The sequence below is a fragment of the Betta splendens genome, chromosome 9 (genome assembly GCF_900634795.4).
Source record: "Betta splendens chromosome 9, fBetSpl5.4, whole genome shotgun sequence".
NCBI lineage: Eukaryota > Metazoa > Chordata > Actinopteri > Anabantiformes > Osphronemidae > Betta > Betta splendens.
Genome location: NC_040889.2, coordinates 2387008 through 2459096, shown reverse-complemented (window position 1 = coordinate 2459096; position 72089 = coordinate 2387008). Strand labels below are relative to the sequence as shown.

General features: G+C 41.9%; 3 protein-coding genes across 5 annotated transcripts; 2 read left to right on the top strand and 1 right to left on the bottom strand.

Moving 5' to 3' along the window:
* Window positions 1-13562: 13562 nt before the first annotated feature.
* Window positions 13563-20100, top strand: e2f7 (E2F transcription factor 7). 2 transcript variants are annotated; one of them, XM_029164145.3, is made up of 13 exons: window positions 13563-13878; window positions 14377-14486; window positions 14679-14978; window positions 15103-15262; window positions 15373-15612; window positions 15705-15860; window positions 15976-16119; window positions 16199-16369; window positions 16462-16546; window positions 17219-17519; window positions 17705-17858; window positions 17942-18306; window positions 18838-20100. In XM_029164145.3, exons 2-13 carry the CDS (start codon window positions 14391-14393, stop codon window positions 19000-19002), a joined length of 2337 nt encoding a protein of 778 aa, XP_029019978.1. In that variant the 5' UTR covers window positions 13563-13878; window positions 14377-14390; the 3' UTR covers window positions 19003-20100. The 2 variants fall into 2 exon arrangements, with proteins under 2 accessions (XP_029019978.1, XP_029019979.1); XM_029164146.3 differs by having other exon boundaries at window positions 13565-13878; window positions 15976-16113.
* Window positions 20101-24856: 4756 nt separating this feature from the next.
* Window positions 24857-30476, top strand: csrp2 (cysteine and glycine-rich protein 2). The gene is made up of 6 exons (XM_029163391.3): window positions 24857-25015; window positions 26266-26390; window positions 27555-27723; window positions 28759-28888; window positions 29639-29732; window positions 30275-30476. The coding sequence occupies exons 2-6, from the start codon at window positions 26279-26281 to the stop codon at window positions 30349-30351; spliced, it is 582 nt and encodes a 193-aa protein (XP_029019224.1). The 5' UTR covers window positions 24857-25015; window positions 26266-26278; the 3' UTR covers window positions 30352-30476.
* Window positions 30475-44359, bottom strand: zdhhc17 (zinc finger DHHC-type palmitoyltransferase 17). 2 transcript variants are annotated; one of them, XR_005898100.2, is made up of 18 exons: window positions 44226-44359; window positions 41338-41441; window positions 41091-41213; window positions 40823-40900; window positions 39571-39715; window positions 39239-39303; window positions 38495-38657; window positions 38226-38351; window positions 37673-37815; window positions 37237-37337; window positions 35629-35753; window positions 34971-35033; window positions 34781-34874; window positions 34056-34139; window positions 33787-33944; window positions 33606-33700; window positions 32953-33469; window positions 30475-31888 (listed from the first exon to the last, which is right to left on the bottom strand). XR_005898100.2 is itself a non-coding variant. In XM_029160603.3 (17 exons), the coding sequence occupies exons 1-17, from the start codon at window positions 44286-44288 to the stop codon at window positions 33331-33333; spliced, it is 1869 nt and encodes a 622-aa protein (XP_029016436.1). In that variant the 5' UTR covers window positions 44289-44359; the 3' UTR covers window positions 30475-33330. The 2 variants fall into 2 exon arrangements, 1 of the variants encoding a protein (XP_029016436.1); XM_029160603.3 differs by having other exon boundaries at window positions 30475-33469.
* Between the last annotated feature and the right edge of the window lie 27730 nt (window positions 44360-72089).

Here is a 72089-nt window from a genome sequence, read left to right as displayed (position 1 = left end):
GATTTCTTGGTACTCGCTGCATTGTTTCTTCAAGGTGCAAGCCTTTGGTTAGTGGTTAGATCGACCAAAGTGATGGCAGCGTTTGCTACATTCCAATCATTTTCTGATTTCCTCCACTGAGTGCTGCACAATGACAAGACATTGTGACAAATATTGTTCTGTGCTTTTACAGAAGAGACAAAGCATCTTGGATTTATATGTCTTTGTTCTAATGCAGGCTGCTTCTGTGTTAAGTTCATCTGAGCCATGGTAAACAGATACAGACTGGGCACGGGATTTGGGAATAGGAGCATGTCTCTCTCTCCTACATGTGTTAGACTCTTCCAGGCGATGGCGCTGTGCCATTTTTGTAGTCTCTGAGCTCATAGTCTGATAGTCAGACGGCAGTGATGCAGGTGTGAGAATGTAAACATCTCCACACACATGGCTATCATGATTTTTTCCTGTTGCCGTATGTGACACACCAATGTGGCCGCATGGGAGTCAATGAGCCTGTACCTTTAACAGATTCTTGGGGGCTCGTCCGGGAACCAGCTTCAGACCAGATCGATGCTACTTCCCAAAACCAACTTGGCCAGAATGAGAGAGGTCAGAATCACACCTGAGGTGGAGAAGTGAAGGTTCAACCGTGTGCTTTGGGCTAAGGAACTGCTGAATTCAACTGAGAAATTTTTACGATGGCTGACAGTGAGAGCCTGGTGTGGGACATCAGGAACAGCCTGCCCACCCTGCCGCTTAACGGGCTTTTCCGTTTGGCTGTGAATGCTGGACTGGTTTCAGGTGGATGATAAAACATACATTGCTACTGACACTGCAACACGCACATATTTATCCACAGAGATAGCTGACTCCAGTGTCTCACAAGAGAATGTCCAAAGATTGATGGTAGAACACGAGGAGATGAGAGATGAGAAAAAAATTACTTTAAACCTACCTATTGCAAAAGTCGCACCACCCTCCACAATCATGCAGCTCACGCCAGGTGATCAAGCCCTGATTTCCAGAACCGTACAACCAGATTCAACTAAAGTGGATTCGCCAAATCAATTGGTGTCTTTAAAGGTCCAAGCTTACATACATCGGCGTAAATTCAAAGTACAAGGGGGACAAATAGGACATCATTCATCTCATATTACCTACAACAGCATGAGTAGACAGATAGAAGAGGAAGTAAAGGAGCACTTCACAGGGTCAGAAATTGTCAGAGGGGTTTTGATTATCAAGTCTGGTCATTTCAAAGATATGTTAATCAATAAGATGAACAAGTAGAGTTAAGTAACCTCACAGAGGGACAACAAGAGATTGTGAGGAAAATGTTGTATGAGGAATCATTAGCTTTCGCAAAGGATGCAAGTAACATTGGCTGCATCCCAGGCCTTCAGATGACATTGAGCCTCAAGGATGACACTCCACTGCAGAAAGCCTATTCTCTTTATCCCAAAGCCATTGGTTACAGAAGTGAAAGAGTACATTCAGGATCTTTTGGCAAAAGGGTGGATTATAAAATCAAAGTCTCCTTATGCAGCTCCTGTGGTCTGCATTCGAAAGAAGGATGGTTCATTGCACCTTTGCATTGATTATAGGCTACTAAACCAGAAAACCATCGCTGACAGGCATCCAACGATAGAGCCCATGATACAGGATTTGGCTGACACCTTAGGGGGGCACTCATGGTTTAGTATCCTAGATCAAGACAAGGCATACCACCAAGGGTTTATGGCAAAGGGCTTGCGACATCTGACCGCATTCGTTACTCCTTGGGTCCTGTACTGTGGATAAGAATTCCCTTTGGACTCTCCAACGCACCTGTAGCTTTCCAAAGGAGTATGGAATAAATATTAATCTCACTCAGGGAAGAATGCTGCATTCCCTACCTGGACGACATTCTGTGTTATGCAAAAACATTCGAAGACCATGTAGAGTGGGTACGCAGGGTCCTCAGAGCGCTTCAAAATCATGGTGTCAAATTAAGGCCAGAAAAATGTGAAGTCTTTCTGAAACAATTGAGATACGTGGGCCGTCTGGTGTCAGCTGAAGGAGTGCAGATTGACCCAAAAGATCTGGAGTCAGTGCAAGCGCTGAGAGATCAAACTCCTCAGACAGTTGGACAGGTGAGACTGCTGTTAGGTCTCCTCAGCTACTATCCAAGTTATACAGGATTTTTCTTGTATAGCAAAGCTGCTGTATGATCTTCTCAACCTGAAACCGAACATGTTGTCTATACATGCCTATCATACCAAGTTAAAGGGGCATCAGCTTCCTTCGAAAGCCCTGGGAAAAGGTGTGGTGAGCAGCAGAAAGCCTCATTGGCATGTTCACTAGCCCTCCGATTTTAGCGTACCCTGATTTTAACTTACCATTTGTGCTCCACACAGATGCCTCTGAACAGTGCCTTGCCGCAGTTCATTGGTGTTTGCCCACAGTTGACAGAGGTCATTGGTCAAGTGTTTGATGCTTGTGCACATGGGTATTTTTTTGTTTTCAATAAAAACATGTCCAGAGTATTTTTGACAGTGTTCACGGCTACACTGCTTCTACAACCATGGCCCCTATTTGCGTGTTTACCTTGGGTAGATGTCGCCTTTTGCATTCAATACAAAGACACTTCCATCAGTCCCAACTTCCACCATCATCGCCCACCCCTCTATCTGCACCCAACCACTGTCTCCAGAGGTGTTTGGTGCTATTTTCTAACATAGAAAGCAGACAGTAAATGCTTTGAACAGATGTCATGAGCAGTAAAGTCATTCAACACTGGGACGTCCAACCTGTGTGACGTAGATATTGTTGGCTGAATTGGTTCCTGTAGCTGATGAGCTGTTGATCAGTGCCACACGTCTGTAAGGACTTTTATAGTGTGAGTGTGTGGATCTGAAAAATTAGGTAGTGCTGGAAGATTATGAGGAAATGTGAAATATTTGCTGAACTTCTTTCCATTGTTCCTCCTCAAAACTGAACTTGTTTTCTACCACAGAGACCATCTTCTGCCCTGGGTTGATGAAACATCTGTACCTCATAAATTTGTGTTGTTAGCCAGTTGTTTATTAAAGATGTTGCCAAGTCAGACTCCCGTGTCTACCTTAATACTCCACAAGATCATGCTACACTCACCAATTCCACGAAAGGAAGGAAAGTGTATCTCAAGGTGGTGCCAATCAGATTAGTCATGGCAAGACTTCACTAAAAACTAAGGCCATTCTGGATGATGGGGCAGAATGCACAATTATACTAACAGCTGCTATTGAACGTCTTCGCATCAAAGGTAAAATAGACACTCTCACCCTGCGCACTATCATGTAGCCCACCTTGCTGGTCAATCCATTGACTTTCATTTAGCCCAACTGGCGCAACCCAAAGAGCATCATTTGATTGAAGGTAGGTGCATACATTGCAACTAGCTTTAGCTGAGCAAACCTACCCCTTGCCAATACTACAAACCCATTATTGTCACCTGAGGGGCCTCCCACTGCCATAGTTACTGATTCCACACATCTGATCACAGCTAAAGAGCCAGTGAGATCTAGTCAAAGGGGCCGACCTAAAGCAATCCACACAGCCCTTGGTTGGGCCCTTCAGGGTCCAGATAGCATAGTCTCCACTACCACTCCTTTATGCTACTTCACTTCCTTCACTCCAGCCAAAGATAATATCTTCCAACATGTTCAACGTCTCTGGCAGCTGGATGTACTCCCATTTCAAAATGAGAAGCCAACAACAAGATCCCGACTGGACAAAAAAGCAATAAACCTCCTTGAGACCTGTACTAAAAGGGTTAAAGTTGGTGACACACTTTGATATGCTACACCTCTACTCCTCATTAAAGATGCACTACGGCTTAAAGCCACTCCTGAAGCAGTTATGCCCCTTCCCTTTCTACTCCAAGTCGTTGGAATCGAGGTCCACTGTTTCTTTGCTGTCCACCACAGGAATGGCCTTCAGCTCCAATCTCCACTGAGCCTGGTGACACCACTGAACTGAAGCACAGTGTTTGCAGTTTGGCAGTTGGGAGGATTTGCTTGAAGCAACTCACCAGTCTCTTCAAGGGGCAGCTGCTGACTCATCAGCATCTCCCCCTGATCATCATGAAGCTGAGTTCTTGCTGCAAATCTGTACCACGAGGCAGCAAGCTGAGTACACTTGCTCCAGAGATGGATCAAGCACTAGGTCTTATTCGTGTCAGTGGTCATCTCGGCCGACTGGATCTGAACTGCTCTACAGACATCCATCCAGTCATGCTTGACCCGAGCCACGCGGTGACCAGTCTACTTATTAAACACACAGATCATTGTCTGCACCACCCAGGGTCTGATAGGGTCTTTTCAGAGATCAGACGACATTACTGGATTCTGCGGGGCAGACAAGCCATATAGAAATATCAATGGCCTTGCACCAAGTGGAGGGAAGCCAACAGTTTCCATGATGGCAGACCTACCTCGGGCCTGTCTGTGACTCCTGAAGCCACAATTTTACTCCACTGGTGTGGATTGTTTTGGGCCATACATCATCACAATTGGACGACGTCATGAAAAGAGGTGGGGTGTGATATTCAAGTGCCTGACAACACGATGTGTACATGTTTTTGGTGGCAGGTCTTGATGCAAACACCTTCCTTTTGGCACTGAGAAGATTCATTGCACCCTTGCGAAGATACTCTCATACAAAGGAACCCATTTCTGAGGGGCTGAAAGGGAGCCGAGGGAAGCCTTTGTGGCAATGGCTCTAGAGCTACAAGAAAGACTTGAAAAACAGTGGATTAAGTTCCGGTTTAATTCGACTTAGGAGCGCGAGATACAGTCTGTTAAGAGAGCATTCCTAAGGCTATGTTTCGTCAGACATAGCTGACCCAGACCCTGTGACACCAAATCTACTGCTAATGGGGTGGCAAGATGCCCCCTTACCTCAAGTAATCTACGCCCCTAATGCTTTCACAAGGAGGCGATGTCGTTACACTTCTGGATGCAGTTCTTGAGGAATTACCTGCCGTCTCTTCAAGTCCGTCAGAAGTGGTAGCACTATACTGATGACCTTGCCCACAGTTGTTATGATCGCCGACCGTCAGTTTTCACAAGCTCATTGGCCCATCGAGAGAGTTGTCAAGGTGATCACAAGTGAGGATGGACGATTCTGATCTGCTGAAGTCCAGGTGGATAATAAGACTTACTAGCGACCAGTCTTTCGTCTAGTGCAGATGCCTGCTATTTTAGATGATGATGACTTCAATCCAAAGAATGCAGTACCTCTGAGAATTGAACGAGTTTACATAATAGCTATGGCATTATGGGGGCGGCTGTTGTAAATACCCATTGTTATTATTGGTATTATTGTTATTGTTATTGTTGTTGTTGTTGTTGTGCTGCTGTCCTGCGTTTTGAGTCAGGCATCTCATGGGACAGCTGAGGAGTCCTGGGAAGCGGTTGACATGGAGACGTGATGTCATTGGTTTGACTGGCTGTTGGCTTTTGTGTCTGCGTTTGTGATGACAGTGGGTGGACGATCAGGTGGTCGATTGGTTTAATGTGGACTGATTCGTGGACATTCACCGCAATAGTTTAATTGTTTGTTCTCCCAACTTATAAGTAAACATGCACTGTTTCACTTCCGCACGTTAGACGAACACAATAAAGGTCCTTCATTCTTGAGTGGGGGGAGTGGTTATATGGATGGTATATTCCAGCGTTAATTATCAGCTCATACAGTCCAGCCCAATACATAACACAGTTTGTTCAGCAATTATTACACATTTTCTTATAATCTTTCTCAAAAATGAGCAATACCTCATTTTTCAGATCCACTGTATTGACTCACACTATAAAAGTCTCACAGACATGTGACACAGAGCAGCAGCTCAGCACAGGTCCAGAGGTGCATCCTCAGCTACAGACCAATAGGCCACATGGAAGCTGTTGCATTGTTCTTGCAGATGTTACTTGGTTATTGCTCACGGTGGGTTCAGGTGATGTGTTATTAGTACGACCACTCTTGAAAACGACTGATGGCTTTCTCCTCACAGCCTGGACCTGCACCTTTCCGCTACTGCCCTATGCAGCCAAACAGATGGATGCTGGGCAGGGGATGGTTGTCATGACGGGCCAGCAGAACCGCACACGTCTCTTCCAGTCACTTCCAGTCTAGTTCCTGTGCCGATCTAATCAGTCTCATCACTTACACCTGTCTATCTGTTTTAGTATTTAAGGTCTCTGCCCCCACTCATTGTTCAGTTGATTATGTTACATGATGTTTGGTTTGTACCTGTCTGTGTCTCTTAGAAACATTGTTTGCCATGTTGCTTTCTTAGTTTGACCTCACTTACCTAGGTACTTTACATCTGCTGCATTAGCAGTGCTCTTCTTAAAAGACTTTTGTGTTTTTCTTTGTGTGTTGTAGCTGCTTTATTTATGTTTACACGCTTAACACTGTTTTTTGTCTTCATTTTTAAATAAAATGTAATCCACCATTTAACTCTAGGTTTTATTATATAAAATTAGACATCTTTTCGACTACAGTTACAAATACTGATGTAAATATGCCGTCAAATTAACGAATGAAGCAAAAATGTACAGATTCAAAAAAAGGAAACACCTGCTTGAGTTCTGTCTGACTGGTTCAACTTCTTAAGTCTTTACTACACTCAAAAAAATAATCATGCCTAGAACCTAGACTTTAATGTAATGTAATGTCACACATGTCAAATTTTCATGTAATTTTATCACATAAATACTAGGTAAGCGGTCACATTTATTGTAAAATCTTTTATTCAGGTTACCGTTATGCCATTAAATAAAGGATAACATGAAGTTGATGTAATTTTACACATAAAGCTCACACTTGTTTATGTGAAATAATTACATAAAATAAGTTAGGTCATACCTTATTTACTCCCTTGTGCTCTCTGCTGACCTCTTCCCTCACTGGAGGTGAGCAGCCACATATGGGGAATGCTCCATACTGTCCCCTGCTGGGGGCACACACACACACACACACACACACATGCTTGCGATCGCAAACTTGGCCAGGGCCGGTCCTGGTTGTGTTTTACGCTGTGGTCTGCTGGGGCAGCAGCATGAATGTAGCAGACAGTAACAGACTGGACAAACTGATCTTGATCTGGGGGTGGAGCTGGACACCCTACATGCTGTAACTGAGAGGAGGATGCTGGTCAAACTCCTCTCTATCCTAGACAACACCTCCCACCCCTACACAGTGTGCAGGTTGGACAGAGGAGCACCTTCAGCCAGAGGCTGATCAGTATTAGGTGCTCCACAGAACACCACCTGAGATCCTTTCTACCGGTGCCATCAGCCTGTACAATTCTTCCTCCCTCTGTAAGGGTTAATCTTCATCCGTGCAATAACATGTACTGTATAATAAAACTTTATCAAGTAATTAGATGTGTGTTTGTAGATTTGTTAGCATTCTTATTTTTAATCTCCCTACCTTCTTGTGTGTACCTCCAACTGTGACAGCGATCAAAGTTTTCTGAATCTTGAATCTTTAATAATAACTGGACCGTTTTAACATTTTGATAAGTGCCCAGCTTAGAATCCTTTCTATGTAAGCAGAAGCAATCTTGTACAAAATTGTCAAAATTCTCATCTTGAAGGTCATGGCTCTAGTTTATCCCTGTTCTGCAGGTAAGTTCTGAAAACTGTGCATCAGGTCTCTTGGCTGCCCCCTGGTGTGTTGTTCAAGAATGTACAAGCATGCACTTCTGTTTTCTCCTCCTCAACCCCATTAACGAAGGCTCTGATAATGGACGTGCATTGAAGTAGATCTCCATCAAGCACAGGGATGTTTCTTGGTGAAGGAACATAGCAATGATGTCATTCTGTCTTTGCATAATGTTGCTGATGCATTGCTGATCATTTTCACCCAAACATGACCAGCATCACGGTAGCTGAGTTCATGCCATCTGATACTTATGTATTACATTGTGATAAATTCATTTCCAAAACGTGAAGCTTAGCATTTATTAAACTCAGTTTCAATATCCAGTTGCTTCTTTTTACTCCTCAGATGTTCCTTTTCAGCTTCTAATACATTGTTTTCTTGTTTGTTGTTTTCTTTTTAAAGCTGCCACATGTTCCATGTGAGCTGCTCCATCTGCCTCCATTTTAATCCACTGAGGATGTCTTGCAAGTGACTCCTTCTCTCTCTTCTCTTAGAAGTTACAAATGTGCTTTGGACAAAGAGACATGCACCAAAACGTTTGACCCAAGTAATAATATAAAATAGCTTCAGCATCATCAGACCATCTTGCAGCTGCTGCTTGTTATTCAAGTGTGGAGACTCTCTGTTAGGTAAATGTGTTGAGAAATTGGTTGGGCTTGCTCAGCCAGTGATCCATTTCACTGCCACAGACACTGAAATCACCAACTCCACTCTCCCTCTCTCTCTCTCGCTCTCTTTCTATCTCTGTTACTAAAGCACCACACACACGTGAACCCCAGCAAGCCAGTTTGTGCCCGACGCCCAATGGCACCACAAAACAAATAACAATGCATTGCACACCTCTCAGCTAAGTGGGTTTCATTTCCCATTCGCACTGTTTATCCGAGATCATTCACATTGAGTTATGCATCATTTCCAAGTAATCCAGCCTGTGGCCTCCTGCTGTTTTCACTTTTACCGACAAATATTCTTTTCAAAATGCACCTAGTTGCTAAGATTGTAATAGCCGCATTTTGTGGTATTTGCTGATTTGTAAAGTGGATGTTTTTGTGGCCCCCTTGTGAACCTGGACTGATAAAAAAGAAATAAAGTTGTTGTTGCATTTTTTGTCAGTCTGAGTTTGTGTAGAGATTGATTCTTTGCGTGTGTGGAGGGATTATGAAAATATTTTAATAAACCCAAAAGATCCACTGGTACTTCATAAATTAATAAAGACCTTCGACCTCAAAGATAGTATGTAGTTACTGATTATCCACACTGTGGGGCAGAGTTGTGATGTACTCTAATATATGTGCTCTGGTGGTTCCCTAATTCAACTGTCAGTATAAGTTCCATATTAATTTGTTATTAGAAAGAGATTAAAAAATAATTCATAAGAATTCATGTCTTTATTATCATGAGACGCACTGAGCTTTGATCAAAACCGTGATGGGAAGAGAGAATGGAAGCAAAGAGGTGGTTACTGAGTCCCTGAGTGTGCGTCAGACAAGTCACAACCTGTCTGACGCACACACGCACCTTAGCTTCTGTTCTAATCACCAGATTAATTAAGTCTGTTTGCTCAGTCCCTCGCTTTTATTTTAACACATTTTTCAAATCAAGACTGAGACCTGAATAAAGAAAGCCATATATGACTTGCAGAACATGTATTTTCAAAGGTTCCCATTGTTCTTTGTGTGTTATGATGCAGGTTGTTGGAAGGCACTAAGGTTCAAAAAAATATTCTTTTTGCATTATATACATCCTAAAGGACCAGGTCATAGAACAGGTGTGGCTGATGGCTACTAAGCTCCTTTTTCTCTTCCAATACGAAATGCATCTTTTATATTAGAAGTGACGCGCATGACACGCTATTCAACCGGACCTACCGTGCAAACAGATCCGTCAAACTGTCTGAAGTCAACCGACAGACTAAACGAATGAGCCGCAACACACGCTAGTATACTGGAACATGTTGACTGCGGTCAAGTGAGCCGTCGTTCGTTCATCCGTCGTTCAGCCAGCCGCGCTTCAGAAACGTCTTGCGCCCGTATTACGCGCTTTACAGCAGAGCACAAAACACGCTCGTCGCGACTTCCTCTTTTTATAGCGACACGTCTGGTCTGTTCAAAATATTGAAAAGTACAAAACAAAATATTGCATATATAGAAAAACTGTCGCCTAATAAAGATCTGTACACTTTTACTGTAAAATTAAGCATTTATTAGTATTTAAAACTACCATGTCATACTGTGAAACTATAATTAATAACTTAACTTTGGTGCATAGTTCCAGGCTCAGACCACTTTCCCCTTGTTCTACTAGAGATGTACTATCACCCCACAAAGATCTGTATATTTTTACTGTATAGTTTCGGATTTATTAGTATTCAAAATTACCATGTCATAATGTAATACAGTCAACTTTGATAATCAATAACTTGACTTTGGTGCATAGTTCCAGGCTCAGACCACTTTCCCCTTGTTCTACTAGAGGTGTACTATTACCCCACAAAGATCTGTATATTTTTACTTTATAGTTTTGGATTTATTAGTATTCAAAACTACCATGTCATACTGTAATACAGTCAACTTTGATCATTAATAAGTTGACTTTGGTACATAGTTCCAGGCTCAGACCACTTGCCCCTTGTTCTACTAGAAGTGTACTATCACCACACAAATATTCGTGTATTTTTACTGTATAGTTCAGGAATTATTAGTATTCAAAACTACCATGTCATACTGTAATACAGTCAACTTTGATCATTAATAACTTGACTTTGGTGCATAGTTCCAGGCTCAGACCACTTTCCCCTTGTTCTACTAGAAGTGTACTATCACCACACAAAGATTCTTGTATATTTACTGTATAGTTTAGGATTTATTAGTATTCAAAACTACCATGTCATACTGTAATACTCTATGGGCCTTATATTGAACTATAATGATGAATAACTTGACTTTAGTGCATAATGCCAGGCCCAGATTATGTCACTTTTCATATAAAAAACTGTGAGTGAGGCTAAGCACACACACATTAAATCCTTTTATTACCATCTGTTAGGACTCCAAAGTGTGACTTTTAATATTGAAACTAAATGTTTAATGTTTAATATAAAGTCATGGAACAGTCAAAAGCTCAATATTTATGTCTGAAACATACATTAACGTGGTGGAGGAGTTTGTGTGCCTGAATGACCCCAGGAGCTATGTTGTCGGGGGCTAAATGCCCCTGGTAGGGTCTCCTAAGGCAAACAGGTCCTGGGCTGGGCTGAACTGGAGGAAGTGTCCGGAGAGAGGGAAGTTTGGAGTTTGCTTAGACTGTTGCCCCTGCGACCCGCCCCCAGAAAAAGCGGTTGAAAATGGATGGATACTGAAATCGTTATTTGTTCTCATTAAACCATTTCCCGTGTCTGGAGTTTGTTTTATCAAAGTTATTGTCGTCTCTGTTCTTACACATTGTAATATCTAGTTTTGAACACTAAAATGTAAATACAAAATGTATATAACCAAATATTCAGGATTAGATTTAATGCAATTATTCTCTCTTCACAATACAGACTTAAAACAATAAAAAAGAAAGTTACACACTACACTGTTTGTAGTGCAGTACTTATTGGTTTTATGCTTGACTGTAAGGGCCATATTTCAGCATAACATGGTACTACTAAAATCCTAAACTATACAGTAAAAGTACACAGATCTTTGTGGGGTGATAGTACATCTCTAGTAGATCAGGGGGAATGTGGTCTGGGCCTGGAACTATGCACCAAAGTCAAGTTATTAATCATGAAAGTTGACTGTATTACAGTATGACATGGTAGTTTTGAATACTAATAAATCCTAAACTATACAGTAAAATACACGAATCTTTGTGTGATGATAGTACACCTCTAGTAGAATAAGGAGAAAGTGGTCTGGGCCTGGAACTATGCACCAAAGTCTAGTTATTAACGATTAAAGTTGACTATACGGCCCATACAGTTACAGTATGAACTGGTAGTTTTGAATACTAATAATTCCTGAACTATACAGTAAAAATACACGAATCTTTGTGTGGTGATAGTACACTTCTAGTAGAACAAAGGGAAAGTGGTCTGGGCCTGGAACTATGCACCAAAGTCAAGTTATTGATCATTAAAGTTGACTATACGGCCTATACAGTTACAGTATGACATGGTAGTTTTGAATACTAATAAATCCAAAACTATACAGTAAAAATATACAGATCTTTGTGGGGTAATAGTACACCTCTAGTAGAACAAGGGGAAAGTGGTCTGAGCCTGGAACTATGCATCAAAGTCAAGTTATTGATTATCAAAGTTGACTGTATTACAGTATGACATGGTAGTTTTGAATACTAATAAATCCGAAACTATACAGTAAAAATATACAGATATTTGTGGGGTGATAGTACATCTCTAGTAGAACAAGGGGAAAGTGGTCTGAGCCTGGAACTATGCACCAAAGTTAAGTTATTAATTATAAACGTTTCACAGTATGACATGGTAGTTTTAAATACTAATAAATGCTTAATTTTACAGTAAAAGTATACAGATCTTTATTAGGCGACAGTTTTTCTATATATGCAATATTTTGTTTCGTACTTTTCAATATTTTGAACAGACCAGACGTGTCGCTATGAAAAGAGGAAGTCGCGACGAGCGTGTTTTGTGCTCTGCTGTAAAGCGTGTAATATGGGCGCAAGACGTTTCTGAAGCGCGGCTGGCTGAACGACGGATGAACGAACGACGGCTCACTTGACCGCAGTCAACATGTTGTGAATTTCCCGGCACAACAAAGCCATTAACACTTCATTCGGTCGAAAGTTTGCTTTGGTTTTGTGCAGTTAAATCCCTCCCATTGCGTTATATGAAAGACAGTCATCTTCGTGGTAAATGGGGAGTATAATGACGTTGAAAGTCAGACGCTTACAAACGATATAATATGGAACATACACATTATAACAGACGATTTGTGCAATAATAGCGAGTGCAAACACGCTTGTAACCTGTGTTGACATATGTAATGTGCAAAGATTTGTTTTTAATGAAGCTCAATTACCTGATTAAACTTGCATGAAGATCGGCATCAGCACCAGCGTTTATATTTCATTATACAATTTGTAATCACAAATTAGAAGCACTCTTAGTAATGAGTCTTTAATTTTTGTATTTCCATTTGGCATCTCTGTTAAGTAGAACATCCGCAGCTTTCCTTCATTGATTATTTTCCTGATCGCTTGGTTGGGATCATATATGAATTATGGAGCAAGGGACCTAGATTAATTTACAACATTCCTTCTTACTGCGCCTCAGATGAAGGAGCACTGACCAGACCGGAATGGGTTGGACGGCGGCCTTGTATATTTAAGGACCATTATGCAAACGTTTTTGCTCCCATGCAGGGCGGGCCACGGCTCTCTGCGCTTCGCGCTGTGGCCCTGATAACATTAGCGCCAATGGCCTCGTCTCCCACCTCGCTCCCTGCCCTCCCATCTGTCTGTTTAAACCGCAGGGCTAATTATAGCCCGGGACAATAGGCCCGTTGATTAACTTTGAGGGATTAAAAGCAGATATTAGAACCTTAAAAGTGAGGCTAAAATTGATTAACACATTTTGACTGTTTTATGTTGGCTGAATTACTTTTTCACGCATATTGAACAGGACTCGGTGCGTTTAACCTACATCAAGACCCATCTCTGTCTGATTATTAAATCTCAACTTTGTGTTTATATGTCTTAAAACTGCTAAATAGTTGGACTCCACACCATTTGTGATACCCGTAAATAACTGCTGGGTGATACTCTTTTTTTATTTACTCCCCCCATAGGCTTGAGCAGAGCGCGCCGGTTGCCGCGCCAACAAGACTCTGGAGGCGTGGTCTCGTGCACTCCCATTGGTAGAAGCCGAGGCGCGTACTCGAGCACAATCGCCGCGATTTGCTGCGGCCGAACGACGCTGCACATGTCCGAGTAGTTCATTGGCTGGAGGGAGTCTGACGTCGGAGAGCGCCAGAAAAGAAGCTTGAGCGGGTGATGCTGAGATTCCACCGGGACAGAACTTGGTATCAACTGTTTGCATCGGATATTGGCGATACAGACTTAGACGCACTACTCGCTTATTTCGAAGAGGGAAATTAGTTGCTATGTTAATGTAAAGAACGTACGTGGTGTCAGTTCCGGAGACAGAACAAGACTGGGACGCTTCTTTCAATCGACCAGAGAAAGGTAAGGACCCGTGCTTTCCCTCCAGTGGAGTCTAGGTTGCTGAGTTATGGTATGCTGATGAGCAGAGCTCGTAATGTTAGCTCGGCAGCTAATTACAGCTATGTTAACCTCACTGATTCGAAATACCACAGTAATACACCGTTCATAGAAGGCAAGTCCTAATCCTGGTTTCTTAGCGGGAGCCAAACATGTGTTGTACTGTAATCGTACTTAACGACACTTTACTTAACTTGCTAACTCCGACGCAAATGAGCTGCCGAGCGCACAGATAATGTCGTGTTAGCCGCAAACCAGCGGTGACGGTAATAGCAAAGTTATAGCTATTAGCTTGCGAGTGGCTAGTTAGCAGAAGTTCTTTGCGCCAAATTCAGCTGAACTTCACGTCAGAGCCTCAACTAGCTCAAAACGTCCTGAACCTCCCCATGATGAGTTGCTGATAAGATACCAGCTAGTTTATAATGAGTGTACATATTTAAAGGGGGGTTTGTAATTTTACAGGTCAGTTTTGCCAGATGGAAGTCGAGTGCCTTGCACTGAAAGACCTCTCAAGCCCCAGGACAAGTTTCATGTTGGAGCCGCATGAGGACGGGGTCCAAAGTGAACAAAAGGTATCACAGACTACTGCTTTATCTTAGGTGTTGTCTGAGCATTGAAATTCATTTAATGCGACCAACATGCAGCTGCAGACTTAGGCTGATGTGGAGAAAAATTCAGAATAATGTGATGGCATCTTACAAATGATATCATGTGGCTGTGACGCTACATCAATAACAAAACATCCACTAATGTCTTCGCCACAGGAAAACATTTGCGCAGACAGGCGAAGGTCCACGCCAATGAAATCCGATCCAGCCCCCCCTGCTTTGCTGATAAACAGGAGAGGTGCCACCCCCGACCTGGCCCACATAACCCCCGTCAAGCACACACCCCTGGCTGAGCCCCTGACCCCCACGGCCAATCTGAAGTTGCTGATCAGCGCAGCGAGTCCCGACATCAGGGACAGAGAGATGAAGAAGGTGCTGTTCAGACCCATAGAGAACGAGAGTGACCAGCTACTAAGTCCAGATACAATAGAGGAGGAGTCGGAAGACTCCTGTCAGGTACGGCGAGTCTCTCACTCACATTAGCAGCTAAACTTTCACAATATTGATCCTTTTCCAGCAGACATGCACAATTGACATTCATAATTGAATTTGTAACACTTTTATGTATGTGCCCCTCTAGTTTGAAGCTGCAGGTGAAGAAGACAACACAGAGAAGAAGCCGAGCAGAAAGCAGAAGAGTCTAGGTCTACTGTGCCAAAAGTTTTTGGCCCTGTACCCTGATTATCCAGAGCCGCACACTGCAATCTGGATCTCTCTGGATGAGGTTTCAACCAGTCTGGGTAAGAAAAAGTGATGTGGGAACGGAGGAGACCAGCTGGTCCTAGGGCGTGGATAATGTTCATCCATGGTGCATAACCGTGCCTGTCTCTTCTCATCGTCATATCAACAGGGGTGGAGAGGCGGCGCATCTACGACATTGTCAATGTGCTGGAGTCGCTTACGATTGTGGGCCGTATAGCCAAAAATAGCTACACATGGTACGGTCGCCAGCAGCTGGAGGCCACGCTGGAGGGCCTGCAACAGAAGGGCCGACAGCGGGGCTACCACCTTCAGATGGAGTTGGCTACAGAAAAAACAGAGGCTGCACTGGGACATGAGGATGACCTAGGAGAAGGAGATATAGGCAATGGTAAAAAACCGACAAGTCGTAGAAAGTCCGTTTTGTGTTAGTTATTGTCACAATGTTCACATGATCATTGCATATACTCCTGTTGTCTGCAGCTGGAGTCAACAGGAAAGACAAATCTCTGCGCATCATGAGTCAGAAGTTTGTCATGCTCTTCCTCGTCTCCAAAACCCAGACGGTTACTCTGGACGCAGCTGCGAAGGTCCTCATTGAGGAGAGTCAGGACTCATCAAGCCACAGCAAGTACAAAAGTAAGAAATCCAGCACGGCATATTGATTTTAAGGAGTTCATCATTAAGTGCTTTGTAGTAGAAATACTACTTTTTGCTGTTTAATCCAAACCAAATGTGTTCTGTGCATCCCCAGCTAAGGTGCGGCGACTTTACGACATCGCCAATGTCCTGACCAGCCTGGGCCTCATAAGGAAGGTGCACGTCCGTGAGGAGAGAGGCAGGAAGCCGGCCTTCAAGTGGCTCGGCCCAGTCGAATTCCACAACTCTAGAAGTACTGGTAATTCAAAAAAATCAAAAGTCACTCATTTAACACTGACCTAAATTTAACCAACCCACCTGTCTCCACTGCCTTTTAGGTAATACCGTGACCGCAGCGGTCGTCTCTTGCCCCAAGGCCTTGCACCAGATGGCGGACGCTGGCAAATCTAAGATGGCTCGCCACGCCTCCTTTAGCATCACGCCGACGTCTGCAGCCGTCCAGCGGCAGGTTTGCTCCGCCCCTAGCAGCCCACAGAGGGAACAGACTGGTAAGAAACGCAAACATTTCACATGGAACCTTGTTTCCTATCTGTACACGGGACTCAAACATAATTTCTCCATTCTTTTCCTCGTTCGCCAGGTCTGTTGAATCAGCCTGTTGACTACTCCAGAAGAACGCCAAGCAACAGCGCCGTGTGTCGACTGCAGTTTGGGAGTGTCGCTGAGTAAGTGGACGTGTTCTTTCAGCATCCAGCACAGATTCACTGCCAAACTGTTTACTACAGGCACTGGACATACAGACTCCAGTAACGAAGACACGTTCAACTCTATAAATTGTATAAACGTTAGGAGCTGAGAGCGTTTTGCAGTAGTAATGTCACAGTATTTGCATTGGCTCATGCTGTGCTTAACTTAGCTTTAGCTTAATGCTTAGCTTTAGGCTACGTGTCAGCTACAGCTACTGTTGTGCACATGAATGTTCATCATCCACTGTGAATAGACGTACTGGCTTCCTCAGATGTAGCAATCACCAGCTCATGTCACACCCGTTTTTTCTAGCTCGTGGCTAAACCACAGCTGCCCTGAGGCTGTAGCTGCTAAGTGTTTTTTCAGGGGAAGAGGTGAAGACACGAGACGTGTTTCAAGTGGATGTTTTACATATGCACGTTCTTTTCAAAATTTATTTAAAACTCGCTGGGGGCGGTGGTAGCCCTCAATAAATCTCCACATCAGCGCCTTCCCCATTCAGTCAGGATACATTCAAAAGTTCAAAATCAAAAAAGTGCTCCCTGGACATACTACTTAGCCACACACACAGGAGAATAAAAGCTGAAAATAAAGCTTTAAATTTCTTTCAGCTCCAAACAAATTTCTTACCTTTTTCTGTTTCTATTTAGTAACCAAGCCAGCACAGCACTGCCCACTCACCCCAGCAGCAGGAGCAGCCCATTTTCTTCATCCTCAACCCAGTCCACCCATCTGGCACCTTCCCTTCCCTCGTCCCACTGCTTGGCCTACCTGCCAAGCCTGTCCCAGCCCTCGCTGGTCATGATGTACAGGCCCGACCAGACTTCAGAGGGGCAGAGCTCCCCCAAGCACGAATCTGAGGAGTGGAGGAAGAGGAGGAGAGAAGGAAGCGAAGACAATGATATTTCAGTGAAAAGAAAGGGAACTTGTGGGATAAAGGAAAGTGTTGAGGTGAATGGATCCTGGCTTTGAACATTAGTGTTGACTGCATGTTTTTAGTTGGGTGTTGAGTGGTAATCAGTGCTAAGCTATTAATTATATATTCTGTTATGAAAAAGGAAGTTATGTATAGTCATGGCTACTTATGGCATGGCTTTTTTATATTTGATTCTTAACTCTTGCATTTTTGCTGACAGGCGACAGCAGAACCTCAGATGGAAGGAGAGTCCTGTTCACAGCTGGACAGCACCAGAGCTTCTCCAACTCGCCCTTCTGGATCGGTTGATGGGGTTGTTGCCAGTGACTCCACGCAGCCCTCACATGCCTACCTCTATGTTCCTAACAACGGAGGTCCATGATGCACCACCATTAAATTTCAACTTTCTAAGAGCTTTCACAAGTTCTCATAGCTTTTCCCCCGTTATCTATTTCAGGTCTGAGCAGCCTCAACTTTCTCCTTCCAGCTGGCCAGCCGACACTTTCTCCCAGCAACGTCCCCACCCTGGCTGTGCCCTGCATGCTGGTGCCCTCCGCCGCGCTCTCCCACTACCCCTTGGTGGCCGGTGGTTTGCCACAGCAGGGCTCCGACGCCCAGGCCAAGCTCAGCTTCAGTCTATCTACAATGATGTCACCCGCCCACTTCACAATGGGGATGACACCCTACACACTGACAGGAGCGTCTGAGATGAGCTGGCCATCGGTCCCTTCACCGTCCACCCCAAAGCAGAGTAGGCCGTACAGGTCGACGACAGGCGCGCTGCATTCGCCACCTTTCAACACCAAAACACCAGAGCCACCGGTACCTTAAACCTCCCTCTGAATACTTTTAAGAATAGCATTTCGGGGACTTTCCTATACTCCTTACACAGCGATCATTCATTCTGGAAAACATTATCTTTGGCATAATTTGCTTTCATAATGATTTATGGCCTTTTTAGTACCAGGCATTTCTAAATGCCACTCGCTTGACATGAGAGCTAGTGCAGCATCTGTTCTGCGTAAGGTTTTTTCCTCATTTATTCATCAAGATGTGTTCAAGTTGATTAATCTACACATGGGAATTATCAATGCTGCTCTTTTCAAATGGAGTTGTTTTGAGCTGGTAAATTAATGTTTTGTTACCGGCAAATTAATGTTATGTTGTATCAATACTATCTCTGAGTTAAGGTTTAGACATACACACTGAATAAAATTGCAAAAATGCAACTTCAGCACAATAATCTTAAGCAATTACTCACAGATTATACTACCAAGTCTACTACCAAATTTCATGGCTGAACATTGTGCAGCATAAATGTCTCATAACTCTCTTTCTCTGTTTCTGTTTCAGACTCCACATACCCCCAACGAAACCATGGCGTCTGCTACTAAGGCTTTCTTCCAGACCCCGGGTGCTGTGGGAGGCATAGTCAGCACCGCACCCGCTACTCGGAGAAGGGGCTCAGCTCAGAGGAGGCTAAACATCGGCCACCCGCCAAACAGTTGGACAATATAGAAGCAGAGGCTGACGTGCTGTTCTGACACTCAGGTGCTGGTGTGGTTTTAAACCATTGGTGCTTCTTTTTTTTTTAGTTTGTTGTTACATTAAAAAGTGTGCCTCACGGTTCAAATATGTGGATTCACAGTAAGTGAGTAAAGCAGTATTACCAGTGAAACAGTGTCCTCCAGTGGCGGGAGCCAGCACACCTGTACTTTGTTTTGCCGCCTTAATTTACCCTCCCAGCTACAATCACGCTACCTAGTCCGCCATTGATTGTGTATTATTTTCCCAATTGCTATTTATATTTTAGCTAATATATGTCAGTTAAAAGGACACCAGGAGAACAACTTTATTTTAGCACTAAGCATTTAAAGAATGTATGTCTAATCTTAATGAATGAAATAAGTGAGTCCCTTAGGAATGTGTGTCAGCTGCGGATGGCTGGTTCACATATTTTTCAGACATTACTGTGAGGAGTGTATCACTAAAGCCTTAAATGTTTACAACCTGCCAAGCAGCTCAAGAAACAAATCTTTGACTTCTTGGATGTTTTAATCCACTCGCCAGGAAGACGAGTTCACCATACGACTTTATGGTTAAATATCAAACACTTTAGCTCTGTTACACGCAGCTAAAGGACTGGGTGAAATGGGACAATGCTCTCAGGTACTTGAAGACTTATCGAAGTACTGTAAAGATTTTTAGCCTTAATTTATGGATTCTTTTTAGCAGCACAGGTTGTTTCCTACAGCCCGGCACATTTGGCCGAATCACCGTTACAACAGAAAATCTGTTTACTGGTGCAGCTAATGGGTTCAACACTTTGCTTATTAGAAGACCCTGTTGAGAGAAGAAAGCTGTTTCACAAAGAATCCACTGGCCTGTGGATGTGTAGTCACTGATGTTTGTACATTATCCCTAGTGTCATTTATTGTTTTCACTTGGTTTAATTGTGCTTTATTGGTAAGTAATGATGATGGTTGTATGTGTCTACATGAATTAAAGCTGTTTTCTTCACTTTAGCTCTGCTCTCTTGGTTAGTTATGCGGCCAAATGTCTGTACAGTTTTCACTTTAATAAAGAAACTTACAATTAATACTGTTTTGTTATCTGTGCACTTTATTGTGAAGAGGCTGTGGCCATATTTTAGTATGTATCTTCTTTGTAGTTTTGGATTGTGAAAATTGTTTCATCAGCATGACAACACATCTAATCTGTTTTACAAATCCAAAACAATCCCCCTTCTATGTTGACAGGCTTGGAGATGGCTCAAATCATTAAATATACAGACACCATTAATAATTTGGTTCAACTCAATGTGGCCCAGCAGATAAAGGTAAGATAGGTAAACAAGGTGGAAGTGATCATGTGAGGCCACAATATGTGTTACATATATTATTTTTATTATTATTATATTATGTAATCTGCTGGCTGTCACAATAGTTAGTGTTTACCAAAAGTGGTAAACACACAAATTATGCATGTAAGCTTCTTCAATAAAGTTTTAGCTTTGTAAAATATGTGATATCAGGTGATTTCAGATTGAGGCGATTGCCTTGCTTCTAAATAGACGCAGAGAACCTGTTAGTGAGTTTAAGTTGATGCAGCCAGCTGCCAAGAAATGTGCTTTCAACTCTAAACCTCAGCAGATTGAAACATTAGCTTCATATTACTGCTGGGCACCAGTTAAAATCCTTAACTGCGTTAACTGCATGATGCTTTCTGCAATTAATGTGATGAGAAGCTTTCAAAAGTAGTATATTGCACATTTTTATTTTAGAACTACTGAGAGCCACAGTTGACGCACATTGTAAGGTCGTAAATTTTATAGTCCTCTCCTTTTTACACAACTCGTGTATTCTTCCTGTGATGGCGCGTCACGAGGGAGGCTCACAAGTGCCATCATTCGTTGCGGTTCTAATAACATTCCTCAGACCGACATCTTTCACAAGACTAATCGGCCTGCAGTTTGTAGCTAACCACTTACAGTAGCTATGGCGTTTGTTAGCTTGCCTTGCTTTTATTTATACTTCACCCACACACTACATCCAATGTAGTCTGCTGAAGTGTCCCTTCATTGTTTGTTTAGGTGGGTGCTACTTTGACTCAAAGTACTATGGTGATTCAGCTGATCAGGATCATCTTTGCCATGAATAAATTGTATGGAGTCAAATTAGGGTCAGATTAGATTTGTGCGTGCATAAACCAGATTTGTACCTGTAGATGTAGGTTAGGTCACAGATCAGTTTACGCACACACAAATCGCATCTGACCCTAATTTGACTCCATAAACTTGTTTCCACAAACTCCGCCATTCAAAAGATATTTAAATTGATAATGCCCACATTTTATTCTTTATTATTATTATTTTATTCCTTTATTCTATTCAGTTCCAGTTCAGTGAGCGCGGCAGCTGTTATAGGCTCTGATTGATTGTTTGTTCAGGCCAGTACTGATCAACAGCCCGCTCTATCTGTGATCCTTTGTTTGTCTGTATGAGTATTGAGAGCCAGTGAGCAACAGACTTTTCAAATATTGATAATAAAAATAAACTGTGTTAAAGCTCATTGTTGGCATTAACAAAGTCTTGCGTTAATGCACTATTGACATGTTAACGTGCCCAGCCCTACTTCATATAGATGCAGCACTTCAGTGGGAACAGAAAAAGCTTAATAATTAACTTTTATCCACCATTGTGTCGAGATTATCAATCCTTCATTATTACTATTGTTTCTTTTTGTTCATCTATTGGCAAATACACACCTCTTACTGCCATTTGTACTGCCAAGCACTAGATTAAAAAATACAATTATCATAGAGTTTCTCTGCTTGCAAAGGAAACATCACCATGTAATGTATTCTCTGTCCAGCAGGTATAGAACTCCACTCTCAAGTGTTCACAATTAAATTAATCAATAGGACATTAATGACTAAATAAATACATATGTAAATAAATGAGAGACAATTATGTAAACTTATCATGATATTAGAAAATAATAATCACAAACATTTTTCAAATTAAACTCATTATTATGAAATACATTTTATTATGCTGTGAAATCTGCTTGTTATTGTGAAATTATTATTTAATAATGATTATTTTCATAATAATACCAATTATTACATCTGCCTTTTAATACAGAGAGTTTTTTTTTATTTCATAATGCCATTTTCCCCAGAATGACTTTGTCTGTCAATGAAGTCAAACAGGGAGGAGGCAGTTACTTGATTGGCTACTTCTTAACTCAAACATAAGCAACAACACTTTAGGTATTGATTTAAGTCTGGTTGTGCAATAATCTCTGTTAAATACCAGATGATAGTATACAGCTCGAGATGTAGTTGTAGCTCTGACAACTGAAACAAATCAGTGGGCATGAATATAGTTACAGTACAGGTGAATGTGTAGTTTGTGGTTGATATGGCCACAGGAGGGAAGTTGCTCAGAGAAATTCTTAATCAAATAGATGGTGACATTACGCCTCAGCCTGAAAGAGTGTTGCAGAAGCATATTTTTGATGAAACTGTCTCTAGTCCAAGTTAACGCCACAAGAGTCCATCGTTAATTGAGGAGACCAGATGGTAATGCTACTGCTAATACAGGTGTTCATTAACAACTTACGACCACATTAATTGGTGACCAACTCCAGAATGCTGCACTGGTTGCTCCTGTTTGTAGCAAGAATAACACGCTATATGTCCTTGTTAATGTCTTGACAATGTTTGAAAAAAGCATTTCAGACATATCACCCAAATGACTCAAGACAACATCTAACTTTTAATATATCTAACTTCCACTGTTCCGTTGAATCTATCTACACAGCCCCGCACAGGAGTCCAGGAAAATGAATGGATGTGAAAAGATCAGCCAATGGGATTGCAGGTTCCACCCCCTAGCACTGGCTGACAATAATTGGTATTATAATGGGCAGGGTTTACAGCATAATGATTGGGATTTTACAAGCCGTTGTCAATTAGTAAACAGTCATAGTATTTAGTCTCCAGTATTCACCATGTCTAGTTGCTGAAACCGCAGTCTGTTCCATCCACAGTACCGCTGTTTGTCCCGGTCTTAGAACCGCAACCTGTCCCAGTCACAGAACCGCAGCCGGCCTCAGCGCCTCGAGCTCCAGCCCAGCTTCACTTCCCCGTCCCTGTATTGATGGCAACATCAGAACCAGCTCCGGACATGGTTACCACGTTGTTGCCACAGTGGGCCCCTGCTCCTGCTCCCACTCCCGCTCCAGTTGCTCATCTGGACCCTGGTCATAATTTTGTTGGCGCTCCGGACGACGTCGGTCCAGGCCTAATGCCGCTGCTACAGGTGAGGACTTCACCCCAATATCTACTGATCCCGTGACCAAAGGCACAGCATCCCCGCCAGCATCGTGAGACAGATTCATCTCCAATCCTCGCCTCCTGTTGTGTTCCTACTGGCACACTTCCTGAACATCGCCTCCGTAACGACCGACCCGACTCCCAGAGAGAGCCTCCTCCAGGAAGCAGTAGCTCTTATCCAGCGTTATCCTGGTTCCCGGTGGTCCGGCGAGGACCACATCTGCCTCAGTTTCTGGTGGTTCAGTAAGGACCACGTATGCCTCAGTTCCCGGCGGTCCGGCGAGGACCCCGTCTGCCTCAGTTCCTGGTGGTCCTAGCAACCATTCCGGTGACCTAGTTTTTGGTGCCTCCTGCCACAAGGGTGGCACTGCCTCCTCCGTTGCCGGCCACCTTGTCTCTTCACTCCTATAAGGGGCATTCGCCTGGAAGATGACATCACGCCTTGACGGCGTCCTTCCAGAACTACGTCTGCCCAAGGGCACCGAAGGTGCCATTCCAACCCTGCAGTTGCTGGACAGGGACTTTCTTCACTTCCGCCCTCCTTGAAAGGAATGCTCAGACTTTTTCTCATGACATGGACTTTCTATGCCTTGTTTCACTGTGAACTCATGGACTCTCATTGATTAGATTTGCCTTGTCTTGCATTATGTTTGTTGTGACCCTCCTCCAGTCATCCCTCCACCCTCCCTGCTAGAATTCTGTGCCTGTGTTTTTATTTCTGGCCCACCTGCAGTCCTCCCTCTGCCTGCACTGGTAGTGTTGCCTGTGTTGTTTTTGGGCGCTTGGGAATTCACCCTTGAGTGGGGGAGTTTTGTCATAACCTGGACTTTTATTTTGCCACTTCCTGTTTTATTTTCATGCATTTTTGGTCTTGTCCTGCATGTTTAGTTTAGCGTTACTTTCAGATCGTTGTGTGTGTTCTTCGTGTGTCCAGTACCTCTTTCTAGCATTCTAGTCTTGTTTTGGATATCGAAGTCTTTTGGATCATCCCTGTCTATGCCGTGACACAGTTCATATAATAGTCTTGTATTTATTTACATACATATTTTTTCATAATTTCCTGTTGACTAATTTAAATATGAACACTTTGGAGTTCCATACAGAAGGGGGCAGAATAACTTCATGCCTGGACAGACTGTTCAGATCAATTTGAACATTTATAGGACTTCTAGTAGTAATAATTTTTTCTGCAGATTGTCAGTAGATGATGACGATAAGCCTATATTTCCAGCCAGGAGAGTGTGTCCTTCACTGTCCTTAAGTTTTGAGCATTGTCTGACAAAACTATAACGTATTAAATATGTTGTAAACGTAATCCTATTATAACTTGTGTCAAAGAAATTTAAACCAAAGCCATAATTCCAAATAGATCCATTATATAGAAATTTCAAACAAACGCTTTATGAACTTTTACAGCGCCACAAACTTTATGTGTATCCCTGATTTGGAGCGTACAGTACAACAAAAACAAACAGCGTTCGTGCTGTGGTCTATTAGGTCTAGCGTGTATATATTCTCCGGGGGCCTTGAAGGTATCGCGTTGAGTTCACACCCCCTCCGCACGCAGCGATGCGGAGTAGCGGCGTTGTGTTAGTGTAAGTGAGCTCAGTGTGGATGCGCTGCTCTTGCGACGTCCAGCTGGGGCTGAGCCATTTTGACATCTGGACATTAACTGGTCGACACCACAAAGGTTTGATTCTTTCATTAATTTAATACTTTAATGTTCGAGCGCGTGTGTTGTTGATGCTAGAAAATTCAGGCAACGTTTTAATTCAATGTTACGTTCTGCTCGCTTGACTTTTGCGCAGCACAGGAATATTTTTATTTATTTTTACTATTCACTGAATAATGAAGTGTTGGTTTTGTTTAGCATAACTAAAGTTAATATTAAGCTACAGTCAAAGCATTTGGATGATAAAAAGTAAAACTACATGTATTAATATTTATTTTTAGCTAACATTCGATACGTAAAAAGCAGCTTTTACAGGTTCACTAATGTTGCTATATGACGTCACCGACTTTTAGGAACTAAAAAAATCCATCAATATTTGGCACAGGTCACGCTGTTTACAGTAATATGATACAACTCTTGTTGTGTTTCGATGGCATTAAAAGTTAACTTAGTCGCCAGTCTTAATACGATTTGAAGGTAGTTAACGTATTTCGGTGTTTCCACCTTAACAAAGTTGAGCGAAACCGTTTAACAGTCATATATTTGCGCTCGTCTTGGTCCAGAGGAACGTATTGATGTTTTAGATTACTAACGCGTGTGGCGTTCAAACACTCAAAATTAGCGCATCAACATTATCGTCGAGCCTTGTTAATTGAAATGAGAAACACCCTGAATCAGCAGCCACAGACTCAGATGTGCATCCGTCACTGCAAAAGCCGCTTCACTGACCTCTGTGAAACTCAACGGACTGTGCTTGTGTAGACAAACCTAGTGAAATCTCAGACGCAGTACACATCAGATCACCGATCCGTAAACCTAACCCCACACTATCTCATCACACCCACCCTCTGATGGAACTTTAAGGCCAACCCCCTCTCATGTTTAGTCTCTAATCCAGCTGGGAGGACAAGTCTAGTTAAAATCTAGTTAAGTTTTCTTTTCACCTAGTTATGATTTGCTGCACTTTTCTAATTGTAATCTCCAGAACCTTGACGCCCTCCTAATGAAAGGGGTCAATGTGTAATTACAGACAGTTGCATGTATCACAGGGTGGATCCTGATGCAGAAAGATGCCTGCTAAGTTGTGTTTACTTTACTCTCACGCACCTTGTCTACTGTTTTTGTGTCCACGGTGCCCCCAAAACATTCCTCTGGGCATTAGTCTGCCCTGTTGTTTAATAGTTTAAACTAGTCTAAACCAGAGCAAGTAGCAGATAGTGAGCTCAGATCAGAAGCTTCACCTTCCCACGTGTCATCCCTGCTGTTAGGATCGCACACACGATGCCGAACTGGGGAGGAGGCAACAAATGCGCAGCGTGTCGTGGGACGGTGTACCATGCGGAGGAGGTGCAGTGCGACGGGAAGAGTTTCCACAAATGCTGTTTCCTCTGCAGTAAGTGAACCAAGTAATGTCACATAAGCTGAATTTTACCTACGACCTGCATTTATCACTTGTTTTCCAATCACCTGAATCAGCATTTTGCATACTTTGCTGGGTTGGAAATCTGACTTCAGAGATTGTTCCAATTGCAATTTTGAATGGAATACCTCAAATCAGTGGAAAGCTACCATATTAAGATGCATTACCATCCAGCATCCAGCTCATGTCCACCTTATACTTAGGACTTTGTGTTGAATTTCTCAGCATCTGCTGCATGGATTTGACCATTTTTTTCCTACTGTACTGTAAGTTGTCAGTAAGTGTTAGTCTGTGTCACTGGGATCGTACAGTACAGATGCCCTCATTTGCCTGCTATCAGGAGGACATGTGAGCCACACTAGATGATTATTGTTTCTAGAGATTTTATTACAAAGAAAGCTCTGTCTCACACTCCCACTGAGGACACAATGAGCAAGACAACTTGGCGTTCTTGGCCTCGCTCTTACTCTGTTTTCTGGTTTCTCCGATTCACCATTGTCTATTTCTGACTGTGAAACCCAGCTCCCTGCTGTTGCTTCGTCTCATTGTTTCCATTTGTATGAAAAGTCAAACATACAGAAACGTCCACTGGCCAATGCTTGATTTTCCCCACCCAATTGTGAGGAATCCAATGCTAGGTTTTTAGATGCGCTGACTGGTGGGTGAAGAATTCGGCTGATCCCTACAGCAGGCGCATGGAAGCACATAATGCTAACCCACTAGTTTTACAAATCTGCAGAAAGAAAAACATTAGGATGCTGGTCCCACGTTCCTTCTTGTTTTTTATTTTATAGCCTTAAATTACTTACACATGCACACAGAACAAATGGAATTCAGCAGAGAAATCCCAAATGGTAGATACATACACACACGGAGAAAAAGAAGACAGAACATGTAGCTGGCACACACAATAAAATATTATGAAGATGAAAAAGGAATTTGGCACATTACCAAGTATTGCATCTCTTATGGGAAATGATTCTTGCCTCTAATTAGCACAAAACCAAAACGTTGTGTACTCATTTATATACTTACCAGGGTTAAACTGAGGCAGACGTTTCTAATTTCCTCTCCTGTGGCTCACTGAGAAATACCAGACGTCACCGTTCTGACTGTTTTCGCCTCTTGTGTTGTCAGTGGTCTGCAGGAAGGGCTTAGACAGCACCACGCTGGCGATTCACGACCAGGAGATCTACTGCAAGTCGTGCTATGGGAAGAAGTATGGTCCCAAAGGCTACGGCTACGGACAGGGAGCAGGGACACTCAACATGGACCGAGGGGAACGGCTGGGAATCAAACCTGAGGAGTAAGCCAGGCCGATGTTTCTGTACAAAGCAGTGAGATGCACAAAAATAATTAGGATCAGAACCAGGATAAGGGTGAACACACAGAAATGAAATAAAACCACAAAGTGTAGAGGAGACAAACTGAAAGCTACAGTCGGCATAAATGATAGTTGAGGCAGTCAGTGGAAGATCTGTCGTGATTGTCAAGCTGGACCACACAAATTAGAATCTGTAAAGCAGCTAGAGAATAATAAAAGTCACACATATGTGTGACTGATCCGCTGGGACACTTGTAGGATGTCAATCTCAGTAAAGATCAGAGGTTCTGTTGGACAGATACCAAAGTGGAAGTTAAAAGACTATCTCTGCTCCAGCTGTTTCTCCCTGCGTGCAGCAAAAAAAAGAAGAAAATAAAAAGACCTTGATGGAATTGCTGGCAAACAGACCATCTTTTGATCAAGTCCAGCTTGCCTGCATTCGGTTCCCAGCTGGCTTTTGGAACAGCGTTGGTGTCGGAAGGAGAAAACCAAAGCAATGACCTAAGAGTTGAATAAATCAGTTATTAGCTGAGGGTCACTGCTTCACAAACAGGCAACCAGCTTGGACACTAAATAAAAACAGACCCGCGCCTAAGACCAGACATTTAAGATCTACCGGCTTTAAATTCATGAAGTCTGCAGCTTTGCGACACACAAACAAACAAAACCCTTTCAAGCTTCGACCAGGAATGTTTATTCCTGCCTTACACATCAGCTGATTATTGTTATGAAAGAGTTTATTATGCAACCGTCTCACCCTTCACTGGGTCCACCAAAAAGGCTTCATTGAGGGGCCACTGGGGCTGGCCGTTACACTTGGCTGCTCTGCGGCCTCAGAGCCGAGGTTCATTTCTGCTCTGTTTGACTTTAAAGAATATTCTGACAATAATTTAAAAAAATCTGCGTCAACAGATACTTACAAACATTTTTTAAAAAGCTTGTTGTTGATCAAAGTGGAGCCAGTATTAATTTAACCTGATCATGTTTTTACGGAACGCATTGGTCTTTTCTTTTCAGGACACAGACCCACCGACCCACCACCAACCCCAACCCGTCCAAATTTGCCCAGAAGTTCGGAGGTTCTGAAAAATGTGCCCGGTGTGGCGACTCCGTCTACGCAGCTGAGAAGATCATGGGAGCGGGCAAGGTAAGACGCTGATCTCAAATTTTATTTCATAAATCACCTTTTTTATTCAAATTAACATACTGCAGGTTGCTGAAAAACGTTCACAAATGTTGCGAAGAACACAGCAACAGGCCGTTAAGTTAAGTTTGCATACCAGTGAGGTCATTGTTATGACAAGCGGGATGGAGTCTGGGAGGCTCTGACGTATAGAAGTGAAATCTGGAAGAAAACATAGATTCCTACAGATCTTGGTGTTGTGTTTGGACTTGGAAATTTTTGCCAGAGGAATAAAACGGCACTCTGACAAACGGTGACGTCTGCCTTGGCATTTGCCAACTCCGCCATTTGGCTTTTGCCAATTTAGAGGAATGAAAAATTTGGGTCTGGTGAGAATTTGTTGGTTGCCACGACAAGGCGGATGCAGAGGGTTCTTAAAAAATAGGCTCTGTGCCTGGGTATCTGATGCTATGCCACAAAACTTCCCAAACAGAGAAAGCTCCCAAATAGCTGGCATTCGTTGGCCACATGAATACTGCTTGCGTTGCATGTGATTTAAGTCACAAGCATTTGTTTCTTCTACACATGGGAGTGTGTGTCTTCCTGTCACTGATTTATAGCTGCTGATGTCACCATGCAGACCTCCATTAATCTGTTTGTTCTACAAGTAGCAGCGGTACAACAGAAATGCAAACACAAACTCTGATTTGTTAGAATTCAAGACTGTATAATTGTCTTAATCACACTTCATTCCTTTTTTTCTCTGCTCTTTAGCCGTGGCACAAGAACTGCTTCCGTTGTGCCAAATGTGGCAGGAGCCTAGAGTCGACCACCCAGACGGAGAAGGACGGAGAAATCTACTGTAAATGTGAGATCACGCTCAAGTGTTGATATTCTGCACTGTGACAGACAGTGATGTGATGGGAGCTAAGCAAAAGTTAGGAAGATTAACAGAGTAGGGTGGTTGCAATCAACCACCCTACTCTGTTTCCTGTCTGCCTGTTCTGGAGCAACCATCCTTGCAGGTGTCTTGTAATGTCAATACATTACAAGACACCTGCAAAGCTGCTACCGGTATTTGGTGTTACTAGGAAATATCAGCATGCCAACACAGTTACCACGCAGTCATAATGCCTTGCTGCTGCTCTATCAGCACCCTGTTCTTTCACAATGACGCCTTTTTCCTCACAGGCACAATGATCAACGCAGACGTCAGCAGTTGTTTGTAAAACCCTGCACTGATGAGCAGGAATGTAGAATCTTAGCTAAAAACAGGCCATACTGCTGCTGCTGCAGCTAAGATAGCATGTTGACGTGATAGATCCTTCCAAACCAACCATCTTATAGATGTAGGTTTGTGAAGACTATGCATGTCATCACTTGAATGTCATCACATGTCTCCCTCTGCAGCATGTTATGCCAAGAACTTTGGGCCCAAGGGGTTCGGCTATGGCCAAGGAGCTGGCGCTTTGGTGCATGCTCAGTGAGGAACGCTCAGGCTAGCTCATCTACAACCCTGGACTACTCTTGTTCAGACTCCTTCCCCTGCATTGTGTTCATGCTGTACTAGGTGCTGTTGATACAAATAAAAACGGTAACAGGCCCAACTGTTCACATTTGACTGCATTTTATTATTAAAGCCATTAAAACTGAACCATGCCCATATGTTTACATCTGAAGCGGAGTTACAGTGATGTCTGAATGTGGGCAGAGGCACTGGAGATGATTATGTGCTTTGTCTTTTTTTTTTGTTTTGTTGAATTATCCCACACGGTGAGGGAGGTGACAGACAGAACAGAGACGACTTAGGCTGCTGGAAGAACTAGAAGAGTGAAACAGCTTTGAATTCATGTCTTTAATGAACCGGGACTGGTGACCTTTAACCAAGATAATCAAATCCCACCATTTACCTACTGTCATTTAAAAGGAATACGAGTTACTGGTAGCTTGTTTTGCTGATATGAAACCTAAAAGTGACTCCCGTTGAAACTTTAAAGCTCGCAAAAAAGTAAACGCTTCGAGTGTCTTCGAAGGGCAGTGGTGAGCAAAGGTGGGAAGAGACGCAAACTCTGAATGATGACATAACCGTCCCCCCCCTTCTGATGATGCAAACATGAGGCCCAAAAGGTTTCTGAGGCCATAGTATAATATAACCTCCCTCTATCTGTAAAACTATTGCATTATCACATTTCAGCTTTTAGAAAAACAAAAAACAAACAAAATGGCGTCTGCCGTAGTTGTCTAGTGTCTTTGCTTTACAATTTGTACATCCAGTGGTATAACAAACCCAGCGGTATAGGACATAGAAAAAAAAACTATAGGATGACAACAGATTCCACAAGCATGAAACATTCTAATATATTACACACTTGCACAGAAGGTCCCGACTGATCTGGTGACTCGGACGTCAACTTTCACTAAACACACTGGATTTGAAATAAAAGGAAGGGGGAAAAAATCAACATAATGCTGAAAAGTACTTGCAAATACTTAACAATCACTATATACAGACACATGGCTTGCCGGGCTGTCACCATGGCAATGATGTGATTGAAACGGGCATGGAAGCGGCAAGAGCTCAGCTGTGCCAAGCATCGAACATGCAGCAGAGTTTGTTGTGAAGGGCGGGTTGGGGGGAGGCGAGTTGTAGGGTCAAAATGCCTATAGACAACAGTGTCGGACATCACTAAAGCTACAGTCATACACTTGGAGTATAGTCAATTGATTTTCTTTGTGTTCTTCTCAGTTTGGTTGGAAGAAATCCCTCATACAATAACTAAACTGGTCCTGAAAGCACCTCTGAAGAACACTGGCCAAAAAATAAAAATAAATAAAAATAACAAATATATTGTTTATGTACAGATGCACATTCTTTACACACCAGTCCATGCTGCTGCTGCGGAGCCAACTGCTCAGGGGTCCAGACAGGAAGTGATGGGGAGGAGTCCTGTGTCTGACAGGCCCCTCCTCTTCCTCTCTAAACAATAGAAGCGTTGGTGTGAAGCATCGCTTCCGGGCTCTTCTCTACAGTAACAGCCAGAGAGAAAAAAAAAAAAAAGAAAAAAAAAAAAGCTCAGTGCAATGTTGTAGGCAGACAAAAAAAATATTAACAAAGCAAATAAGACTTTACAGCTTTCGGAGAAAAACACACATGGAATGAAACTTTCGTGTAAACGTGTCCGTCCTTCTGCGGCACTCTCTTATATTCTACACTGCTGTTAATAAATACACTGCTGTACCTGTCTATATTAAGTATTACGGTAAAATCCTTTAGCATCCACTTCGGGACAGTTGCAGGTATTTAAGATTTTCATTTTATAAAAACCTACTCGGCTAAACTGATGTGAAATGTAAATGAGGGAGCTACAACATAGTTACATTGTCTATAAATAGATTTAAAATAAATAGAACTGTATCACATTGTCTGTAGGATATTTACTATCGCATCTAAAGTGTTTTTCAGCAGAAGGAGTCCATGATTTCATGCATTTATACCTGCGTTAATACTGCTAAACTACTTTTATGAAAGAAAAGAAAAAAATAAATGTGGATGCAGCTTTTATTTAGGCAGGTGAGACTTAGGACTCCTCCGGTGGCTCCACATACACCTTAATGCTTTCCTCCTAGAACTTCAACAATGTTGGCAATTTCTATTGAGCTTGTCTTAAACTTAATCATGGTGCAAAATCAAAAACCTTAAAAAGACATTCCCTTATCTTTCACTTTTAAACACATAAAAAAAACACACACACACACACACACACACACACACACACACACACACACACACACACACACACACACACACACACACACACACACACACACACACACACACACACACACACACACACACACACACACACACACACACACACACACTTCAAAACATACACATACATACAGGGCACATCAACAGGGATGTCATAAATAAGGACATAGAACAGGAAGGGGAAAAAGGACGTGTGTTGCCATGTCTGCAGCGTCAAATCTCCACTGCAAACTTGAGAGCTTTTGTTCTTATAAATCCTCTCGTCTGTTGGCCTCTCTTCTCCGTCTCTCTCCATATGCGCCTGGCAGCAACTCACCGTCCGATAGGGCTCGAGGAGAAGAGATGAGCTGGAGGGGTTTAGACTCCAGTGAAGGCGGTGGAATGAAGTTTGATGTTATAGTATAGTAGCAACAGCAGTAAAGGTGGCGTTGGTGTAGAGGAGTGGTTGGTGTAGGTGTGGTGTTGCCCTGTAACAGCATGCTAGTCCTGGCTGATTCTTTTATTTTTGTTTTGCTTGGCGAGGATGAGATGGTCCAAAATAAAAGCAAGCGCTCCCGAGCACAGCATTGCTCCGATATGAATACGTGGGGGGTGGGGGAGGTGTTGGTACGAGGAGGGCAATCCTAAAATGTTGTCTCCACCTAGCGATGCTCAATTTTCCTCCTGCTCACCCTCCCTTCCTCTTCGTCCTCCTCTAAACCAGCTGATAACCCGAGCCAGACGTTTGGTCATATTCTATTGTGTACTGCGTGGTCCAGTCCACTGTGACGGGCCGGATCAGGCCGCAGCAGCGGATCTCAAAGAAGTCTATGAGGTTCCGAATGCAGCCATGGCTGAAGAGAGACAGAAAAAAATATTGTTGTCTATAATAAAATATTTTTTACAGTTAAGCAGATACATCTGTATTACTACTGCCTTGCTAAAACTATGTGATTTGGTTTGTAGTAAATAAATAAGAGCCGTATTTACTTGAAGGGGCTTTCGATGGACGTAGCTGTGACTTTAAAGTGCTTGTATCTCCGAGCGTTCATCCTTTCGTTGGTGGTGATTCCCAGAGCGGCGATCTGTGCAAGGAAAAATGGATTATTGCTTAGATCGGAACACCAGACTAAAAAAAACATGAATATTTGTTTTGAACTGGTATACAGACCTGATAGAGCTGACACATAATAAGCACAGCCACCCACATGAAGTGGAAGATGCTGTTGAGGAACATCCAGAACATCCAGGGGGAGCAGGAGGCAATCTGTGTCAGGTAGAGCCAGAAACCATCCTTGGCATAACTGGTGGCACAGTGGATCCTCCAGTCTGAACATAAAGGGAAAATCCAGTGATTGCACGAAGAGTGTGACAGAAATACTAAAAAGTTGATCTAGGACGATCAAATGAAACCGAAACTCCTGTTTAATCCTGACTCACAGCAGATGCAGCCGTAGATCATCCAGCAGATCATGCAGAGCAAGAAGAACAGATAACCCATGAAGTAACGGTGGTTCCCGCTTCCTGTAGGAGAGAAGGAGAAATGTCACATCCTGTTTTTCTCAATTCAGTTTTGTTGTTTTCATTTGATGCTTTGGATCAAATGTGTCTTCTCAGAGTTAGTGCCGAGAGCCATGAGCTCTGCCCCGTTTGTATTTTATCTTATTTACAAGGCACTGCCATAAAACGTGTAGAGGCCTGTGACTTCTTATGTTGAGTTGAGGACGTGATGGCTACATTACTCAGAAGATGAATGATCTCAGTGGAAGTTCCTGCTTAAAATCAAAGTCGACAAACAATGTCCTTTCACTATGAAAATGCATAACAGATACCACATTATGTGCTGTAACAAGAATGCCTACACCGTGAACTAATAACACTTCATATAACCGTTGCAGTTATCTCACTGGTTATATGAAGGGGTGTTGTTGTTTGTTTAGGCAGTTAGATAGAAGTGTTGCAAGCCCCCCCAACTCTCTTTCCTCTTCCGTTGTCTCCAGTCTGACAACACGTACTGTCTCTACTACTCTACTTTATTTAGTAAAGGTTTTTTTACCTTTACGGACACATTTTTGGAATTAATCAATAAAAAGGCCTAAATTCTCAATCTTTGAATAACCAGGACGCTGGTTATGGAGACTAAATGTGCAGCGCTGAACACATACCCACGCAGTTCCCCACCCAGGGACAGTGGTGGTCAAACTTGGCGATGCAGCGGTTGCACACAGCGCAGTGTTTGGACCTGATGGGCTTCCGTATCTAACAAGAAAACATTGAACATTTAATAAAAAATTGACTTATTGTTGTCGTTAAGCTCTACATTAATCATGCTTAAGGAGAGGAGAGAGACTTTACCAAGCAGGTGCTGCAGAATATGCTAAGGTCTAGGCTGCCTGTCTCTGCAAGCTCAACAATTGTCTGGAAGGAAGGAAAGAGGAAACAAAAGCAGGATTTAACACATGGCTGTAAAATGAATAGAGCTTCAGCTTGCTCAAGTCTGTTTGATGTAACATAAGACCAACTGATGACAGAGCTGAGGCTGGGGTTTCGAGCTGAAAGATCTGGGCGGTGAAATGGGTCTAAAGCAAATATATAATGCACAGTTTAATTAGTTTGTTTTATAGCTTTTAGAATAGGCTAGGCTGTTATTCAGCCGACACAGGTGGAAAACTGCAAGTCTTATGAACCAGCATCAACTCGTTTTACTTGCAAATACACTAATGTTGCAGGAATTCCACACAGGAAAACAAAACAGAGGATGGGAGGCCTACAAGTCTGCGCTTTGCTAACAACAGTAGGGGCTAAAATTAGGTTCACATCACTGACTGGATCGAGAAATCAAAGTCTGGAAAGGAGCAGAGTCATTATTGTCCTCTTTTACTAGAGTGTGATAATGAGGGAGAGAGGAGAGTGGACAGCAGACTAGAGAATTAAAATGTGTCACATAGATTCTACTATCTGTAAACTTTCCATGTATTGCATAGTGATAAATGCTACAACCTCCTCAAAATACCTTTTTCTTTTGCTCCTCTGATGCTTTGATGATTCCTGCATCAGACTTCCAGGACTTTCCAAAGTTGTAGAACAGAGCCAGACTGTTTATGAGGAAGGGCACGTGGACTGTGGCAAAAGGTAGATGTGCAGCGAGGTTAAGGAAGCTTACTTGGTTTACATTTAGCTGAGTCAGCCTTTCTCACGTAGCTGTAGCTCAACTTAACTGGTCAGGCACAGATGCAGATAAAACAACAACATACAAGTGCAGTTGTAACTTCAACTGATGTGACAGCTGTGTAGCACACTGGACTGTTAATCGTTAGCAGCACAATCGGTTCAAAAGGTGTGCGTAATCAGCTGAATCCCAGAGGGACCCAGCTAATTCCATATTGTGAAAGTATTAACATTCATCTTCTGGAAAAATCCAGGCCGGAAAGAAGAGAGAAGCTACTTTAAAACAGTTATGCTCTGTCATTTGAAACCACAAGCCCGAGGCCAATAATGAGCTCACGATGGAAGAAAGTGAGGTAGAACTGCCAGACACAGGGTTTGAATCTGCAGAAAGAATGGTGCAAGGTATGGAGTCTATGACTATGGGGTTCAACAGAGAAAAGTCCAGGAATGCTCAGAAACAACCAACGGACATGCTCAAATCTGACCCAAGTAGACGTTTGCTTGAGCTGCAGGCCATTCTGTTCCGGGCCTCAGCCCCACCGTTTACTTAACCGGGCTCTGAATGCCCAGAGAGTAAACCAATGGACTTTACAATAATCCCTGAGTGGCTTGAGGCACTTTGTGGCTTCCCTTTTAACTTTCCACTGTCTTGAACTGTACTTATCATTTTCCTTTTTAATTCCAATCTTACTGGAATGAAAACGCCCAAATAAGCCAACACAAATACTTGTTTCATTTGATCTTGTGTTGTATTCTGGGAAAATTTAATTTAAGCTGCAGAAAGCAAAAAAAAATCTAATTTACTGGCCCATATTTTATGGTGATCCTCCCTATTTTGAGATCGCCGTTTTAAATACTTTATAACAGACAAATGCTCTCGAATTGGTGATCAGTAATAAGCCAAGGAGAATAGAATGGATGGGGAAAAACTCAAATGTGTGTTACATGTTGTAATTTTTCTCAAACACTATTTTTGTATTTGAGATTTAAGCCATCATTAAAAATCTGAAAAAAAGGTTAAGAAGAAACAAAGATTTCTTAACTTTGGTAAGGTTCATTAAATATCAGCTAAATGCCAAAAGCTATAAGTGGCTGGATGAAATGTAATTTCCTCATTACAAAGAGTGTAGCATTTACCAGCATCAGGTCATGATCAGATCACAGTCATTTACTGTTTGAACGGGTAATGTCATTTACTGGTTAAATATTATCGAGTGTCTTTTTTTAATTTTTGAGGTACACGACCAGAGTAGTTCATTTTGTTTTTATGCTTGAAGGCAAATATTAGCAGATTTTGTAGAGCACTAAAGTTGTAAATTGTGTGTCTAAATCCAGAAGCCAGTTCTGATGATGTTATACTATTCAGATCGTTGTCCAGGACAAGACCAAATCCTTTGACTTTGAGAAAGGACTATTACAGGCCACCGAGGCTGGTAAGGCAGACAAAGGATATCATTCCAGAACCAGTAGAACCAGGTGGTGTACATCCAGAACTTGGTAGCCAAGTAGATTCCCAGAGGGAGAGCACTGTGCATGGAGTGATCGAAAAAAGCCCTGCACAAAGATGAAAGAGTAAAAAGAAGCTTGGTCATAAAGATACTTCTTATAGTTATCTTTCTTTAATCCAAACCTGAGGATCTGACATGAACACTGCAGCAAAAATAAACCCAGGAAACCTGATGGCCCACTGCAGCTGAACCTAGGAGCACTTTGGTTATCAATAGTTTTTTTTTTTCATGCAAGTATTCCAAGAATGTGGACATATTAAACTACCACGCCAGATAACATATGTGATTATAGTAACATAACGTTGAGATGTACAACTGTACTAGCAGGACCAGATGGCAGAGGGAATGGGTTTAACTAAGCAAATCAGGCATTACACATACTTCGAGAGGAACTGCACGGCGACCCAGACGCCGGCGTACATGAGGCCCTTGATCAACCAAGAGTCAATATCCAGGTCGGCAATGAAACCAACGAGCCAGATGATCACAAAGGGTGTTCCCAGCATCACCTTCTGCCTGAACTCCTGCAGCGGGGGACAATGGCAGAACATTAAATGAAAAGAAATTAGGAGACTGGACAGACAACATGAAACAATAGGCCTATTGCATCTATACGGACAGGAGATGTTTTGTCATCAGTCTAGGTTCATCTTGTTAAAGTAGGACCTTTAGTAGGATTCACATGCGTGACCACACACTGTGACTAGACCATACAGAATATCCGCTGGCTGCATTGTTATAACAATGCACTTAAGACCCCACTCTTTCCTAGAATGTGTGGTGCTTTACATGACAACATGACAGTTCCTGTCATTGCCTTAATGCTGGTAATTAGACCACTAATCCATGATTGACACTGCGAGATTGTTGGGTGTTCTGCTTTTATCCTTGGATGGATTACCCGTATCTGATATTACTGCCTGTGTGCACACACCTTGTCCATCTTCAGTCTCTTCAGGTAAGACGGGCTGTCGTAGCCTTTGGCTTGTCGTGCTTCCTGTAAATGATTGATCATCCAAACGTTCTTTCTTTGCTTAGCGAGATCTAACGGTGTTTCACCCTAAAAGCAGAAAAGAAGTCTGTTACATTCGTAATAAAAGACAGGCTGCGTACGCTAAATAAATTAAGTGCATTTTAATACTAGCTGATAATGAGCATGGCCTTACTGCTGCCATATTACAATGTATCATGAGAAATTTATACCTTGATGTTCTGTGCATCGACGTTTGCATTGGCATCAAGCAATAGGCTGATGACAGTGGTGTTTCCGGCTAGTACGGCCCAGTGCAGCGCAGTGTTTTTGTGATATTTGTCACCAAGGTTGACAGACACGTTGAAGGTCAGTAGCAAACGCGTGGGATCCACACTACGGCACAGAGATCAGAGTTACACTGAGTAGCAATGGATCGAAACTCAACGGACAAAAAGCTAACTGGGCAGAGGCATAGACTGTAGAAGGTAAAACATTCACAAAGGTAACTTGAATCAACACTGACGTCTATAGGAGGAAGTTATGTTATGTCAGTTATGTCAGATGGTTGAAAGAAAATCACCTTATTTTCCTCAAGATTAAGATTAATTCAATCTTTACTGATCCCATATCGGATAAATGTCCTCGTTAACAACAGCTGTTGGCTGGAAACATTTGAATTTTTCAAAAAAGGTTCAATAAAAAGGTTCTAATTTAAAACATTTAGTTTTTATTGCTGGTCACTAAGTGCATAATTAGAAATGATCAGGCAAATTTAACTTATCATGGAATATAGATACAAAACTGAGCAGCAACATCGGTGTATTGAATTTCCTTTTCTACTAATACAGTACAAGGTGAAATTATATTACTTTGTAAACCTAATAATGCATTATGACATTCTGTGTCAGTGCATTCATAGTGAGAGGCTTTTGCTTTATCATCACTTAAGTTTGTAACAACTGTAACATTCACACCTGTGTGTCCTGTAAGCCGCCCACATTAGTGGAGTCATGCCGTTCTGATCCATCATGTCCACATCCTGTTACAGAGGGCGGGAACAAAACAGTGAATTAGCTGGGGGGGGGGGGGGGGGGGGGGGGGGGTAATGACATGGAGGAAGAGAGGCAATCTGGCTCCCCCTGATGGAGTGCACAGGTTTAATTATTACTCTACTGTAAGTGTAGGACAAAATCCAAATGACAGAAACAAAAATGAGAGATTATGGCTGCAGATTTCCTTGCAGATTCATGTGGAACGTATACCGTTAGACATGCACATTCACAACAACACAAAAAAAGTTTCCTACCTGTCCTTTGGCAATAAGGTACGCCACGATGGAGGTGTGCCCAAACTGGGCGGCCAGATGGACGCAGCTACAGCCCTCACCGTCAATCAAAGATGGGTCTGCGCCATATTTCATAAGCTGCACCACCATGGATAGATGGCCTTGTCTGGGAGAGACCAACATATAACAAAGATTAACTTACAAAAGACGCAGAAAAGTGCCATGATGTGTTCATTCTACTCAGCTTGTGTATATCGTGCCAACACAAGAGATCTCATAGCTTTCAAATACAACTATATGAAAATTCATTGTAGTGTGATTCATTGTAGTGTGGAGATGATGCAATGGTTTGGACAGCTCTTGTCAAACCTATCAATAATCCAGAAAGAGAGGGCTTCACGGCGCCCCTGTGTGCTTATGAAGGGGGGGGGGGGTATTCATGAAATGACAGCGCTGATGATCAGCAAACGGTAAAATAACAATAAAAGAACACAATGATACCGTGATGGATTTTTACCGTCTGACAAGCCTCATGTTGCCGTACACAGCCGAGATGTTTACACCGTGCAAATCTGACTTAAAGCTGTTGGGGTTTGCGTGTCGTATGGCCCCTTAGTCATTGTTATGTGGTAGCATTGGTGTTATGGTACAAATCTTTTCATTTTTTTTTTGTTAAGTATGCACCTGTATGTGATTGACTTGCTGATCGCTTCAGATGGACAGAGCCAACAGAGCGGATTCTTCTTTTTGCCTTGCCTCACCAAAATAGATTGTAAAGACGTTTCACTTATTCTTACGCACAAACCAAGCAGGAGTCACAGACGATCGCGCCGGCAGCAGCTCCCTCTGCTACCAGGAAAAAGTCAACGAAACAGCAAAAGAAAGCCCGAGAAAGTGTGTGATACATTTTTTTTTGAGACCTTTTGATTCTGACAACTTTAGTGGTTTTAGTGTGTTTCCCCGCTGCGGGACTAATAAAGGTCTATCTAAAAGGCTACTTTTGCTGTACTTTTTTTTTTAAAACCAGCTGTGTTACAGGCACCGTTAGGAAAAAACATTTACCGTATTTAATTAAAATACCCGTGGCTTATAGACAGGTGCGACCTAAATATGAAAAAAACTTTTCATTAAAATCTAATAGGTACGGCTTCGGATGCGCTTTGTAGCCCGGAAATTATGGTAAAACATTCGGGAATGTGGCATTGTTATACTTGGTGACAGTCCAAATGTGTCGATCTAGCGGCAGATCTTTTGTCTGTGCTGGGTGTCTTACCTGGTGGCCCAGTGAAGAGGTGTGGAGTTGAGGTCACCTCCGAGCTGATCAACTATTGCGCCCTTTGAAATGTAGTACCTGCAAACAGTTAGAAATAGCATGTGAAATCTTACACCAGATCAAACCTATCTGATCATTTTCCCTTCCTCTAACCTAGATGTGGGTTGGAACATGAAGGAGGGTGTTACACAAGCTTGGACATAACCAACTTGCTATGAGGGACGACTGTTGTATCCCCCCCCTCAGCTATTGGACTGAAATGACTCACTTGACCAAGTCTATCCTGTTGTTGATGGCGGCCCAGTGGAGGAGTGTTACATTTTCTTTATCTGGCTGCCGAACGTCAAAACCCGCCTCCACCAACTCCCTGCAGCGCTCAAATATTCCATACCTAAAGGTAAAAGATCAGAAAAGAAACTCGCAAAAACAGGCTTGTGACTAAACACACGCTGACAGACTAAGAACAGATAAACAGACACTCTGATCCTCAAGGCAACAGCCCTAAAACAACTCACTGTGTGGCTTTGACAATGTCCCAGGTGCTGTAGTCATCTACATGGTTTTTACGGCTGACGTTCTCACTGTAGCCGTGGTTGTAGTGACTCTGGGGTTTAACTTCCTAAGAAAATAAAGAGAAAAAGTAGTTAGATCTAATGTTTTTTTCAGAACAAGACTGAACAAGGGGAGACTGTGATTTGAAGGTGATTAGTCGATACTTTTATTTCTGTATTGAAGAAGTGTTAAAGCTGCCAAGATTTGATCACTGTTCAAATTCAAGTACCCCATGAGTTATTCATACAGTCAGAAGAAAGATGAGACTAATGAAGCCATTGAACAATGATTTATTTTTTTAACAAAAGCTTTTAAAACCAATTCACCATAAAAAAAAGAAAACCAAAAGCATCTTCCTTCATCTGGACATTTGATTAGGGGAAAGCACTTCAAAACCTTTGGCAAGAGAGCTCAGTTCGAAATGTGAAATCACTTTCTCCATCTCAGGCTTCCATGGAGATAACCTTTGACCCCTGCCTGTCACAATAAATACCTCCCCCCTGCTTATCTGCACCTGCCACAAAAAATAACAATAATGGCATTTGTAGCTGTAGTGATAATTGGAGCATTTAACCATCTATTAATTACACACCTGCTCACTTACTAAGCAGTGATGATGAGATCAATTATCATAATAACATTAACATTATCCATTCAAATTCATCAATGATTTGAACTGAAGCCTCATCTTTTGAGACAGCGGGCTTGTCAATGGAAGATGGTCAGTGGCACATATGGCCACCACTCACTGGGTGAGAGTGGCTTTGATCTGAAAATGTCATCAACACACGTTACTGAGAATTATATTGATAGCAATAATAGCAGTAGTAATAGTAATGGCTACTTAGTGTTTGATGTCTAAAACCATGTCTAGAATTTTAAATAAGAAATACATAACGCAAATAACCCTAATAGTACGGCATTGTCACTGTATATACAATGACTGAGATGGTTGAGAAAAAATTGAATTGCCGTTATGGTCATCCTCCTGCTGGCTGTAGCCACAGCTCACAATCAGATTCAGAATGTAATGAGAGCCATTTGGAAGGACTAATTCAATACTCCAGAAGCAGTTTACATCCACACATCAGGAAGACGCAGAATGGAAATACTTTTTATGCAACAAAGTAATGGATATGCTCCAAAGAAAGAGAATGGGCATTTTTATCCTATGCAAATCCTAAAGCAACTGCTTTAGGATTTGGTTCTTTAACCAAATGTTGCATTGAACCTGGTTGTACTGGTTCTTCTGTGTGAGCAACTGAACATACTTGCAGGCTCACACATTAATCCTGATTTCAATTTAAATCTATGGACACAGAAAAGAAACATAAAAACTATGCTATGATAAAGTTATTAGTAGCAAACATTAGTAGAAGTCAAAAGGTCACACTGAATTTTCCTGTGCTATGGCTTAAGAAAGACAAAGTCTAAGGAACGTCTTAATTTACTGCAGACAGTTTATCCTGTCACAAAAAAATCTTGGAACAAAAAGAAGGCACGATGATCGCCTGGTAAATGCGGTCAGTAAAATGGCACAAGGTGTTTTGACACAATATTGAACCACTAATTGTTTATGGAGTACAGAGGTCCACTGTATACACTACATACACCTGTCATCATAATAATATAATATAAACCACAAATAAACAATTAGTTACCATTATTACAAAATAACAAAAGTAACAAATTCACTTTTTTCTTGCTCTGGTTATTGGTTCACATCTAGCCAAAGTTAAAACTAGACCTAAACACAAACATCGTCTTTCCTTTGCGCAAGACAGAATCAGCATAAATTATGCATTTTCACAAATGCAGCCATTATGGTTAATTTGACATTTTCCTGTTACGGTGTCGTGTGCGCTCAAACTGTAATAGAAACAAACCTTTTTCGGGAAATTTAACTTCTCATGAAATGTAGCAATTTCACAAATGAACAGTTACTTTTTTAGGCCTAAAGGTAAATGAATTCATCTCACCCGGTGGCAACTATCAAAACAGACCTGCTGTAAGAAAATATTGAGCCACTGCACACATCAAATAGAATTGGTAAACAAACCGTTTTTCCTAAAGTCGAACATCTCCTGGAGACATGGATATTATTCTAAGACTCTAGGCAGAACAAGGTCTGTGTGCATTTACTTGACTGCATGTTTTGCAGTCTTAGTTAGATCTTAACTTCCAGTATCTACTCCTAAGAATTTATTAAGAAAAATATTAAATGACAAATGTTAAATGAATGACAATGTTAATCTTACTACCAGTCTAAACAAAAAGCAGCTTAGCTGGGTTAAATAATAGTAACTACTCTATAATTCCACAATAAAAGGAAGAAAAACAAAAATGCTAGGAATTCTACGCCTGCCTGAGTGAAAAAACAAAACGTATTAGTGTCCCCCGACAGGACACCACAAATTAACGCACAAGGAAACGTTACATATCAATTTGCATCACTGCAGCTAAACCAGCCAGCTCTGCCAGTTCAGCTGCATAGCTAAAGATGGACTGTTAGGGTTAACCATTAATGTTACAATTCCAATTTCCGACTTAGCCGAGCTACTTACTATTTGGTTTACTAGCTACAGGAAGTTAATGTTAAAATGCACTAACTAGCTTAACATTACCACGAACATCTGCCAAACGTTTACTGGTTATGCAGCAAGAGGAGGGGTCTAGCGATAGCACCATTAGCATTGTTAGCCGCCTGCCCCCCTCCTCAGTGGTTTTACAGGGGGCATCGGACTTTCCAAAAAGCACAGCAAAATAGCCCATCCAGTCACACAAAGCCGGATGTAATACATTTTGCGTGTGTTAAAATGTCGGTGCGAGACACGAAGTCCAAAGACCGTACCTCGGAATGGAGAATAGGAACGCAGCCAGCTTCTTTCTCATATTCCTCCATAGCGTCGGCCATCTTGGTGGTAATGTTCGCTGAGCATTGTGGGAATCAAGAGGCTGGCATAGGAGGAAACAAACAGAGGAGGAAAGAGCTGTCAAAATGCACATTAAGTCATACAATGCAAATTACACAGTCATACACACAGTAATATAATGTGAAAAAATATCATATATGCTTACTGTCAAGTTGTTAGTCTTTTATTATGTGCCCTTTTGGTTATTTTCTATTGCTTAGAATAGCATTTTTGTGATCAATTTCTGTGCCTTCTGTTGAGTCATTTTTAAGACGTTTCAATTTCTCTGTGGTCATTCATTTAAATCTCAAAGTGACTCTAGTCCACAGGCCCCCGGACCTTCTTGAATAGGACTTGCAAACTGTTACAGTTGATCACGTTAACACAGATGCATTGTTTTCCTCATACAGGATGATAGTTGTATCCCACATGAGGGAGACAGTGTGCAAAACAGGACCTAGTCCTAGATGACAGTAACACTATCGAATCGCTATAGCAAGACATAGATATCACTAGCCATCATGCTTTAATTAGAGTTTGCACAAGATTTAATTTGGAGTCTCAAAGATTTCTATCAAAGAACAAAGAACTGATTTTAACTGCTATACATATAGACAATGATAGGATGAGTCTACCCTAAGCTCTACTCCTAACCCATCCAGAGGAACGCTGTGACATTACAGTTAGTCATCTGTACGTTTAGATGCCCTCTACCGTTACATATCTAAATTCTCAAGCTAAACCAGCCACTAGATGTCAGCCTTTACTCACATACGTCAATGAATCCTACCTAACTGAAAACAATCAGTGATCCTTTAGATTATAAACCTAAGGGTTTACAGTGAACTACAAGTGTTTGCCTTTGTAATGGAACAAGGATATTATATAATTAAAAAGTATATAATTGATAAGTAGACATTATAACACACTTTTTAAGGTGATAAATATCCTATTTATGACGTGGAACCCTCAAAACCATTACTTTCATCAAACACCTAAAGTAATCCGCGCTTCTCAATTTTAAAGTGAAAGTAGACTCAGCTGGCCACAGACAGGCAAATAAGATGATTACCGAGCACAAGCAATGGAGGAACTCTCGCCTTTTGTCGCGTTAATTTACCTCGATAGAAATCTAAAAAAAGGATGTTAAGTGTTTGACCTCCAAAATAATGAAACAAAATGGGCGATTACAATAACGATTAACTAAAAAAATGTCAATACATTTTAAAAGCATACATACGCTTTATGTTAACTCTATGTGTTGACACACATGGATCAAATTGTGTGAAATTTATAGCTAACTTAAAAGTTGGAATATATTGCTAATGAATGAATGTAAGCCTTAAACTTGATTAAACAAATAGACACACAGGTTACGTGTAATCCCATCGCAACTAAACGTCGATGCAACGTCCATTAAACAACCTTGTTGCTTAAAATGTTGTCTGTCTTTTAGTTTGAAAGGAACAGCCGGAAATCTTGTGTACTGCAGTGGGTTGGAAACTTGTCGGCTCAAACCATAGACTGAACATCATTGCAACAAGAAGCGAGCTAGTGGCTTACATGTTGAGTGAATATCTATAGTAAATAGACAACAGGAAGAGTAAAAGGGACAGCGTAATCATTTTAACAGTCCAAGCTTGGTTTCTGAATCCACGCCACGCGGTAGGACTGAGAAGAGCGCAAACATCATGATCTGAAGCGGTGTATACCCAGTAATAAACCTTAAATCGTCGTCAGCTAACAGTTAGCAAACGCACTGACGCCCCTGGGGACAGGCTTAGTATTTACAGCCAGTCTTCCCCCCTCCTTCCACAAGCCAGTCGGACAACCCAGTCACAGGCACCGACGAAGCGAAGGTGAGTTGCTACGCAAACAGAACGAATACCGCCTCTGTCCGCTAACTTGGTCTAGCGCAGCTAGCCTAATTGCTAATTCTGCGTGTGTGTCTATAGAGAGTTTATAGCCGTGACTGTGCAGTCGAGCGGCGCGTACTATTATGTAATAAACCAGGGTGAGTTATAGCTGGGATGTCTAGCAGCTTCTCCGCCTCCATATGCGTCCCGTAGGTCTCTGCAGGTTGTTCTAACTCCTGTTGTACGGTCAACATTTTAAGCAGCGGTCTATCTTTAGTCCAGTTAAATCGTGTTGTTGTTAGCCTGTTTTGCCCAGAATGTGATGTGCCCCATACAGCTAGTGGTAAGTGAGCAGGCGTGCCTGATTGAATTTCATTGCAAATATACGGAGTAGCTAAGATCTGTTATTGCTGTAATCGTTTGGATTCATTGTGCTAAAAAAAGTTTCTGGCTGTTATTTACCTTTGCCTACACACTGTACAGTACCACTTCGATGCAACATCCACGGACATGTGATCCTTACTGCAGTGTTGCATGCATGTCTGCAGCCTTCTTAGCCCTGATGCTCTGATTTCACTTTCACCAGTCACACCAGATCTGGCCATGTCCTGTCCTGTTGGATACCTGATAACACCCTGTCATGTTATCTCATTTTGACTTTCTGCCAAAGGGGTATTTGTCAACATTTTGTTCAGCCTAACCCGTAATTAGATTTTATGCATGAAAACTAATTTTACCTTAAATTATAGTGACTGTGTCAATCAAGATTTTGTTCACTTGAAAATGATTACAGAAAAAATAGTTACATCATATTTGTGTATGCAGCAATAGGTGATTTCTGAGAATGATGAAAACGTCAGTTTTCTCACTCTAATGTACCTGTTTCAGTCACATATTGTATTTTCATGTTTCCATTCTCTGCTTATTTGCCTGTAAATTAAAGGTAATCTCAGACTTTCCATGCCAGACTTTTGTTGAGGTGAGGTGCACAATTCAGGGTCACAGAAGCGACCAGCTTATTTGCCAGTCAAATGGAGTTTCCATTCTGGCCTTTATGAACCACAAGTTGTTGCTTCCACGTTGCTCTGGTTAGACACTTAGAGCTCTATGTTTGAATCTAGTAGAGTCTTGAGACCAAAGTATACAAAATGTGTGGTTTGATTGCATCGTAATAGAAGGAAAAACGTTGGACTAAAAGCCCAAATTAAAAGATTTTCGCAAATTGTACTGAAATTGAAATATTCATCATGAGTATTTAGGACACTTTAATTTCTATCATCAAAATGATTACATTTCTGGGTGCTCCAGTGTGATTGTGACCCAGCAAGTTGTGTTTTTAAATATCATATGAGCCAAATTTGTTCTTCTTTTTCTAACTTCACTCTGTGCTTCACTATGGGAATCGCCTCGGCGTGACCAACCATGGAAGCTCCAATGACACTACGTCTGTCCGTGACAGACAAGTCGAGCCGTGGTCAGGGCTCTGCCCACCCTATATTGACACGGTCGACTGCCTAAATCAATTTTGCTTTCTTCGATCGATCTGTCAGACGCTGTCTACCCGCCACACATGAAGTATCTCAGGTTTGTGTATCGAGGCAATACCTTCAAGTATCAAACCATCCCATTCGCGGTCTCGCTAGCTCCGAAAGTATTCTGCAAATGTGTGGAGGTGGCCTTAGCCCAGTTGAGAAACATCGGTGTCAGGATTTTCTCTTACATAGACGTTTTTTTTAATATGCTACCATTTGTAAGCCACCATGATGCTGTCTTATCTTTGCAATCTCGGCAAATCCCGACCCTCCCATTGGGGGGAGTGTTTGCCCATGGTTCTCATTGGGCGGACAGCGTGGACCCACGGTGGTCCACACTGACCTCGGGTGCTGTCTCTGTGGCTGCTGCAGCTCTCCCTGGGTGGGTTCTGTGTGGGCGGCTTGGGTTGCAACACCTGCCCTCCTGGAACTGAAGGTGTGTGGGCTCCCTGGCTGCTAGGATTATTTCCTCTGCTCGTGGGATGGGCGTAGTGGCCGAGCTCCTCCTATCACCCTGGCTTTCACAAGTAGCATTGTTCATGCACCAACGTCTGCCTCAACCTTTGGGTGAACAATGTTTAGCTACAGCTTGACTAACCTTGTAGTGGGACACTAAATTGGATATTAATTTCAAAGGTAAACCACAGTACAGCAGTTGTTTAGTTATGAATGTGTCAGCCTAAGTTACATCCCTATTTATTTATTTTGTACCGACTGTTTGTTTAACTGATTTCCTTGGTTTCAGCAGCTGGTTGCACCATATATATATATATATATATATATATATATATATATATATATATATATATATATATATATATATATATATATATATATATATATATATATACACACTCTATTCTCACCCTCCGCGGGTGGTCTCATCCACTTTCCAAGCTCGGGTCCTCTACCAGAGGCCAGGGAGCTTGAGGGTTCTGCGCAGTATCCTTGCTGTTCCTAGGACTGCACTTTTCTGGACTGAGATTTCGGATGTTTTTCCAGGGATCTGTCGTAGCCACTCCTCCAGTTTGGGGGTCACAGCCCCTAGTGCTCCGATCACCACAGGCACCACTGTGGCCTTCACCTTCCAAGCCTTCTCCAGTTCTTCTCTGAGCCCTTGGTATTTCTCTAGTTTCTCATGTTCCTTTTTCCTGATGTTGCCATCGCTTGGTATTGCCACATCCACCACTACGGCTTTCCTCTGCTCTTTATCCACCACCACAATGTCTGGTTGGTTCGCCATTACCATTCTGTCAGTCTGGATCTGGAAGTCCCACAGGATCTTGGCTCGCTCGTTCTCTACCACCTTGGGAGGTGTTTCCCACTTTGACCTTGGGGTTTCCAGTTCATACTCCGCGCAGATGTTCCTGTATACTATGCCAGCCACTTGGTTATGGCGTTCCATGTATGCTTTGCCTGCCAGCATCTTACACCCTGCAGTTATGTGCTGGACCGTCTCTGGGGCCTCTTTGCACAGTCTACACCTTGGGTCTTGTCTGGTGTGGTAGATCTGGGCCTCTATGGCTCTGGTGCTCAGGGCCTGCTCCTGTGCAGCCAGGATGAGTGCCTCTGTGCTGTCCTTCAGCCCAGCCCTTTCAAGCCATTGGTAGGATTTGTTGAGATCAGCCACTTCAGTTATGTTCCGGTGGTACATCCCGTGCAAGGGCTTGTCCTCCCATGATGTTCCCTCTTCCAGCATCTCATCCTCTGTTCTCCACTGCCTGAGACATTCACTCAGCACGTCATCTGTCGGGGCCTTATCCTTGATGTACTTATGGATCTTGGATGTTTCATCCTGGATAGTGGCTCTCACATTCACTAGTCCTCGGCCTCCTTCCTTGCGGCTAGCGTACAGTCTCAGGGTGCTGGATTTGGGGTGGAACCCTCCATGCATGGTGAGGAGCTTTCGTGTCTTAACATCTGTGGTCTGTATCTCTTCCTTTGGCCACCTTATTATTCCCGCAGGGTATCTGATCACTGGCAGAGCGTAGCTGTTTATTGCCCGGGATTTGTTCTTGCCATTAAGCTGGCTTCTTAGGACTTGCCTTACTCGTTGGAGGTATTTGGCTGTTGCCGCATTCCTTGTTGCCTGTTCAAGGTTGCCGTTTGCCTGTGGTATTCCAAGGTACTTGTAATGTCCTCAATGTCTGCTATTGTTCCTTCTGGGAGTGAGACCCCTTCTGTGTGGATTACCTTGCCTCTCTTTGTCACCATCCTCCCACATTTCTCGAGTCCGAATGACATCCCGATGTCCGAGCTGTAGATCCTGGTGGTGTGGATCAGCGAGTCGATGTCTCGCTCACTCTTGGCGTACAGCTTGATGTTATCCATGTAGAGGAGGTGACTTATGGTGGCCCCGTTCCGGAGTCGGTATCCATAGCCAGTCTTGTTTATTATTTGGCTGAGGGGGTTCAGACCTATGCAGAACAGCAGTGGGGACAGTGCATCTCCTTGGTATATGCCACATTTGATGGATACTTGGGCAAGTGGCTTCCCATTGGCTTCAAGGGTGGTTCTCCACAACCTCATCGAGTTTGCAATGAAGGCCCTTAGAGTTCTGTTGATGTTGTACAGCTCCAAGCATTCAGTGATCCATGTGTGTGGCATTGAGTCATAGGCTTTCTTGTAGTCGATCCAGGCTGTGCACAGGTTGGTGTGTCGCATTCTGCAGTCTTGGGCGACTGTTCTGTCTACCAGGAGTTTGTTTGGCTCCTCTGGTATCCTTACCAATGCCCTTCTGTGCTTCGCTCATGTATTGACCCATGTGCCCACTTATCTTAGCTGCGATGATGCCTGACATGAGCTTCCATGTTGTGGAGAGGCAGGTTATTGGCCGGTAATTGGATGGGACTGCACCCTTTGAGGGATCCTTCATTATCAGGATCGTTCGCCCTTCGGTTAGCCATTCAGGGTGAGTCCCATCCCTTAGCAGCTGGTTCATTTGTGCTGCCAGGCGCTCATGGATTGCAGTGAGCTTCTTTAGCCAGTAGGCGTGGATCATGTCAGGGCCAGGTGCTGTCCAGTTTTTCATACCTGAGACTCTATGTTGGATGTCTGCCACTGTGATAGTCACTGGATTCTGTTCAGGGAGGTTGCTGTGGTCTTCCCTCAGATCCACCAGCCACTGTGCATCACTGTTGTGTGATGCCTCCCTTTCCCATATACCCTTCCAGTACTGTTCAGTTTCCAGCCTTGGTGGGTCTGCTCTGCTGTTATTACCCTGCCATTGAGAGTACACTTTCGCAGGTTGTGTTGCGAACAGCCGGTTTATTCGTCTGGCTTCGTTATCTCTGGTGTATCTCTTTAGGCGGCTGGCCAAGGCTTGTAGCCTTTGCTTGGCAGTTTCGAGTGCTTCAGGTATGGTCATCTGGCTGTACCTCCTGGGCATCGGTCTTTTCATTGCACCTCTCTGGGCCTCTGTCATTTGGCTCACTTCCCTCCGAGCTGCCTTGATTTTTGCCTCCAACCTTCGTTTCCATGGTGGGTATTGTTTCTCATGGCTCCCATGGTTGCTCTTATAGCCAAGCACCTCTAGGATCACTGATGCTGAAGCGTATATCAGCTCATTGGTTTCTGTGATTGTTGTGGTAGACTTTCTGATGGTACTTCACTTAGCCGTTGTAGTGGGGTTCGGGGTTGCCTGTTCAATCTCGCCATGATCTTATCTTTCAGGTCAGTCGCTGCCTCGCTCAGCGTATCTGTGCTCATTGGGGCTTCGTACCCAATTTCCGGTTGATGGTGAGATGGCGTCCTGGCTCCCCCTTGCCGTAGCATTTGTGTTGTATCTCGTCAATCTCAAGTTGTGATAGCAGTTGCCGTTTGTGGATGTTGCTAGTTGCTTCGCCGTCAGCCTTGAATGTGGGTTTCTCTGTTCCCATTCACCGCACATTCTTTGCATGTAACCCTAGGGTTACTTGAGTAGTAGCATTCCAACAGAGCCTTGTTCTCGCATCTCAGCCATTTCTTTCTTGTTCCAGTAGCCCATTTCTCGTCAAGGTGCCCTGGTTCCCCAGCACCTGACGCAGACCTTGTTAGACCGGGCGACGTCTGAGCCGGTATCTCATGTGGTTCATTGTCTCTCATGATATGAGGTAGGCGGTAGCTTGAAGGGTCTTGCCCAAGGACCCACACTGGATGCCTATTCGCCCTAACGGGGATTCGAACCGGGAACCCACCGCATGCAAGTCCTGTGACTTTACCGATTGAGCTATCCAGCGAGCATATATATATGCTCGCTATATATATATATATATATATATATATATATCTATATATATATATATATATATATATATATATATATATATATATATATATCTATCTATATATATCTATATACTCTATTATAGATATCTATATATCTATAGCGATATATATTCTTATATACTCCTCTTGTAAAAGCAAAGCTGTCCATCACAATACAGCATTCAGCCTAACCACAGCAAAGCGTCTTAGTGGTTTGTAGGCATTTTCTGTTAGCCCCTCATGCTTACAGTGGGGTCCAGGGCTCGTCAAGGTGTTCCTTTGGCCCAATCCTGCATTTGTGCCAAGGTGATGGATTCCTCATACAGGTGCCTGGTTATGAAATTGTTGGCTTTCCACTCACCCCTGTTCCTCTTGGAGGAGGACTGGCAGATTAACACCTTATGTCCGGTGAGGGCTCTCCACACCTACATGGAAAGAATAACTGGTTTTAGAAAGTCGGACAAGCTGTTTTTTTCGTGGGCAGCGCCTTATAAGCAATAGGATGTCTCACTGAAATGTGGAGGCTATTACTCTGGCATATAGGTGCAAGGGTATTCAGCCTCCCTTGGGGCTGAAAGCTCCACCAGAGGCGTGGCTACTTTGTGGTCTCTATTTAGAGGGATATAGGTTCACAACATATGTGCTGCAGCAAGCTAGGCTACACCACACACATTTGTGCGATTTTACAGGCTGGATGTGGCTAGACCTTCACTCGCTTCACTCGCTGGCTTCGGGAGATTGTGTGCAATACAAGAGTTGGTTATATCTCCCATAGGCTAGGCTAAATCTCCGATAGGCTAGGTTGCACCAAGCGAAGTTAGAAAAAGGGTTGGGTTACTTAATGTAAACCCTAGTTCTTTGATAACAGGGTGAGGTGTTTCACCAACACTCCCCTCCTTCCATGAGCACGAAAAGAAATCAAGAATCATTTGGGAGGGGCGGTCGACCGTGACAGGTTGATACAATTGCCTTTTACAGATTATTGAAGATTTATTCAACAGAGGCACATGAATAGTTTTACACTTTGGCCTACTTTGATTTTACTTTTGTTGCCTTCATTATCTGTAGGAGCTTGACTATTTTTTGACCTCTTGTACATTAAATAAAACTGTCCAAATGTACCTCGACACCTACAGTGAAAAGATAACTGTGGTTTTTAACAGTTCTTACCTTCACTGCGGAGCGGGATTTACTATTTGATAAAGGAGCGTGTGTACATCAAAGTCTTTTGAGTGTCTCAGCCTAATAATGTTCATGTCCACCCCTGCGTCAGAGGTTGGGAAATCTTAATATTGTCCACCTGAGCTGCTCCTGCCTCCTGCATGAAATGCAACCTCTGTTTTCAAAGCTTCAGCTAGGTTTTTTTTAGATTTATAAAAAAGATATTTTACCCCAAATTTGCCACAACGAAGAATGTTTAAAACGTAAAGCATAATTAGATCTCCTACAAAGCTGCTTTTTCAGAATTTTGTGGATATACATTAAAATGTATACAGTCACTGCTGATAAGCAGACAGAGGGAGAATTAATTCAAAAACAAAACAGGAAAGAGAATTGTTAGCATTTAGAATAAAGACTTTGACAACCAAAAGGGATTTGCTACATATGTGACCTTAATTTTCAATTCAGCCCGAGCTGTACCTTGAGGAGAAACATACTGGGGGCGGCAATAGTGCCGACATGTTGAAGTGTCTTTGGGCAAGACAATGAACCCCAGGTTGCCCCCGCTGTTTCTAGCGATGGCCTTGCATAGGCACATGAGAACAACTGGCATCAGTGGCCGAATGAGCATAGGTGAAGTAAAAGCCATAAATATGGAACACTTATCCTTAGGGTGACTGTGAACTAGAGGTTTTGTCATTATTCACACAGGAGTCACATCTCTTTTTAATTCAATTCAATTTCAATTCAATTTTATTTATATAGCGCCAAATCACAACAAAGTTATTTCAAGGCACTTTACAAAGTAAGTTTTAAAACCTCACACAACTAAACCCAACAAATCCCACATATAGCAAGCATTTAATTTGACAGCAACAGTGGAGAGGAAAAACTCCCTCTCTAACGAGGAAGAAACCTCCAGCAGAACCAGACTGGATGTGGGCGGCCATCTGCCTCGACCGGTGAGAGGATAGAGAGATAGAAAAGCACAGCAACAGCAACAAGCAACAACAAGCAACAACAGAGCACAGGCAGGATGGTAGGACCAGGGACTGGATGCAGGCAGGATGGTTGGATCCGCAGCTGCCCATCACAGACACCAAACTTTGAGTCCAATGATACCTGTAGGTGAGGACAGAGAGGGAGAAAGAGAGGGAGCTGGTTCGAGAGGAGAGGAGCTTGGTAGCTAAAAGCTCTGCCCCCTGTTCTACATTTAAACACTCTAGAAACCACAAGTAGCCCAGCGCTCTGAGAACGAAGTGTTCTGCTGGGAGCATAAGGAACTATAAGGTCTTTAAGATAAGAAGGAGCTTTATCATTGAGTACTTTGTATGTGAGTAGGAGAATTTTAAATTCTATCCTACATTTTACAGGCAGCCAGTGCAGAGAAGCTAATGTAGGAGAAATGTGATCTCTCTTTCTAAGTCCTGTCAGAACTCTGGCTGCAGCATTTTGAATGAGCTGTAGGCTTTTTAAGGAGCTGTTAGGACATCCTATGAGTAAGGAGTTACAGTAGTCCAGCCTAGAGGTAACAAATGCATGGATCAGTGTCTCTGCATCGCTCTGAGAGAGGATGCTTCTGATTTTAACTATATTTCTAAGGTGGAAGTAGGCGGTTCTGGAGATTTGTTTAATGTATGATGTAAAAGAGAGATCCTGGTCAAACATGACACCAAGGTTCCTCACAGTAGAATCTGAAGCTAATGTTATGCCATCCAGGGTGGCTATCTGACTCAATAGTGTCTCTCTCAGATTTTTAGGCCCAACAATAAGAATCTCGGTTTTATCTGAGTTTAGTTGAAGGAAGTTTTGGGACATCCAGGATTTGATGTCTTTTAAAACAACCCTGAATTTTGACTAGTTGATCTGTTTTCATTTGGTTCCAAGGACATATATAGCTGAGTATCATCTGCGTAAAAATGAAAATTAATAGAATGCTTTCTAATAATCTCACCTAGAGGAGACATATATAGGCTAAACAGAATTGGACCCAGCACAGAACCCTGTGGAACTCCATAGCTAATCCTTGTGCGTGTGGAGAATTTATCATTGAACATGAACAAACTGGAATCTGTTCAACAAATAGGATTTAAACCATCCCAATGCTGTTCCATTAATCCCGATTCTATGTTCTAGTGTCTGTAATAGAATGTTATGATCAATTGTATCAAATGCAGCACTAAGATCTAACAGGACAAGGACAGAAACTAGACCATTGTCCGAAGCTAATAGAAGATCATTAGTGACTCTAACCAGAGCTGTTTCTGTGCTATGATGTTTTCTAAATTCTGACTGAAAATCTTCATACAGGTTATTCCCACTAAGGTGGTCAGATAATTGTTTAGCCACGATTTTTTCCAGAATCTTGGAAATAAAGGGTAAATTTGAAATGGGCCTATAGTTGGCTAGTTGTCCAGGGTCAAGGTTTGTTTTTTTAATAGAGGTTTGACACAAGCCACCTTAAAAGCCGTGGTACATAGCCTAGTTGTAAAGATTGGTTGATTTGATTTAATATGGATGAGCTGATTAAAGGTAGAACTTCTTTGAGTAATCTGGTTGGGATTGGATCTAAAAGACAAGTGGACGACTTGGAAGAGTTAATTATTGAGGTTAACTCCATATGAGTTATGGGGGAGAAGCTGTCTAGGTAAGACAGAGGATTTGGAATATTTAAAGTTGATGGATCTAGACAGTGCTTTCTGTCGCTTGGAAGAAGTCGCTGCTGAATGGTTTTTCTAATGATGATAATTTTATTAGTAAAGTAGTCCATAAAGTCATTGCTGCTGAGATTTAAGGGGATAGTAGACTCAATACAGCTATTACTCTTTGTCAGCCTGGCTACAGTGCTGAAAAGAAACCTGGGGTTGTTTTTGTTTTCCTCAATTAGGGAGGAATAATATGTTTTTCTAGCAGCACAAAGTGCTTTTTTATATTTCATTAGACTGTCCTTCCATGCAATGCAGTTTACATTTATTTTGTTGGAACGCCACTGTCTTTCTAGTTGTCTAGTCCTTTGCTTTAGGCTGCGGATGTCTGAGTTATACCACGGATCTAACCTCCTCTGATTTACTGTCTTCTTCTTCAGAGGAGCCACTGTGTCTAACATTGTACGTAGAGAAGCTGCAGCATCATCTACAAGACAGTCAACCTGTTCATAAGGATTAAGGTGACTGTTCTCTGTGTATCTACAAGACATTGAGGCAAAAGATGATGGAATCATCTGCTTGAATCTGGCAACAGCGTTGTCAGATAAACATCTGCTATAGTAACATTTCTTTCCAGCTGTTATAGGGTCAGTTGTGCTAAATTCAAAAGTTAATAAGAAATGGTCGGATAACAGAGGGTTTTGGGGAAGAACTATTAAATTATCAATTTCAACCCCATATGTCAGGACAAGATCTAGGGTGTGGTTAAAACGATGAGTGGGTTCATTTACCTGCTGTGTAAAACCAATAGTGTCTATTAAGGAGTTAAAAGCAGTGCTGAGACAGTTGCTGTCAACATCTACATGAATGTTAAAGTCTCCCACTACAATGACTTTATCTGTGCTAAGAACTAAGTCAGATAAGAATTCAGAGAATTCAGTTAAGAACTCTAAATATGGAGCAGGAGGACGGTAAACAATACAAAACACAACTGGTTTCTGAGTTTTGAGTCTGGGTGAGAAAGGCTCAGAGTGAGGCTCTCAAATGAGTTATAACTATGTTTAGGTTAGGAGGTAATTAATAAATCTGATTTATAAACTGCTGCTACTCCTCCACCTCTACCTGTACTTCTTGGAACATGATAGTTGATGTGACTCATTGGAGTCGACTCATTTAAAGTAACATATTCATCCTGCTGCAGCCAGGTTTCAGTGAGACAGAACAGATCTATGTGATGGTCACTTATCAAGTCATTTATTAAAAGGATTTAGATGAGAGAGATCTGATATTTAATAAACCACACTTTATTAGCTTACTGTTACTTTGTTCTGTAAGAGGAGCTGTTTTGATGTTTATTAAATTCTGGTAAGTCACTCCTCTTTGATTTGTGTGTGACTTGTATAGTTTAGGTGGTCGGGAAGCAGACACAGTCTCTATGCGATAACTAAGACTAAGAGTGGGTCGCGGCTGTAGAGAACATGCAGAGAGGCGTGTAAGACTGCGACTCTGCGTCCTGGGCTCCACTCTGAGTTGTCAAGCAGTGGGGGGACTAAGCAACATGGCCATGTTACTAGAGAGCAGAGAGGCTCCGTTCAACGTGGGATGGACGCCGTCTCTTCTAATCAGCCCAGGTTTTCCCCAAAAAGTGCTCCAATTAGCCACAAAGCCCACATTGTTTGCAGGACAGCACCTAGACAACCAGCGGTGGAGCGATGACAGCCGGCTATACATGTCATCGCTGGTCACATTAGGGAGGGGTCCAGAGAAAACTACGGAGTCCGACATTGTTTTGGCGAACGAACACACCGACTCAATGTTAGTTTTAGTGACTTCCGATTGGCGTAACCGGGTGTCATTAGCTCCTGCGTGTATTACGATCTTAGCGTACTTACGTTTATCCTTAGACAGGAGCTTACGATGAGACTCAATATCGCCCGCTCCCAGGCAAACACCTAACTATGACCGCTGGATTCTCTAACTTCACGTTTAGGACTATGGAGTCACAAATTTTTTACGTAATCATGGCAATTCACCCACGAAGGACGAAGCTGTTTGACTAGATGCTGTTTATGTGCAAGGTATTGCCAGTATCCTACAGGCAGAAGAAGAGAAAACTGCTTCCTGTGCAGGGCTATAATAGCAAGTTATAAAACACTTTCATTTAACATCTTTCCATTAAAACACTTATTCTGGCCCTCTTGTGTTCCGTTCTCATCAACAATTTAGCTTTTTCTTCAGCTTCTGCTGTTATTACTGTTTAGATTTAGTTTAGATACTGTTTAGAAGATGTCACTGTGGGACCATCACTCAACCTTCTACTCAACTCAAAACAGTGTCCTGCGACAGCATATTTTTGATTTCAGACTTCATATTTTGTTCATTTTATCAGCCATGTATCTCACTAGTTCAGTAACCTCACAATATGGCTTGCTCTCTATTCATCAATATTACATATACATATAACTGTTGATGGAAAAGTGGAATTTGAGCAAAAGAAGGGGTGGAAATTTTTATCATTATACACTTCCTTACTGGTTATTACTGATTACCTGTTTTTCTTTCAATATTAAGTATTGCTTTTGCCCACAATTGTCTAACCAGCAGCCTCAAACCATATTCGTTCATTTCGGATTATTAACAACACACAGAAAAACGTTTAGGAAAGATGTTTACTGAAGAATTATTTACCAACACTTTCTTGGAAATACTTTAAAACTGTTAATATTTTACCTGAATAATCTCGTTTTGACTCACTAATTCATTGCAACACACACCAGCATGTCCTCACTAATGTCCAGGTATTCTGTACATTAAATAGTTAGTTGAGCCAGCAGCTTATCGCTCTCCTGTTTCTCCTACTTGAAATGGAGTTTCATCTGAGTTGATGCCACTCACTAAATGTCGCTAACGAATAAGCTTCAGCCACTACAACACAGGATTACTAGCAAGGGACAAGATCAGAGTATCAGAGTATAATTACTGTATCTCTTGTCCCTGCTCTGATGCACCATATGGATTAGTATAGAAACAGGACGATTTATTTGTAATATTATGAGATATTTATGTAACACTGGAGCTGACGTTAATGTAGGGTGCCGGTGTTCTAGCCTGTATTTTTGCACTTGATGTTTGGTGTAGCGTATTTGAATTTATAATTGAATATTAATGCAGAAGAATTAATATTCCTCAAAGTTGGGGCACCAGCTGAATCAAGCTATAATGTAGTTAAACAACAGATACCAATTTATTGAGTTAATAATAATAATGATTATTAATAATAATCATTATTATTATTATTAACAATTTTATCTTGATAAAACTAAATCAGTCTAATGTCATGAATTTTTGTTGCAGTTCAGTGACCTCTGTCTGAGACTGAAGGAGGTTTTATTATTCTATTAACTACAGACTATATGAATAAAATAGTATTAATATATTCAAAGGAACAAAGAATCAATAAGCATAGCATGAAATAACCAGCAATAAATGAACAGAGAACAGGGTGATGAATGTTGATGAATGAGTGTGTGGGGTGAACTACCAACCTTGTATGACAGATAAAGTTAATGGCAATGAATGAACATATGAAAAACACAGAAATCAGCTTTAAATTAACAGGTGAATAAACAGAAAATGACAAGAGAAGAGAGCATTTGTTATTAACCTATAAGAACTAAGGATAACTAATTTGGAATTGAATTTGGAAAAGTCCAATTTCAGATCTTTAATCAACACCAGTGTTCTTAGTGAGATTAAGAGCTATATCAAACGTGGTACAGGAGTTATGAGACAAGTCATGGTCTGGTTACTGATAAGGCAGAGGAGGACCCTGGTAAAATTTAGATTATGTCACCCAAAAGTGTATCCAGGGTCTTTTTAATGTTGCACTTAGAGTTCTGGAACCATATGTGTGTTGTTGTTTTAAGCTCCCAGTTCTGTTGTGATAGGAAACAATCTCCTGTAGGATAGGCAAAAGTATTGTGTACTCCTTTAATCTTCTGGTGAATCGCAGCTCTGTCTCTGTGAAATTGAGTGAAGCTCCCAAATGGTGTTACCTCTGTCCAGATGTAAATTGCTACATTGGTAGATACCCATACATATACAAATTTATGCTTGTGCATCTGCATACTATATTGGACTTATCTAACTTGTGAATTACCCTCCTAAATGAAATGATGAATGACTATAAAATGGCACATGGATTCGTTACTTGCCAAATCAGAGGATGGCTCAAGTGGAATAGTGTAATTATGTAACATGTTTTGAAATCTGATGCAATATAGTAATAGTATTCTATATTACTTGGAATTTATATTATTATATGGTTGTCAATAACTGTCAGAAGGGGTTCTGAGAGGATCCATGGACAACATAGCAGACGGTAACACAAGTAATGCACCTAAAAATCTTAAACAGTCCTAATATACTCCATTTAAATGGCATTTTACCTGACAACTACACGCCTTCAGTGTAAATTGACATCTGCAGTACACGCGGGTGATTCAGCCTGTCATAGCTTCCCCAAGTCTGCATGCTGGATTTGTAACTTTTGAACGCTCTGTGTTCCTCTGCCAGTGACACTGGCAGCCCTGCAGCTCTAGCTTCAGAGGAGGAGGGGGAAAATCTGGTGATGTCATCCCCTGTGTCTCTCTCCCACCCGCTCTCTCTTTTCCTCTCTTAGCAGCTGTGTTGTGAATGTCACGGTGCTGCTGCTCGGGCTGTGTGAGGTAGGTCTTTCATCCATCGCTTTCTTCAACATGTGAACGTATCTCTTCATCATTTTGCGTCTCTGCGTGTCTATTCCCCTTTGCTTTATATAGATGTGGGTAGCACTCTTAAAGCACCCTATTTGGGTTATTGAAATGGTGTGTGTGTGGGGGGGGGGGGTGTGTAGATGCTATCACATTGAGGTCACATCACAAAACAAGCTTGACAGTGTCCCGAATATCCAACTGGCTGTTCATACACTAGACTGTTAGACTGCAGGTAGCTGTCGTAATCCCTGGCTGAGATGAGAACGTGAATTATAATTCGCTGACAGCTGTGACCATGTATAGATGAGCCTGTCTACCAGCGCAACAATTTTCCCCTCTTTAAAGGTCATTCACAAGTCACCGGTGTCAATATAGTATGCCTCTCACATTTCCTAATGATAATGTGGGATATGATAGAATTCATCTTTTAGGTGAAAGGTATTTCAGCATCTCAGCCTCACATTTTTTCATCATTCTGTTATGCAAGAAGTAGCACACAGAGATACATGCAGCTTTTTTTCACCCCCATGAAGGGACTGGACGGTTGGAGGTTATCACAGTCTCCTTGACACGGCAGAAGTTGAGGCCTGCTCATCGGTATTCCTCTCCACATGTTGCTCTCATGTATTAGATAAGTGGATGTTAGTGAGCGCTGAGTCACCTTGGTGCATTTGAAAGTGTAATACAGTTAATCTTGCAAGGCGCCACACTCCACATTCCTTTGTCTCAAATTAAAATGCACTTTTTATGTGGCTGTTTTAATAGCATGGAAACATATAGATGTGCATCATATGGCCTGATGAGATATGTAGATATGTGATTATAGCAGTATGTGGTCACAGCTAGTCTTTAATAACATAAAAGTTTTGTATAATGATGATCTTGCACCTTGAGGCACATGCACACTTACCTACTGGACAACATTAGAATGCATGGACTTTTTGCTGACACTTAACAAAAAGAAAGCTAATGTCTGAGTAATGCTTTGTGCGTCCTCTTCAGGGCAACAAGACATCAGGGCATGGGCGATATGGTGTGAGTAAGAGTTGTAATTGGCCAGCATAAACAGCTTAAATGATCTCATCCTTTTTAATATTAGGCAAATAGGAAAGATCCACCTATGCCTTCCATAGTAAATTAATAAATACTTTATTCATTTTGTAAGGGTGGGGAGTATTATTTAATAATAATAATAATTGTAATAATTAATAATTGTAGTACTGTAGTAATTATATATTTGAATGTTTGAATATTTAAATATTTGTATTTTTATGCAATACTTGTCCCCTGATATCACAGGAAACTAGTGTTACCCTTTGCTTGACGCAGAACTTTTTGTTCCTATAAGGCCAATCTCCTGTAAAAAAAATTAAACTCTCAGATGCTTCCAGCTCATTTGAGTGGGACAGAAAATGGTTATGTAACTGTATGAAAACAGAGTCTACATTGGCAGGTGGTTGACTGTGCAACAGGAAAGAGTGTCAGACACAAGAAAAAGATGTAACTGTCAGTTACTGTATTTGTACACTCTTTACACTGAAAATTTGTCTTTTAATTAGTCTGTGTTTGAACCTCTGGGTATTTTTAAGTATCCAGTGTCTCAAATATTTCAGGTGCAGTCATAAATTTCTGTTCTTTATTCTTCTGAAGCAGTGCTGGGTTCTCTGAAGCCTAAGCAGGGCAATTCTCACCCCCCCATGAAACTGGGACATGCAGAAGATTAAACTAGAGAAGTGTTTTAAGTTTCCCCTCTAAATTCTCCTATTGTCTTGTTTTTATTTACACAGAGCATTTCTGAAAACGTTTGACCTTCAGTCTGGACAGGCGGCATGTCATAATAGATTTCAGAGCTTTTACGTTTTATGGATTTGAAAAAGCCCATACTGTAGCTGTGAAGCGATGATTTAGTCATAACTAAACCTACAGTTTTTATTAGTCGCTTTAACACAGCCGTCCAATGAAACGACACATTTCCTTAACAGTTCACACACAGGTCTAAACAGCAGCTAAAGTGTCATAATAAGGGATGGGAAAATGTGTTAATCCAATGAGAAAGGGTTTACACATTTGTTACATGTGTCTGATGCTCTAGTGATGATGGAAATAAGGGCAACCTAATTGTGCAAAACAGGTCAAAACGACCAATAAAAAAACTGTAATAGCAGGGGTAGAAAAGTCTAGTTCAAGCCAGGACTGAGTCAAGAGCCCCTCTAACGAATCATTGGTTTAGTAGGAAATAGCACAAATTAGCAACATTATCATTGTGGCACCTTGTGGTCATTAATATGAATGTAACCCTGCTGCTGATTCACATCTCGTGTGAACTCCTGCTATGGCTCTTGTTGAGTTCTATGTTCCATCAATTCACCTTTAGACCTTTTATGGTTCATGTATGTTTATGTGTATGTGTATGCGGTTAATCTGGCTCTACTTCCTTGTTAAACAAGCCCACACCCCAGCACTGGTCAAACAGATGTTTTCATGGGCTTTGGTGAAACACAGCCAGAGGATGAAATATAGTGAATAGCCTCTCTAGAGCCAGCACATGTTTCAAGCAAGCAGCATGCAGTTTATCTGCAATTATTTGTGAAATTGGTTTGGTTAATGAAGAATATCACTCCTGGATACTAATACATGATCAAGACCAAGGTAGTTATTTCTAGTTGCCGTTTACTATTAAGTGCCTTGCAGTGACAGCAGCAATAGCCCTCATAGATCACTACAGAGAGAGAAGCATCAGCAGTACTCGATCAGCTTACAATCCTGAAATGATTGCTGTCCTTGCCTGACCACGAGTAGAGGTCTAGTAATAATCTAAAACAGCCAGACTCATAATAGTCACTGCAACAGACAGAGAACAGAATAATGACCAGCCATCAACAAGCAATTTATGCGACTTAGCTTTGAAGTGTATGTTCAAATGTTGATATTTATATTCCTTATTTTAGATCTAGAGGCACAAGGCTCGATAAAACAAACATTAGGTTAACTCGGTGGTTGGACTGGTTTAACCTTGTCAGACTACCTGATTAGTCTGACAAGGTCTAGATTAGTCTAGATTAAGTGTGTGCTGACTGCTGTCAAGAAAGCCTTCTCTTTTTTCTAGATGTTATCTGACGTTCTTTTAGTACCAATCTGACCTTCATGCTTTCACCTTGAAATATACATGTGTTATCTATGTATGAAATGGTGACCTTACAGTACATCTATAGTTTTACAAAATGTCTCTTAAATCTAAGTTACCTGAGTAGGATTTACATTCTGTACTGTTCCTGAACACCTCAAATCATATAAAACCTATCCTGTAATGTTCCTGAACGCAGCATATGTGGAGAGTCCTCTTACAACAGGAAATGTTAGATTTCTTTTTTTTTTTTTTGTTCTGTCCAGCAGTTTAGCAAGCAGCATATATTACGCTGAATGCCATATTGTGATGGACAGCTTTGCTTTAACAAGAAGAGTATATATAGAATATAGGTGCTGAAACCAAGCAAATCTGTTAAGTAAACAATCTGAGCAAAAAAAAAAAAAAAAAATAAATAAGAAGCAGGGATGTACCTTAGGCTAACACATTCATAACTAAACAATTTTTGTACTGTGGTTTACCTTGGAGATTAATACTAATACCAATAATAGTGCTAAGGTATGTGCACATACTAATACAAACATATACATACAATATACATACATATGTGCATTATTATACATATCCCATACTACTTAATAAAAGTCATGACATACAACACCACAAATTCCATACTCACACATTATTCATATTGGTAGTGATAAGTATCAATAATACTTACAGTTGGATTTGGAAAGTGTCCCACTACAAGGTTAGTAAGGCTGTAGCTTAACATTATTCACCCAAAGGGTGAGGCAGACGTTGGTGCATGAACAATGCCACTTGTGGAAGCCAGGGTGATGTGAGGGGCTCGGCCACTACGCCCATCCAGCAAGCAGAGGAAGGAATCCCAGCAGCCAGGGAGCCCACACACCTTCAGTTCCAGGAGGGCAGGTGTTGCGACCCAAGCCGCCCACACAGAGCCCCCCAGGCAGAGCTGCAGCAGCCACAGAGACAGCACCCGAGGCCAGAGTGGGCCACCGTGCGTCAACGCTGTCCGCCCCATGAGAACCAGGGGCAAACACTCCCCCCGGCGGGAGGGTCGGCCTGAAAGAGTAGAGCCCGAGGACCGTCCGTAGGGAGCCCGCCAGAAGATGCCCCCGCGCCCAGAGTGGGGCCCGCCCCCAGTCCACCACCCCCACACAAGCGGAGCGGGGCCTACCCCATCGGCCCGACCTCATCCCCTGGCACCACAATGTTAAATGTTAGATTTCTTGAGTGTTGTATTACATTAGGGTGTTGTTGTTAATATGCAAGAGACTGCACTGCAAGAGAGGTGGGCTGTCTCCACAGGCTGTGGGTCGAGTGGGAAGAGACTGCCTTTGGTTTAGCTCTGTTATTAGTGCCAAACTTTGATAATGTCTAAATGCATGGTCTCTGTGCAGCCCAACACATATTTGCTTTTAAAATATGTAATGTAGCATTTTTGTCAGTGTCTTAATTGAAAATTTCCCCAGTTTGTACCCTTAACCTGTCAAAGTAAGAGAAGTATACCACCTGTCATAATCTTAAAAGCATTTCTAGAACAGCCACACTCAGGCAGGCAGATGCTGGAACCAAAAAAAAAATCTTCCTGAAAGCAGCACAACTTGTTTATGAACTAATGTTTAGGATTTAGCTAGTAGTTTAGGAATTTAGCTGCTAAATATTTTTGCTGCAGACAGTAGCGCTAATGTAAAAGTCTTTTATGCCATTGATTATTTTGACTTGGGTAAAGTTACCTTAGATAAATAAAACATAAGTCTGTCCCTTGGATTCCTAATGTAACGCTCACCAATGTCTCCTTAAGTGGTACTCTAGCTTAGGGGTGTCAAACATCCCTGCTCTAGCTGGTCCAGTGGAATAGCTAAGTGATAGCCACAAGAAATGCTTTGTGGACAGATAAACAAAGCAGTGCCATGCTCCAACATTTCTAACCAACCTGTGAGTAACCAAAAAAGAAGAAAACGCTTCAGAATTAATTATTCAGGAGTCCCACAGGAAAAAAAAGAGCTGTCAGGCTGCCTGAGGCTCTCTACTCCTCTGCATGTGCCAAAATCAGGTTGTAAAGGCCAGATCACCTTTATTTGGAATAAAAAGTGGTGAGCAGATTCTCAAATGTATTAGTATACAATCACTGAAATATGGGAAGCTATTTGTTGTTTTGTTCGTTTGTTCTGTAATGTGACAGCTGAGTAGGCACGAAAAAGACCATTTCAGCAAACAAACCATCTCACACGGGTTTAGAGGGTGCCGAGAGAACAATCAGTAAAGTTACTAAATGAAAGACATGCAATACCGTACTGATATTGTTCTTCTGTGGTAATGCTTTTTCCCCTGTCCTTATAGATATGCTGTCGATAGAGCAGTGCTGAGGGGCCTGACAGTGGTTTAACACAATCATGGAGTCCTCCTCTGACTCTCAGCAGGAGTCTGAGAAGAATTTGGTGAGTCACTACACACGTAATGCACATATTTATTTGGAACTAGCGTAAAGCACTTCATTTCAAAATAAGAATAGCTGAATAATTAGGAATAGTTACTTAGCTCTTTTACAGGTGGGTCTCACAACTGGAATGAGAATTGATATGTAGTGGTGCACAAAGGCCACTGAAGAAGACCAATTCCATTTTGTATAGCAGCAAATTCAGAATAGTCTGCACTTAGATACAAATGGACTTAATAAACTGCGGTTCCTCATCATTTAGAGTTTCTTTTTGTGTTTGCTCAAAGACTGTAATCCAAATTAACAGCTGTAATGTGAGATCGATCAAAATCAAGTAAATCTAAGAAATGCTGCTCTCTTATGTGATGAACAGGAATCTGCTCTAATGCATTGTGTAGTGTGACTATCCCTGCTTCTCTGTCTCCTTTAGTCCGACCGCCTTCTTTCAAACAATAAATCTTACAACAATAAACCACCATACTTATTGGAGGTTGGAAATGAAATGGCTACGGCTACAGTGACGCATAGTTAAAGCTTTGTTGTCAAGATAAAAAGCAGGTTATCATTTAGTTGATAGCGATTATAATGACAAGGTCAACTGAGAGAGATTCAGCATCAAGTAGACAATGGCATTACACTCAGATACTATTGCACTGGTTTCTGCCTTCAGCTGATGGTTGAGATTCCCCCAAGCACAGGAGAAAGACTACATCTCATTTCTCTGCTCTCAGGATTGTCACACTGCCCTATCATTCCACCTTAATCATAAACCTTAGTCGTCACTTTTCCAGGGAACAGGAGGTCAATTATCAGAACACATAAGTAGGATAATGACTGCCTTGGCTATTACTCCCATAGTCATGTACATAATGAAACACAATGGGATTGTATGGAAGCAAACCCCAATTCTACTGCTTTGAGCATTCGAGTGGGAATAAATTTTAATAAAATTCAATCTCTTGTTATTAGTGCAAGCTAATTTCTCACCCTGCCTTCTCCGGAAACCACTTTAGCTGCTGCATAATTAAACTGCTTCTGCAAAAATCTGTTTGAAAGCCACGTTGAAGTATTTACAGTTTCTTTTGTATTCTGTCTTCTGGAACAGAAATTGATGGATGTGTGCTTCTCTTCAGTCACCCCTCCTTCATAGAAGCCAATTTGGTGGGAGACTTGAACTCTGGGACATATTGTGTTACTGGGACATCCTGCTGTTTGCTGAAAAGTTCTATTGGTTAAGTAGTTGGCTCCAAACACGAGATGACAAACTCTGGGAAGCACGCCAGGCGTCTGAGGCTTCTCCTCTCATCCTGACACCCTTGCAGTCAGGAGACCCTTTAAGAACGTTTGCGGTGGCCAACCACCTACACCAGCACCACTCAGATAGACACACACACATAGTCAACCATTATGCACTTGAACTGGCTTCGGAGTAGCTTAGAGGTAAGAGCAAATAATTCCAACCTGGGAGATCACTGACAGAGAGGATTAGAGCAAATTCTTAATTTTTCACATTGCAGTCAACAGTTTTATGAGCTGCTGGTGTAAATGCATCAGAGGATAGTCATTGGGGAAGTCATTGTATTTTCTCAGGATCAGGACAGTTAACCATTGCCATCTGGTGCAGCTGTGTACTGCATGCCATCAACAAAATTAAGGTGGCACCCGGAAGGTTCATGATGGGGCTTCCATGTCCTAGATGCATTTCTTCCAGGTCCTGTTTTGATCTACAAGGGACAACCGCACAGCCAGCTGGCATTCTACACATACAAATGTACAGTACTTGGAACTTAAAGGGTTAAAACAGCACCTGAAATTGGTGTTTCCTCATGGGCTAAGATGTTGAACAGAGGTCAAACCTTTATCACATTAACATAATGTGACAGGAATAAGCTGCAAGAAGGTGACAATTGACTCGAGGCTGCTCCTAGGAAGTGAGAAGCTGAGGTCCAACAGGCGTGTGTGTGTGTGTGTGTGTGTGTGTGTGTGTGTGTGTGTGTGTGTGTGTGTGTGTGTGTGTGTGTGTGTGTGTGTGTGTGTGTGTGTGTGTGTGTGTTTAAAAGTGAAAGGGATAAGGGAATGTCTTTGATTAAGTTTGAGACAAGCTCAATAGAAATGGCCAACATTGTTGAAGTTTTAGGAGGGAAGCATTAAGGTGTACAGTATGTGGAGACACCGGAGGAGTCCTAAGTCTCACCTGCCTAGATAAAAGCTGCATTCACATTTCTTTCTTCTTTTCTTTCATAAAAGTAGTTTAGCAGTATTAACGCAGGTATAAATGCATGAAATCATGGACTCCTTCAGCTGAAAAACACTTTAGATGTAAATATCCTACAGACAATGTAATACAGTTCTATTTATTTTGAATCTATTTGTAGACAATGTAACTATGTTGTAGCTCTCTCATTTTTACATTTCACATCAGTTTAGACGAGTAGGTTTTTATAAAATGAAAATCTTAAATACCTGTAACTGTCCCGAAGTGGATGCTAAAGGATTTTACTGTAACTAATATAGATAGGTACAGTGTATTTATTAACAGCATGATATAGGAACAGGTATAAATGCGTTAAATCATGGTGTATATATATATAAGCCAATTAGAATGAAATTAAATTAGCATGAAAGCACACAAAATGGGTAAAGTTTGAGTTTTTTTGTAGTGTTTTTTTAAATTGGATGCCAGGCATACTGTATGTAGCGTCACATAGATTGTGCAAAACGTAAATATTACTTTGTCTCAAGATGGATGCCCTGATACAGACCTACATTCTTAAAGCTGCAGGATCTTATAATGGCAAAATCTGTCAAATAACTTATATTGGGATCCCCATAGTGTGAAGTATTTATAACCAAAGATATTTATTGTGTGTCCCTTTAACTTAAAACGTCTAAAAGCTTTGCATGCAAATTCAGTAAGCTTTCAAAGAAAGACTTAATCGAATGTTTTTCTAAAGAACTAAAACAAAACTAGTGCATTTGCAACAGAATTGCAGAATTGCAGCGGCGCTGCCAAAGTAGCTACTATAAATGGGGTTTGCTTTTTCTGCTCTTTTGAAAACGCTGTCAAAGTCACACAGAGACTGAATCACACTCGGCAGGGGCTTCCAGCCTGCAGCTGACTCTTAAGTCTAACCTTAATACCCTGTTTTCCAGGGGGAACGGGCCTGTCTGAAGGTGATGAATACAGTTCCTCAATGGATTCTGCATTTTTCATACTCTCCGAAATGTCTGTCACCCTGACTGCAGTACATACAATAAGGCTTTTTTTCATCAAGACAAAAACACACATTCACATTCTAGCCTATGATTAGCCTATGATTTTGGGCCTATCAAGATATAAGCTCATCTATCGGGTCAGAGCATGGCAAGAAGAAGCAGAATGGTAAAAAGTGGTGTCAAAACTGTGGGATTCTGAATGTTTTGGGCCTCCTGCTGTCACTCTCTGGAGTGTGCTTTGCGAAAGTTGTCTGAAGACTTAACAGGGATGTAAATCTTTTAGAAACTGCTTGTGACATAATTATTTACCTATTTTTACTTGATTTTTTTTACCAGGCAAGGCATACATTCAACAACACAAATGTTCACCATTAATTGAACGCTTACAGATCAGTCAAGCTGCTTTCTTGCACCTGATTGGTCAATTGCACACTCTGTTTGCAATTAACAATTAACTGGCTTTGCTATCAATATTATAACTGATTTAACTATCCATGTGTGGAGACCTGGACATTGGAGTAGTGGAATATGAGCCATCGCTTTATTTTTGTAATCTCACAGTATAAACAACGATGTTGAGCAGTGTGAAGGTAAACGGATTCAGCCTTACCTTGCCTAAATGTCTGTTGATGAAACTTACCTTTGCAAAAAATTTGCTTTATTTATTTGTAAAATGAGACTTGAATCAATTTCAATTTGGTGTGTTATATAAATGATCCTTGGTTAGCGCAGCCCTGATAAACTCCACAACTTTTTTACATCTGCAATCTGCATGGTGTCCTTTAAATAGCCCTGCATTCGGAGGAGTGTGGGAAACGGTTATGCCGGGTGGTAATGGTAACAGAAGCAGCATGGGACAATACTTCCAGCATTGGACACATAATAAGATTGCAAGGCCACTGCACACTGCATTTGCCCTCCTCTCAGGTGATTTTCCATGATGTCTGCGGAGATTGGTTCGTGGCTTTGGGTTTATTTGTGCAGGAGGTTCGTGGTCAAAAATAACATGAGAAAGAGCCATGTGGTTACACTTACTATTTTCAAGGGCATACACGCAACTCTGATTCTGACTAATAACTACAGTATTTCAAGTCTTTATAAGCAGTACTAACCTAGTTCCATGTTGATGAACAGAATTTAATCAAATATTTAATTATAAAAATATTTAATTATAATATTTAATAAAAAGAATTTAAAAAGCTTAAAGGGTTCATGGCCAAAGAAATTGAATAAGGAAAAGAACTACTAAACATGGATTGGTGGATAGTGACCATATAAAAGCCAAGGAAGAGTAAACAAACGCTGGTCATGCAATAACATTCACAGCATAGCACATCAAGAAAATGGCCGAGGGCTCTGAGTGAGGAGACGAGAAGAAAAAGAGCAGGAAAAAAGAGGAAGGGGTACTCGTCACAGAGAGAGGGAGAGAAAGACTTGTATTCTCTTACATGCTTGTTCTCTCTGCCTTGTCTCCTCCCTTCAGTGTTTACCGCATGTCAGTGTGTGTGTAGGAGAGAGACAGGGCTGAGCTCAGTGGCTTGTTTGTACCACGCTTAGTCTCACTGAGAAGCAGCAGCAGCGAGGAGCTCACCTCTGTCAACTGACTGACACGCGGTACGCATTTCCTCTCTTTCTGTAAGCGAAACGGGAAGCTGAGGTAGGAGGATTAGACCGAGTTGAAAACAATCCATGCAATGTGCAGTCGCGTTTTGTAATAATTCAGTTTGTTCTTCGGTTAGATGTGGCAACATACAAAAAAACATTTCATGTGCCGTTACTACTGAAGTTTATATTTCTAGCTTTGGAATCATCTTTACAGGGTTTTACACTTCAATAGTGTACTGTGTTTCCACCGAAGCTCATTGTTTGTACAGTATGTCATTGTCATTAAGGCCAACACTCACAGCCCCACTTTGCTCAGTTGCTTTGTGTGAAACAAACACACACCACACCGCCTGCACTGGTGGAGAGACTTGAGCCCAGTATCTGCACCGAGCTTATGACATGTGAGTAAATGGAGATGTCTGCACAGCAGGTCGATGCCGAAAGCATGGATTCGATTGAGTGTAATAACAGAGGTAAAATCTGTCTGTAGTGGTGTGCAATGGAGGAACGAGCAGCATTTCCTTAATGCAAGGCTCTTAGGATACTCTGACAGGCTATTATTGTTTTTCTGGTTATCACATATCCTATTTGAATTGGGGGGGGCAGTTAACCAAATATCTATGGCTGTACTCCTGTTACTTAATTGTAGCCTTCCGGAAATGTTTTTGTTGTCATTTTTCCTTCTTCTTATAAAAAAGGCTCTGCAGGAGTCTTGACTAGTGCTCAGGTTCACAAGCAGCTGGACCGAAGTGAATGCAGTCAGGTTGATAGCAGAGGCATGTGTTTTCATTCTGAACATCTGCCATATGTATGGCACTTGACTTGATGCCATGTCCTATTTCACGTTTTAAATTCTATTACACAAAGAACTTTGCGTTTTGAGTGTTGAATGCTACAGTTGATTTCTTTTACTTTTGTTTCAACACGCCCTCCATGCTAACAACAATTTTTTTTTCCTCAAACTTATTTCATGCGCTGCATATAGTTGTTCAGATGATATGCTTAGATTTAAGCTTACCACTTCATTAACAAAACCTAATCAGTCAACCCCCCCCCCCCCCCATTATCTGTGGCAGAAGTCAAAGGCTCAACATTTTCTCGTTCAGGCATTCATTTAATTCCCAGAGTACGGGGCTGGGTTTTTGAATGAGTCTTAGTCCCATTCTAATCCAGAATCAAAATATTACACCATGAACATATAGGAACAATCATCTAGTATTTCAAGAGCTTATTTTTTACC

Excerpts from the sequence above, each read along its gene's own strand:
- e2f7 (XM_029164145.3), top strand. The coding sequence starts at position 14,391 with ATGGAAGTCGAGTGCCTTGCACTGAAAGACCTCTCAAGCCCCAGGACA. Across the intron at positions 14,487-14,678 it reads GGGTCCAAAGTGAACAAAAG|GAAAACATTTGCGCAGACAG; the intron begins GTATCACAGACT and ends TCTTCGCCACAG. Across the intron at positions 17,859-17,941 it reads CTATGTTCCTAACAACGGAG|GTCTGAGCAGCCTCAACTTT; the intron begins GTCCATGATGCA and ends TATCTATTTCAG.
- csrp2 (XM_029163391.3), top strand. The coding sequence starts at position 26,279 with ATGCCGAACTGGGGAGGAGGCAACAAATGCGCAGCGTGTCGTGGGACG. Across the intron at positions 26,391-27,554 it reads CAAATGCTGTTTCCTCTGCA|TGGTCTGCAGGAAGGGCTTA; the intron begins GTAAGTGAACCA and ends TTGTGTTGTCAG. Across the intron at positions 28,889-29,638 it reads AGATCATGGGAGCGGGCAAG|CCGTGGCACAAGAACTGCTT; the intron begins GTAAGACGCTGA and ends TCTGCTCTTTAG.
- zdhhc17 (XM_029160603.3), bottom strand. The coding sequence starts at position 44,288 with ATGGCCGACGCTATGGAGGAATATGAGAAAGAAGCTGGCTGCGTTCCT. Across the intron at positions 38,658-39,238 it reads GCGGCTTACAGGACACACAG|TGTGGATCCCACGCGTTTGC; the intron begins GTGTGAATGTTA and ends TCTGTGCCGTAG. Across the intron at positions 37,816-38,225 it reads AGAGACTGAAGATGGACAAG|GAGTTCAGGCAGAAGGTGAT; the intron begins GTGTGTGCACAC and ends CCCCCGCTGCAG.